Raw genomic sequence first — 72089 nt, 5'->3', positions numbered from 1 at the left:
GGGGTGAGCTTGATTGGTGAGCTGGGACCTCCTCCTGTTCCCATTGCCTGCCTCCTGTTCACTGATAGAATATTTCGAACTCTAAGTCGCAGGTCGTCCCAGCGCTTACGGCAGTCTTTGATTGTGCGTGGGGTGTTCCCAACAGCACTGACCTTCTGAGCAACAAGTGCCCAGATCTCCTTTTTTTCAGTATTGCCTCCCTCTTCATGTTGTTTGAGAACACTATCCCAGCATGCTCCTGCGGTGTGTCAACCAGCATCTGCAGCTCATCCTCATTAAATCTCTCCTTCCGCAGGCGGGCAGCTCCCTTCTTCAGGGCCTTAGGCATAGTGGTGTGATAGTAGGATGTTTTCACGACAACAGCAGAGTCCAACGGGTCCTTTGTGGTGAGGATGGCAATAGATTGTGTTTTTAAAGATGGCAGCCGCGCTCCTTCCCGTTCCTGTGCGACGACGCTAGTTCCGGTTCCGCTTATTAGAGGTGACCGTTATTAACGGTCATCGCTAATAATGGTCACCACTAATGCCGCATCGGACCTTGTCGGTAGTGCTATCTGCGCTATGCTTGATGCCGCTAAAGGCATTTAAGGTGCCTTTAACGGCATGGCGGTAATGACCTTACCGGCATGGCGCAAATCTCGTGCCTGCAAAGTCGTAATAGTCCTCTATTAGCGGACTGATGACTGCCCAGACACGCTATTTACAGCATGCCGGTAAGGACTGTTACTTACCTCCAAACTCGGAATGAGGGCCAATATTCTTGCTTCATATTCTGCCTGTGTGAACTCATATGTTGACTCTTCTCCTACAAACACATTATCTAATCTCTTGTATAGGTTCTGTGGGGCAGAGTAGTGTGAATACCCTCGGTCCTGTGGATACATCATTCTCCACACATCCACTAGTTTCAGTGTGTGTAGAAACACATACAACGCTTTCGCAGCTGGTGTTGGGCACAGAAATATATTGTCTGATCTGTCTTTTGTCGGGTCTAGTGTACAATTGAAATCCCCTCCCCACGGCACTGCACAATCTCTGTGTGGGCTTAACTTAAGGTATAGTGTTTTAAAGAAGGAAGATGTGTTATGGTTCGGGGCATAAGTTTTTACAACACATATTTCTTTATTTTCCACCAGGCCCCTGACAATCGCCATCCTACCATCATTGTCCACTATGGTTTGAAGGACCTTGAATGGGACTTTGGGCGCAATCCAGATCAGGATCCCCCTGGCATACGCCAAGTAGGCTGAACCTCCCACCTGTCCGTTCCACTTGCGTGCAAGCAGCTCTTGCTTATCTCTGGTGAGGTGAGTCTCTTGTAGGAGTGCTATATCTACTTTTTGGTGTCTGAGGTATGTCATAATTCTGTTTATCTTAATATAGATGTTCATTCACCTGACATTCCAGGTCATAACTTTAAGATCACCCATGTTCGTCTATCTAATTACAAACTTGTTTCTCTCTCATATCGCTTCTACGATTTCTGTGTGCTTCAGTGTAGGCCTTATTCCCTTTACTTATCCCAGCTCCCCCCCCTCCCTTTACCCCAACTATCCCCAACTGTTGCCCAGCTCCATCCCTGGATCTCAGGCTACCCCGCATCTCGTCCTATTCCCAGCAGCTGCTGGTACACAGGACGCAGCATGAGGATACCGCACTACCGATATCCTAACTAAACTAACTACCTACTAGGGGTGATAACGTGTTGCTTAGCGCTGCTTGCACTAAAGCAGCATCAGTGTCTCCTGCATCTTGCTAACAGTATATTGCACAGTTAATTAAGTACTTAAATTCCTGCGTGAGCCCGTTATACTGTTATACTGTTTTGGCTTATTCCGGAATGGGTTCCTATCTCAGATCCATTAACCCCTAGCTAAACATTATGTAACAACAACCAATTGTCCACCTATTTTCCATGGTGGAAATACAGGTTCACTTATCCTTCTCGTTCAACATCCAGTCCTCTGCTCCAGCTGGGCGGTTCATCCCGTATCTCCATTTTGTCGCATCCTTTGGTGTTTTGACGCAAAGTGCTTTGTCTTCCTGCGGGGCCTTCTGTTTTTCCAGGTACATTACCACATACCACAAGCCTCACTCACGCTACCTATATCTGCTTGTGCTACTCTTCCAACAACTGTATCCTTAACTTTAACCTTCATCAACAATGTCTGCACTGTTCAGGAGTGTATCCCGGAGGAACTGTAGGTTCACTTATCTTGCCCACTCTCCGTCTGGTCATCTGCTCCAGCTGGGCAGTTCGTCACGTCCATCCATTTCGTCGTATCCTCCAGAGTCTAAAAAAAGAACGCCTTGCCTTTGTGCAGGACTTTCAGTTTCGCAGGGCACAGCAGCATGTATCTCAAGCCCGCCTCGCTCAACCATCTTTTAATCGATACATAGTTCAGCCATTGCCTTTGCACCAAGAAAGTGTAATCTGGGTACGCCTTAATGGTCCCTGACGCTCTGCTTATAGTACCCCCTTTGTGGAAGTGCTCCAGAACCTTCTCTCTGTCTTTGTAATTCTATATTTTGGCTGTGATTGGTCGGGGAGGAGCCCCTGGCGGCGATCTCCTGGTCAGGGCTCTATGGGCTCTTTCTACTGTGAATCCCACCGCCAATTTCTTGTAGTAACATGTTTTCTATATAATCCATCGGGTCTGTACTCTTCTCCTTCCAGGACCCCCACAATGCGTATAGACCTCTTCCTTCCGCTTCTTCTGCTCTGTTCTCTAAGTTGCTCACTTGTTGTTGCAGTGTGAAGACTTCCTTAGCATTAGCTGTGCAGGTGTTAGTGTTGGCTTTAACCTCCTTTTCCAACCCTCCTGTGCGTTCGGCCAATGCTCTGACGTCTTGTCTCAGTAGGTTGACATCAACCCTCACGCCATCAATCTTGAACTATAAGGATGTTTTCAGTTATGCGATGGCATGGCCGATTTTGGACTCCCATGATGACTTCAACCCTGTGATGGACTTCAGGATCTGTTGATCGTCGCGGTTTTGGGCTACTTTTCCGAGCGTGTCCTGGCCCGCAGTTTTTGCGACTTCTCCTGCCTGAGTTGATTTCGCGAAAATGTCCATTGACGCCTGTTTTACCTTGGATTTGGCTGGATTGAATGGCATTCTCGTTCCTCGTGTCCCCAAGCATTGTCGATGAGGGTACCACTGTGGTCAGCTGTATCACCGATTGTACTCCTTCAGGTTTCGCAGTTCACGTTTAACTTCTCCTGGTAACCCCCATATGTGGCTCTTGTACTGAGCTCAGTACGAGGGTGTCACACCTTGAGACAAACCCAGATGTCTCAGATAAACTCCCGGTTTGGGTGTTCCTTCACTCTGTGAGAAACTTGAGCGTGATATGCTTAAGACCCCCCCCCCCAAGGAGCCCAGCCTGCATAAGTCAAACATCCTGTCAGGCCGGGGGCTTGAGTGAAAAGGCAGGAGCGGCGACAACAGAGCTAGAGGAACAAAGAACAATGCAATAGTTCAGAAAATGCAGCCAAAGAAATGCCGGAGTACAGCAAACCACCATCCACGAGTACCCACTCTTACCTGCTCCGTGAAGAAGGACACCAGTAACCTACTTGTAATCGAGGCAAAGGATAACAGGATTGGGTGAAGAACGAAAATCCCAATGTGTAAGAAGCAGTCCAATATGTGGTAGCAGCAGAGCATCCCAAAATATGTGAAAAGCAATCCTATACGTGGTAGCAGCAGAGCGTCCCCAAAAATGTGTGAAAAGCAATCCGATATGTGGTAGCAGCAGAGCGTCCCAAAATATGTAAAAAGCAGTCCAATATGTGGTAGCAGCAGTGTCCCAAAAATGTCTGAAAAGCAATCCAAAATGGGGTAGCAGCAGAGCGTCCCAAAAATGTGTGAAAAACAATTAAATATGTGGTAGCAGCAGAGCGTCTATGACTGGTGGGGAAGGGGTTTCCAATGGGAGTTTTACATAGACAGATAACTGGAACCAAGGAACACTACGTTCACTTCACACGGGTCCTTATAAACAAATGAAGTTCACAAATCCAAAAAGCGTCACAACAGAATGGGTCAGAGAGAAAGAGGAGTCGATACAACGTAGCCAAGTTCGGAGTTCCAAAAGGGATGCAGCAGAGGGAGATGAGCGTCGGGAGAGCAGACAAGGATAAGGCAGAGGCAAGGTCTAAATACGTGATCCGAATCGTAATGAAAATACCTGAATGCTAATGCTTGTTACTATCACAGTTAAGGAGCACCAGATGAATGGAGCAACAGGCATTAAGTACAAGTCACGGAAAGACGTGAAACCGCGTTGCGTGTATGTCACGTGACTACAAAAAGGGTTTGATGGGAGATGTAGTTCTAATGGATTCCATGTGCCCAAAAACGCTGGGACAGCCCCCAGGGTAGCCTCCAGGTGTTATTAGGCATCCCTCGCCGCTGCCAGCCAGGAACTCGGGATATGACAGAGGGGCACTCCGCGGGTTGGCCCGTTTTGTTCGGAGCTCTACTGGGCGACAGCGCACCCCGTCATGCTGTCACAAAGCCCTGGTTCAGTTGTGTTCCAAACGCTGCTGGCGCCACACCTCTCTGTGCTCCTCTTGGCTGGTAGATCCTCCACCCGTCAGTGTGCCGTGGCCATTCGTGTCGCCGTTTACAACTGGCCTTCTATGTCCGACCCCAGCTGTGGGGCATATTCCACTCCTTTGATCATCCGTTCAGTACTCTCTCTTGTTTTGCAGCTACAGACCTACCATTAGGGTGTGCCCACCGAATGGCTGTGGGCCGCTGATCGCCCCCGCTGTACTATGGGGGCGAAATTCCACTATAGTCTTGTGTGCCTTTTGCCTTTGGGGCCCCATCTGCCGTATCCTACTGAGTCCTGCAGCAGCTCATGTAGACCTCAGAGCCATGGATGACTGCACGCCCCTGTTAGTACTTGCATCGCTTGGTAACCAATCCAGTCTGGGCCATGCATGTAGCACGTCTGGCTCTCTCCCCCTTTTTCCTTTACTGTCACCCTGTATATTCCAGAGTGCAGCTGCTTGAAGTCTCTTTCATCCACCTCTATGAACTTGCACGCCGCCCTGCTCAATCTCTTGCTGGGCCGGCTGTCGCTAGTCCTTTGTTAGCATTCCCATTAGGTCTCTGTCACTGATCAGGCTGCTCGCCTTAGTTTTTGTTCATGTCCATATCTAGGTCACCTTGTGTGGCTCACTATGTTCACTGCTACTCCTGTTCCTCTGTGTTAAACATTCACATATCACGCCTGGTTCAGATGGCGTCCACACAACACATTCAGCTGTGATCGCCTCCCGTTTTGTTAATGTTGCACTGCCATCAACTGATAAAGCAACTCGGTTCCCCTGCGGCTGCAAATCGAATAGCCTTTCTTGTGTCTCCCTGTTACGCTCATCTGGTCTCTGCGGAGGCGTTGGGTCATGGTTGCAGCCCTCCCTGAACTTGAATCACCCCCTTCAGGCCTCTCCCTCAGTTCAAAAGCTGTGAGCGGTGGTACATGGTGATACTGCTCCTGCATGGAGGTAAGAGTGTGTGAGTGCGCCAATCTGTGATTGTTGTACCTCTCGAACCCTTCACCCCAAAGTACGGCTTCTGTGAGCATACGCCGGCCCATAAACCTCACCTGTGAATTATGGAAGATAAACTCTCGGTCCTGCTACTTCTGGCAGGGGCGCGTCGAATGGGATCTAGTTCCTTCACTGATCCCTGATAAGGATTAGTCCAGTCCAGCTGCGACTATGCTTCTCCTTATGATTGCTAAGTCTTTCTTGGGTTCTTGTGATGCTGTTCGTTCTTTTTAATGTCTTTGTATGTTGCTCCTATTTATGCCCGCAATAATGTCTCTCTTCTGTTTTCGTCCCTTAGATGGAAATGCAGCCTCAATGCAGCTGTGAGACACGGCGCAATGTTCGACAGCAGGTAAGTGATGGTTTAAGGAAAAGCGTGAAGTATGGCGCAGCGCAAACTTAAACTGACTGTTTTTTTTCGATGTCTAACCTTGTCTTCTGTTTTTCCTTGCAGGCGCTGCTGTTGACGATGGAGTGTGTCATGCTGCGGTGCTAAGATGAAGATTTTGGCGTTCTGCAAAGTGTAAAGATCAATACTTGGTTCGCCGAAGAGATGTACAGGTTAAGAACAGCTTCTCCCAGTTGGTAAGTATGCTGGCAGGAAGCAGGATGTCCAGGAAGCAGAATCTTCAAAGGTAAGTCTGACCTCAGACGACGGTGAGCATTACGCTGCTTGCAAGTGCAGAATAACGCGAAACGTCTGTCTTGAGGATCGGGGCAGCGTATATAGCTGAGATCGTGGGCACGCCCATTAGGGCCGGTTTACCAGCCACACCCTGCCATTCCTAGAGAGTGAGCACGTGTGAAGGCAATCCCTTAGCATCCACACCCAAGAATACACTTGGGGCTGCTTAATGGTTGGAATGTTCAAGGTTAATGCATCCCGGTTAATGGATGGAATGTTCAAGGCTAATGCATCTGAAGTGCTTTTTCCATAATAAAAGCTTTTTGGTGTTAAATGGATGTTCTGGTTTACTTTTGTTAATGAGCCTGGCGCCAAAGGTGCCAGGACAGTGTCCACCCAGGTCTCCTGTGCATGTGACCCCTGCATGCCTGTGCCCCAGACTTCATGACCATGACACTCCCATGCATCCGTTGCTATTTTGTATCTCCTGCTTCTTGGGTATGCCTGATCGCATTTCGTAGTGCCTCCTCCAGCGTCACGGCAATGGGAGCGAGCCACCGGAAAGTCAGCTACACAATCCCAGCGGACCTCCCCATGCTCAGATCCTGCCCTGTATGATCCTCGGCGTGCCCGTCTTGCCCTCCGTTCAATGTGCTCATTTGCCTCACCATGCAGCCAGACTTCTGCTGCAGGTCTCGCTGCATAGCCACAGAGAGTCCCCACTTTCCTTCACTTCTCCTGTCTTCTTCTGATGTTTCCGATCCGCATTCAGCTTGCACTCCTGCAGCAAGCTGTTCTCAGGTTCCTACCTCTGCGTTCCATCCCTTTGTTATTAGCGGACCGCCATATTGGATGTCTCGTGAGCATGCCACAGCAAACTTCCCTGGGCTTGTTCAGTTTGAGTCATGGTGCAAATCAATGCCAAATCACGCTCCAGTTCAGCAGTACATGTTCATGAGCTCGCCCAGTTGATTTTAACTGACATAGATAGTTTAATGTCTCTCTTCTGTCCGGATCATTGCAGGATCAGCAGGAGCCCTCCTGGAACCACGTCCTCCTACATTGCCCTGTTGCCACGCCCCCAATGACAGCTATATTTATGCCTGGAATTCAAACAGTGGCAAATGCCAAATGGTTGCAAATCACCAGATGGGAGCTTCTGCAGACAATCAATGCTACCATAATGGGATTCAACGCCATTAAAGAAGAGCTGAGGGCCATACGATTGATGACCCTCCAGAAAAGGTATGTCCTTGATATGATCACAGCGATAATTGAGGAGTTTGTGCAAAAATTGGGCCATCATGTTACACATTTATACCTTCTCACGATGGCCACAATGAGTGTTAAGAAGCAGGTGCAGGCTCTTTAAGATTTCTTCAGGTAAGTTTATTTCCATGTTCTTAGTTACAAATCCACATGAAGACATAAAGGACATAAGCTGTGACAACACCGGCTCCCATCACCCAGGGCCAGCCAGCTGTAACCGCCTCTACACAGAACACTCACTCAGAATATTCCATCATCAACACATAAACATTCCACATGACATCTCAAGCTACCTCACCTCAGACAGGCACAATACAACACACCTCCCTCCTTTACTAAACCATACATGCACAGAACAAGTCACATACCAGAACAACACAACTATGACCTTCCAAGATATATGCACATGTAACACTCAACTGGCAGGCAGACACTTCCACGGCCAAACCCAACCATCAAAACATCACACCCTGACAAACTACATTCCATGTACCAATAACAAAAATACTGTCATCCATCTGCTTGTTCCTGCCACAAACAAGCAACTGGGCTCTCACCCCAGGACCTGGCCAACCCTGAAACTGGGCTACTTCACCTACATTCCTGAACAACCACAAGACTGCTACACCTCCTACCACCTGCCCCCACCTACAACAACGCTGGTGTCCAGGCTGCCACCCTGGAACCCCAGCAGGCCTCTAGACTGCCACTCTAGAGAACTGAGACCTCAAAGCCTCCAAAAAGACAATCACAACCTCACTCCAACAGGGATTCACAAAGTGGAAACATACAACATAACTGAGAACACAAACACCCATGGACTCAACGCCACACGCATTACACCAGACCAGATTGTGCAAACCTTCCAAACCCATTGGGAGCAGTGGCCACGCACTCCCAATGCCAACATCAATGACTGGTAAAAACTGAAGGATCTTATAGCAAGGAAAACATCCTAACCCAATATAAGCTGTTGAACCCATGGATACAACGAAATCCACAATAAATACCACAAGTAACATAGAAAACAATGTACTCATCATCTCAGGACTTACCACACTCAATACCGACAGGTCATTACCAGGCGTCCCCAGCTACCCCTTTACCATCAACTACCTACTGTCCAATGTGATGAGAAGGATAACAAAAAAAACCTAGAGGAGGCGCTACCTCTCTCACAGAACAACCTCATCGCTGTTCAAACTTTACCGGGATCAGGTAACCCCTATAACCAGACCAATCTCCTCACATGAAATTAGAAAATCCTAACATCCTTAATGAAAGAGTCGAGGCGCTACCTCACTCTAGAACAATCACATGGGTGTTTACCTTTTAACACGACAGGTAACTACCCAAATCAAACCAAAACAATGTAAGGAAAACTATATCCCCCCACTGACATTACCCAAACAATTCAAACCATGCATTTCACACTGCAACACTTCCATGCTGAATGTGAGTTCACCCAATACCCAACACTCACTGACTCTCTCCAACCTATCTGAGTCAGATACATCATAACATGCATTCCAAAATCATAGAATGCTGCAACCATATGCTGTAAACAATACATAAACCGCATTGAAAACATTTCCGTTGTGCACATTTGAATACAAAACCATGTTGCTCATACTAAGTAAAATCCCCAAAACTAACACTTCTATGAACTAAAACGTCCATAGCCATTTGTAGGCTCTTAAGCAAACCTATGAGTCCATAGCCATTTACACAGGCTCTACTGACATGTGCAATACAGCTGAAAATCCTCAAAATATTTAAAGCTATCACACTCATACACATACCACCCATCTTACACCAACAGCACCGATTTATGCACATTAGTGTCCATGTGCCATGGTGCTTGGCACTCGAAACCTGCAATTCCTCAAACGAATTATGCAAAATACCCTTCAATACAACATATTACCACACTTTATTGTCACCGTTTCACTTACCCATTTACATAACAGAACAGCGCCGTTTAAGATGCATGTATATCTTCTATAAACACGAACTCATTTGCATCCTCGCAGTGCCCCCATTCTACAGATTCACATCGCACCAAGGCACTCACCATCCTGCACATGCAAAATGCTCCGTCAGTTTTAAATAGGTATATTAAAGTTCCAAACTACCCAACATTATGGCTTTTACTCTCTGCACAAACCTATACCCCACCATACTGTCATGACCTAAAAATGTCACCTTATTTGTTGGCCGCTACCTGTTGCCTCACTAACTGAGACTGAGCAGCATGCCAGCATCACAATCCGCCGAAAATGTCTCTTTTGCCAAGCAGACACCACAGCATTTGGCACCTAAACAAACCATGTCTCTTGGATCCGATTAGTATCATAGGGTTCCCATGTTCTAAGCATTGTTCATTCCTGCCTTAATATAGCTGCACACATATTTAGCTTCCTTCCTTCTAAGACACATGTCTTGCCAAACGTCAGATTCCTTAAAGTACTTTCCCTTTTGCATCCTCAGGGCAAACAGCACTTATAATACGAAGCTCTAACAATAGCACATTCCAAAGAACATTCTACGCTTCACCATCTCCCCCTGCTGCATGTGTGACATCATCAGTCACTACTGCTCAGCAGGGCTATGCAGAGCTTCATAGGCCAACGGTCGTTCACTTCCCAGAAAACCTCGCCACAAAAGGCTCATAAATCACCAGAGTTTCAGACAGCCAAAAACATGATGTGCACGATAAGCACAGTACGGTGCTGCCAGGCTCCCATAACTTCAAAGCCTGCAATTATCTCGTGAGAAGGACACTGTTTAAAACAACAGCTCCCCATTGCTATGAGTGCATAAGACATGGGAGTGACGTGTAGTCAGGCAAACAGTTCTCCTTGCTCATGTCAAATTCACATCCATTTCCCAAACACAGAGCAGCGTCTCTTTTTTTTCTCTTGCCATTCTAACTTAAAAAACAAAAACGTAGAGTAGCATCACATTCCTCCCAGTGGGCTAGCTCTTCATTACATCTCACGGAGGACCAGGGTACAGCGTTTGCTTTCAACATCAATTTCCCAGTATTGCCAGTATTATCTTTCACCTGCTGCTCCAGCGCCATCTCCAGCCCCCAGGGCAGACCTCTGCCTCCTACTTAGGAGCTGCCCATCCAAAAAGGGGCCTCTTTCTTGGACTTCCCCTGAACCCTGGGACACAGTTCTCCTTCCTGCTCCTGGAGCTGATCCCTCTGCAATGGGGCCCAATTCCTGTTCCTGCCACTGCGCTCTGGGGAGCCATGTCAGGGCTTCTCCCTGAAGACTCCCTGGGGCCCAGCTTGCCCACTACTTATGCGCGCCGGTCCCACCAAAGATGGGGCTTTAATCCTCCGGCTCCCCCTGCACCCTGGGTGATGGGACTTACAGTTTTTGGGGGCGGTGTTGTCCTTCTCCAGAAGCTTGTCCATCCTGCACCCCCCGCAGCAGGGTCCTCAGTCCATCAGCTTGTGGCACATAGGTTACCAAAGACCGACTTGTCGCCATTGTTAAAAAGCAGGTTGCAGGCTCTTTAAGATTTCTTCAGGTAAGTTTATTTCCAAGTTCTTAGTTACAAATCCACATGAAGACATAAAGGACATAAGCTGTGACAACACCGGCTCCCATCACCCAGGGCCAGCCAGCTGTAACCGCCTCTACACAGAACACTCACTCAGAATATTCCATCATCCACACATAAACATTCCACATGACATCTCAAGCTACCTCACCTCAGACAGGCACAATACAACAATGAGAGCTTGGGAGAGGCTATATCGATGGTGACAGACCTGCATGCCAATATGGAAGACGAGACTGATGACATTGAAGATGGCAGTTGGTTTACCTCCTTATTTTCATGGATTCCTCAGTGATTGGTGAATCTATTCAAGGTACTAGTAATTTTTACTAGTGGTGCTAGTAATTTTTGGATTCCGTATAGTCAGGATAGTGATGGCCCAATGCAAGAAAACAGCAAAATGGGTAGTACGAATGAAGAACATGATTGATGCCAAAGATGGACTAAATGCCAAGGAGCTGACTGACGACACTGACTGACGACACTGTCAGAGAATACATAAAGGCTAGCATAGTAGCACCTGAGGGAATGAAGTTTCTGTATCCAAAGAATCATAAGAAGTACGTGGGACAATGGGTCTATTGTACCCCGAATGGACAATGTAACTATATGACCTGTAGTGTAAGTGAACATGTCAAATTAGCAGGCACCCGAGGGGGGTGATGAAGATATAGACACCCAAGAAACCCTTCTTCAAGAGAAAATACCAGGATGTAGAAACACTTGAGCAGGTGATTGAGGACTCGACCAGCAGGGTGAATGGAGAGGAGCAGCTGCATACCACTGCAAGAAACCCTGCCCCCCTTCCTCCCATATGTTGTGCCAATACTGCAGCGTGTGTTTGAAAGAAGACACCTGTTGAGACAACCCTACTGAATGTATCCCTGAAGTGATGACAATCTAAGAGAGGAATTCCCTGAAGCAATATGAGAAGGAGTAAAGAAAAGAAGCGAGTGACGTCGCAAAAGTATGCACAACGGCCCAAGATACTGACTGAAGAGGATCTATAGATCCTAAAGAACTAATGACAAAGTAAAGAATCAAGTAAACTTTTAAATACGAAAAAGAAGATTACATGAGCACAAAGTGCTACAGAAAATCACCCAGTCAATAAATGTATAGATGCTGAAACGCAAGGTAGACCAAGTCATCATAGAATCTGGTTATACGTAGTGAATAGAACGCAGGCGAAGCCACCATTATATAGAAGCTGGACATTGGTATCATGAATTTAGTAAGCCAGGACCCATGAAGTGGGAAGGGAAAACTGTGTCGCAGCAAGCATAAGCAGAACTGTGAAGCTGCAAGACGAGGCTGTCTGGCCTGGATCAAGGCTGAAGCAGCCATGGTCAGTTATCTATTCTGGAAATGAGCGAACTTGTGGAGGATGAATCATCCATTGTTAAGATGCAAAGAAAGAACACCAAGAGTGCCAGGTTTAATTCATTTAAAAGCTGCAAAATTGACCAAATTGTGGTCTCCTGTCATGTGAGCCATGGATGAAAATAGAGTTCGAACTTCGAGTCCCAGGACACGATAGTGAGTGCTCTCACTCCGTGTATTCTAAAGACAAGTATACTTTGCAAGGCCAAGTTCAAAGACAAATCTTCACAGCAAAAGGCATGGGCGATGAGAGATGCTGGGCTAATTGGGTGGTGAGGTAGCATCATGCCCCACCTCCTTGTACCTGGGCCTGAGCTTTCATGTTGCTAAGTGAACCTAATATTCCAGACCTGGCACCAAGTTGCCAGCCAAGTGTATTAGTCCATATAACAAAGGACCTTATAGTTTGAAGACTAATGAGAAACTGTTTATCTAATGTTTCTGAAGATTACATGTTTTAGAGGAAGGCATATGTTGTCCATCTGCTAGTGGACAGCCAATCACAATCCTAGTATCTATAGAAAGTATACTTAGATGTTCCCCTTAGCCAATTACGACCCTTGTTAGGTTTCTCATCATTGGCACATAGTATGACATCACCTCTGATGCATTTTTGATATAAAAGCTATGATTTGTGAAATGATCGCTGAGAGACTGAGCGTATGGCCGTTGATGTTCGTTGTAAACTCCCTGTTTTAGATAATTGTTAATAAAACAGTACTTTGCCATCTTCCTGAGTTGGTTCGGTTATTTGGACTCAGAATTATTCTGTATGATCCCATCCATTAAATATGCACTTTCCTCAAGCGTCCTAAGCTCAGTTGACTTATGTGGCCTACCAGGTAACTGCTGAGACTGCTTCGCCAGAAGAAAATAAAGTGATCTTGTTTTTCCGAGGCCTGAGGTATGACCTCAAAGATGCCCTCTATGTTGTTCCCATACTCCCTGGTTGCTACCCGGGGTTGTTGGCCTTAACATTGCAGGTGGATTCCTCTATGTCGGGAAAGGAAGGCGGAAACCAAATACTTCTCTGTCCGAGCCAGCAACATTGTTAGTGGCGCTAATGATTTTACTGTGCATGACTCATTTTACATGAGACGCCAGAGCCTGTGCAGATAGGAGGGTCCAGGGTGTGTTGTCGCCGGAAGAAAAGTAAAGATGCCCTTGCTTTTTGTACTGTGGCAAGTCTGGGCCTTTCGTATGTGACTGCCCCAGAAAATTGAAAGGCAGTAAATGACAGGGTTTGTCCCTAGAGAGGGCATGTAGGATGAGCTTTGATGATGTATGTGTCCCACCAAACAAGGAATTAACATTCACACATTTCATCCTATTTGTGTTCCTAGAGGGTGAAGGGCAGGAACCCATGACTCAGGTGCTTCTGTGGTTTATATAGACATGGCCTTTGCCCAACGGCATACCATTGAGGTTGTCCTAAAGGAGAGACCAGTGCCTGTCAGGACAGTGATGGATCTGCCTTAATATCTGGACCAATTACGCAAAGGACCAAATGTATCACTTTAATGCGTGTTCCTGATCATACAGAACACATTGCATTTGATATCACTGCGGCTCCTCGTTTCGGAGTCATCTTGTGCTCGCCGTGGTTATCCCTACGAAACCCTGACGGTGATTGAAAGGACAATTGGTGACCTTCAGCTGCTCGTCTGTGAAGAAAACTGTCTGCAAGCAGTAGCACAAGTTAATAAGCCGAGTTGTGCTATGTTCACTTTGGTTCATGATATCAGGGCATTACAAATTGTTCGACCCAATTGTTATCATGATTATCTGGAAGTTTTCAATAAAAGGAAAACTGAACAGCTACCCCCTCACTGGATTATGACTGTCCCATCGATTTAGTTTCTGGGGCTGGCATTCTCAGCGGGCGTGTATACCTTCTCACATGGGCTGAGGACAAACATCTATGAGAATATTGGACAGAGCCCCTTCGTAATAGGTTTATTGGACACTATAAGTCCTCTGCGACGTCTCCTCTCTTTTGCATTCTGAAAAGGGGGGAATTACAGACTTTCATCGACTACAGAGGTGTTACCACTATAACAATAAAGAACAGATATCCATTGCTTCTGCTCTATGTGCTTTTGGATCAGGTACAAGGTGCCGTTGTGTACACACATTGAATCTTCCAGGTGCATATTACCTAATACATGTATGCTCTGGGAATGAGTGGAAGATGCATTTCGGATCCATTACTGAATGTTCAAGTATACGTTCATGCACTATGTGATGTGTAATGCACCCCGTACCGTCCAACATTTTATCAATGATGTATTCAGGGACGTACCCAAAGTCTTTGGGGTCATTTATTTGGACTATATATTTTTTCTCCATCATTGACACACAGATTTGCCATGTTAGGGAAACGTTACGTTGAGTGCAGGGGCTTCAAGGAGAGGAGCCAGAATAAGGCAAGAGACCTGGGCTGATAGGACAGTGGCCACAACCTAATAAGGTAAATACAACTCCCTCACAGTCGGCCACACCACAAATACGTCCGTGCGCTGCAGCTTCAAAGACCTCTCCTCTCTCTTCACAGAACACAATCGGAATAAACCACCCATTAAAGGAATATGAGAGGGGTTCTATCGATTTGACCTAACACTGGCCAGTCATACACCAGAACGCTGAACAGCAGGTATTCAACACACAGCAAATCTGCAATTTCCCATCACATTCAAGGCAGCATACAAACACCAGCACCACCCTAACACCCCACAATACTTCAACAACCCTCAGCACTGGCACACCCCAGCTACAGCAATTGAGGCACTACCACAGAAGGTACTAAAAGGAGGCAAATGTTGGAAAAGTGTCTGGAGCAAAATGTTCGATGTGTTGGTTATTCCTCTGAAATGTATTACTACTGTGTACAGTTCGAAAGTGTTTATTGAAGCATTTTAAAGGGAACAAAAAGAAAAAAGGTTTTTATCACGCCACTCCAAATATGGGAAATGGCAAGGTTACAGTTTACTTAAGTTCATTCACAAGAAGAGAGCACAATCAGTCAATCTTTTTCTAACACTTTCTCAAATGTACTGAAGCCATTGATTGACTGGACAAACACCACTTGGAAAAGCTCCATCTGATGCAAAGCGAAAATCAATGTCAAGAGCTACTGAAACACAACAACAAACAGCAGCAGGACCAGAGGACAAGAGCAACTTTCTCCAGAGCAATTGAGATGCCAGAGCAAACTGAAGCAAGACTTGCTGACATGAGGACAAGTGAACCATCCTCCAGGGCACATGAGACACCACTCAATCAGGACACGGGCAACTCCGGGTACCCCAGCTATATTGTATAAATAGACAGTGGTGTAAACATCATTAACCTGTATTTCCAACCTTGACAAAGCCAATTAATTGCCAGAAAATCGATGCACGTGCACCATAGGTGATTGTTGGCTTTTAAGGATTCAAATCGGGCGTCACACACTGAACCAGAACACTTAGTCTTAGCCTGGTATTGGTGCTCAATAGGAATGCTTTTTCTTTCATTTCAACAAATTCAAATTGAGCCGGTACCTGACCCGTTTCACACCCCCTTTTACAAATACCCCGGGTCACAATGGACCATGAACCAGGTCAGTTGGTGAAAATGCAATATTTATTTATTTTTAAATTCAGATAAAATCACATACATTTTAATATTGGGCAGCAATCACTAATGGGGTAATAAATACAATGAAAACCACTGATATGTACTTGGGTAACCTTCTACAAGAACATATCCCAAACACAAATGAATAGGAGCACTTTTTGAATTAGGAGAGATAGCACCCAAGTTAAGATTTCCCCCTGCAATGTTCCCTCAACCCACAATTAATCAAATTCTGAGTGGATAGAAAGAAGCAGCAGGTAGTCATGAATATTGTGCAGCAAACAGAACCGAAATCCGACCTTCACAAAATAGGAGGAAAAATGCAATGGCATAAAATAACACTCCGAATTTGACAGATAGATATGACGCAAATATGATTTCTCACACTAGCATGAATGTATAAACACTAACAATCACAAGGCAAGTTCTGAACACAAGGCATACAGTTCACAAACAAGTTGAAAGTAGGAACACAGTGCAGCCGAATTGCACGTTGGAAAGTTGCATTTTTTTGTCTCAATTGCAGTTTAAATGTCAGGTGGTTTTTATGAAAAACGGGTGACATATTCTGATTTCGAATGCAGTTTTTGGGCTGGGGACAGATGTATATCACAGGGACAATTTGGAAGTGAAAGAATGTCTCCAGCTACAAAACTGGATGATATTTGCATGATAGAAGAAGGTTCGTTTTAGGTAAAATGAAGCAATGAAAGAGAGAAAATCAGCTGAGAAAAGAACAGGTTTGACTTAAATTAGATTATTACGACTATATTGTTAAAGAGGGACACAGTAAGATCCAAGGTTGATTCGCGGCTTTAACCCTGTCACCCCAGCGTTCAACTTTATGTAGAAATTAGTTTGATTACTCAAAATATGACTAAGGGCTTATGATCTACACAAGACAGAATTCATAAAGAGATGGCGCTAGCACTTAGAAAGTCAAGGACAGGGTGCACAGAGAATTATAACAGTTTTAACAAGTTACCAGGGTATGGATAGGATTTCTTAGAGAGTGGAATAAAGACAAAAGGGTCAAGACGGGGAGACTGTGTTTCTGTGGGATGGGGAAACACTCACAGTTCACGCTTGAGTTTTGGGATTTTGGAACAGTCAGGGTTCTGGTCACAAAATATTCTGGTCACAGGATAGCGGACTCTCCTGGCAAAAGACAGCTGGGCAAAGGTCTGGTCACCGGATAAGTACAGCTGGATGCAGGTAGTGGACAAGCCAGTCTGGTCTCAGGATACTAAAGGTACCACAGCTTTTCCCCTTTTTAATGGGATTTCAGGGGGATTTTCTGAATCTAGGCCTTTGCTGAGATGCTTCAGCTATGCTTTGGCCTAGCTGGAGTTGGGTCAGCTATGCTTTGGCCTTTCAGTGGGATCTGGAATCGTCTATGCTTTGGCTTTGCAGTGGGATATGGAGTCTGGCAGGATGAATGTGGAAGATCAGGAACGCAGGCGCAGGAAATTCAGGAAAGAGTCTGTTTTTTTCGAGTTCTGTCACCCACCCTTTATATAGAGCATGGTAACATCACAGGATTATTGGAGGGCAGATCTAAGCTAGGCCTACCTCCAACACTCAGATAGGTCAGCCGAATTTAATCGCCTCCTTGAGGAGGAGTCTCAGTTTATGAGGTTGCATTTTATGAGGTGAAAAACCTTCCCACAGTACTTTTTGCCAAAAATCCATCATAACATAATTTACACATTTGTACAGTTGTGGCACTTTAACAGATCACAGGGGCAGATTATATATTTTATGCAGAGCATAGCAGTCCAATTCTCACGGTTGTAGGACCTTGTTTCACCCTTCTACCAGTTTTTCCGCACTTTTCAATGAGAATTATATTACTTAGAATTCTATAACTTTACACATGTGTATAGATTATTATTAGGCATATCAGTATTACATTTTACAGTGACATCCTGTACACTTTCCTCAGAATATCCACTTATTTGCCATTTCTGTTCCCAAAATGGCAGTGAAGTCCACAACATCTTAAATTAAAGCCCATATAATCACATTTAAACTTAACTTTTTACATTTTTGTGAAATCCTGTTGCAAAGATAAATGTCTTACAAGTTGTATTAATAACATAGTTTTTGGAAGCAAATGGGCTGGTCTTTGTCCTTCACTGGACCATTTTTTTCTCTTCAGCTACCACCAACTGTCATCTCCCACCAGAGGGAGGATGGGGGTTTCCCAGCTTGATTGAAGGTTTATTGCCCCTTATTCACTTCACACATCTGTGTCCCAGAAATCCTATTGTAAGAGACTGTAGCCTGGACTAAAGTCTGTAAAGGTAGCAATTATCACTTGTGTTCTAGGATCTACAGTGAGGGGCCTTCTGTTGCTAGCATCCTCCAAGCAGAAACCTGTTTTAAGGTGATTTTCCCCCATATAGCCACTGACTTATAATTCCTTATCTTGTTTATTTTTGTCCTGAATCAGAAGAAAGCCTGTTGAATAAAACCTCCAGTATACATATTTCACAGCACACTCCCCTTTTTACATTGCTAGGCGAGGATACGTTTTTATTCAACATTGTACCTTTAAAACAAGTATTTCTTTTCTTTGGTTTGTAAAAACCCATTTTGACACACCATTTTGTCGTGAAAGCTGGCATTTTCCTTTCAAATTCGGTTTTGCTATCTGATTTCTCAATATTTTTTGCAGCCATAGTTAGTTTTTTGTAGGCAGCAATTTGTATGAACACAGACACACTGAAATTGACATAGCCCAGAGAGCTGGAGTTTCTTTGAATTATTGATGTTTGACACTTTGTAACTCAAAAAGTAAAGCATTTCCCGTGCAGCTGAAAATTAAGCTTCTTTCATTTTCCCAGGTTTGGCTTGACAGAGCCTGTCATTCAGGGGTCATGCTTTCTTCTGCTGAAGCACCATTTAAATATGGATGGGCATGGCAAAGCCTTATTAATAACAGTAGTTTGGTGAAAAACAGATGAAAATAGTATCAGAACAGCATCCTTTTCAATTTGAAATATTCCCTTTTTCAATGGGAACTTTTTTTTTTTGCAAGCAGCAGAGCAGCGCTGCTTTGATTCGCTGTGTGCACCCTGTTCCAACCTGCCCATTTTTTGTTTGGTAAGATGGTGCAGCCATCCTTTTGTCACTGCAAGGCACATTTTTGACACAATGTTGCCCTAAGGAGCCAGCGCAGCAATTTTGATGTTGACTGTAGAAGCGCAGCTTGGTTATGGAGAAGAATTCTGTTGAGTGGGTCAATGTAGCCCACATGGCTACGCACACCAAATGCATTTAACCTATATAGAATGTCACAGAAGTCACACAGTTAAATGTTTATTTCCTACGGAAATGATGTAATATTCCAAGCCTAAATACAAAATAAAAACAAGCAAATGGAAATATACAATTCAAGGTATAATTTATTTGTTGAGACATAACAGGAATACAATCGCACTATTGTGGGGAGAAAAACCTGTACCCCTTTATCATTCCGACTGGCAAGGTGTTCCAGTGTTCTCCCCAGCTGTTGCTGACAGTTAGTCCAGATAACAACACACTCAGAAAACTACTACCATAGGGTTGGTGCAATTACACCTGGCAACAGCGACACACACAACCCAGTGGCTACAACCTAGGCTACTATTCTGAAAACTGTGGCTTACCAGATGTTTTTGTCTACAACTCCTATGATCCCTTACCATGACTATGCTGGTTAGAGCTGATGGGAGCTTTAGTCTAAAACATCTGGTGAGCCATGGGTTGCAGAAATCTGACCTAGGCAATCAGGCACCATTCAAGGGAACTCTCTCCTGGCCCTGGTACCTAGGAGATCCTGCTTTTACCGGGACTCAAGTCTTCCCTATGAAAATGTTGTCCACCAACTATGCTGAAGTCTTTCTCCCATGCACCTTCTGTGAGAGACACCAATTACATATAACCCATATGTAGTTTTAGTAATAGATGCTGTCTATATCAGCAGAAAGATCGAGGGTCCCCCTCCTTTGTGCATGACGGTTAGCATGGCTGTTAGGAGGCAGGCACATAGACCATGAATTGAGATCCTGACAACACTAACAGTCTTCAAGTCAGAGCATCGAAAGCGCTGCACTACCAATTGTGGTTGCTTGATGTCAGTGTGTGTAACACAGTCCATATTGTTGCACTGCAGCACATCTTTAGAAACGAGGAAGTAAAAGTGGCAGAGTATAGACCTCTGTGATTCTCAACTGAACTCAGTTCCAGAGAGTACTGTTTTCATGATTATTCCTCACACAGTATTCCTGGTATTTAACCCCAGTTTCTTGAAGCTTTTGGATCCCCTTAACTGTGGTGTTTCAACTAGGACTGTTACTCTGGTATGAATGTGGCACTGAAGAAAAGAATTCACCGGATTCCCCACTCAATTTACTGACTTAAATCCGATCTTCTGGCATGATCTTGGCATTTATGACAAGACTCCTTTGGATTTCCCAGTTCACTCTATACTTGAATTTGAGTAGACTTTGTTTGGATCTGTCTTTGAACTGTTTTCTGAGTCCCTTAATGTTGCACCCTTGTGCTGCCCACTTTAAATCCATGCAGATTATTTTGGGATTGTTCATCTCTGAACTGTCTGCAAGAGTTGAGGCTGTATTTCCTGGCCTATGGACTCCGGGATTAGTCAGACAGGCAATGTGAGTAATACAAAGTGGACACCTTAAGGGAAGGTTATACACTCCTTTATTGATAAGACATTGCAGTGCAGTGCATGGGTACACAGGGCCTCCAGCCTCCTTCACCTCTGTCCTTTCTCCTTTAACTGACCCACATTGTAGAGCTCCTACAGTTCTTAACAATAAACAGGCATGCCAGAATTCCCAGATGGAATCTCTCCCCCATGATGTCATGCACATTGAACAGAACAAGATATAATATACAATATAACAGTGAGTCAGTCAGTGGTAGCAGACAGAGAGAAGTAGAGCAGGCAGGACAGGACAGTGGAAACAGAGAAAGTGCTCAAGCAGAACAGACATGAGAGATAAGCAGAGGTAGAAATTAGAAAAGAAGCAGAGCAGGCAGGAGATGACGGGTAGTTCACAGATTAAGTGGCACAAGCCGGAGCAAAAGGTGGAAGAGGGGAGAGTAAGTGTGTGGAGCAGGATAGAGAGGATGATGGAAGTGGGTAAATGGAGACAGTGGCAAGAAGCAGTGAATGAGAAAAGAGCAAGAATGCTAAAGTATTTAGGAGAAGGAAAAAAAGATAGATATCCCTGTAAGGTGCCCTAGAGAGGAAGCAGCCACAGAAACTCTATAGAGTGGAGAGGAATATATAGACAAACCCAGCACACATAGCAATGGAGTGTGAGGGAGGTAGCGATAAATCTAGGACAAGTTCCATACGCTGCAGGACATCATCCCAAAAGCTAGTAATTTTCAGACAGGACCAGAACATATGCAAACCGGTACCAACATCTGATTTACAATTCCAGCATACATCATCTTGCACAAGCTTACAACGTTTCATTTTTGAAGGCGTCCAATAAATTCAATGCACAACCCGTTGTTGAGTTGACCTCAGATCCAAGTCAACTTTGTATCTGTAAGGTCCTGAACAAATACAATTCCAATCTCCCTCTGATAAGTCTAAACCCAATTCCAAGGTCCAGTTAGCCCTACCCTGCTCGGAAGGAACATTAGTGTCCACCTGCGCAAGAGGTTTAAACAGAGCAGAAGCCAAAAGAGGCATTCTTTTGGATAAGTGCAGTATAGGAGTGACATTATGCAATGAGGCATTTAACGGCCCAAATAAATTCTCAAAAACTTCGCAGAGGACACGATATGGACAATCTTCCGACATACGCAACTTACATTTAAACCTAAGGACTTCAGACATGAGCATTGAAACTCCATTGTGAATCTGCCCCAATCTCCTGATGCCTGCAGACTGCCAAGAGGGCCAGGAGAGGGTATGATTATTAAATCAGAATGCTGAGTTCCTCCAGATGGAAGATTCTGAACTCAGTAGATATTTAACCCCTGAGCTTTCACAACATGTCTTCCAGTCTTTTAGGATATGTCTAACAAACGGCATGGATTTGTCAGCTGCTATCTTTTTTCCATACTAAGAAAACAGTCCACAGGGACTAGATCAACAGTGGTCTTCTCTATATTAACCCAGTTCGGGCATTTAGCTGCATATTCTCTTAACCAAAAATGTAGGGGGTGCAAGGTGTAGGCTCTATGATATGAGGCTATGTTAGGGAAACCAAAGCCACCCAAGCATACTGTTTTCATAAGTACATTGGGATCTTGGATCTACCCCCCTATCCCCGTAGAATGTTTAGTAAAACTCTATTAATATCACAAAGTAAATCTCGCGTCGGAGGAAGAGGAAGCATGCTAAAGATGTAAAGCAGTTTTCAAAGTAGAGTCATCTTTATTACATTAATCTTTCCCTACAACGTTAGGTTCAATCTTTTCCTCTTCAAACATAGCACCGCTATCTCTAAGAGTTTGACACGAATATTAGAAGCTAATCAACAATTAACTTGCCTAGACATTTGTATTCCCAGATATTTGAATCCATTCTCAGCCCAACCATTACACTCAACTCCAAATAGTGCTGAAATTGGGAAGATCAATGTTTTAGATACATTGATTTTATAATCCAACACTTGACTAAATCTAGTCAAAGCCAACATTAATTCCTTAACCGAAGCCTCAGGGTCAGAAAGTAAAGCTAGAAGGTTGTCCACGTAAAGAAGGACTTTAGAGGTGCAGTTACCTATCAAGATACATTTTATGCCAACGTTTTCCCTGATGGTTATAGCCAGAGGCTCTATAAATAGAAAAAAATAATAGAGGGGATAAGGGACAACCTTGCCTTGTACCCAGATGGATTGAAAACAATCCGATAAACAACCATTTACCAATACTATGCATCATTATAGAGGGCATTAAAGAGCTTCAAGAAACGAGGACCACAATTCACTCTTGTTAATACTTGACGAAGGAATACCCAGCTAACTCTGTCGAACGCCTTTTCTGCATCAATGGTAATCGCAGTATAGAGGTCCATTGAGTTGCCCTTTAAATGTATAACATCCAGTAGTTTCCCTAAAATTATCGTAACTTCCTACCAATGATGAAACCCATCTGATTTCGGTTGGTCAGTTCTGAAAGCAAAGCGTTCATTCTTACCGCATACATTTTGGCTAAGAGTTGCGTTCAATAAAGATATGGGTCTATAATTACCACAAATTGAGTGGTTCTTACCAGGCTTAGGGATCACTGATATTACCACAGTCTTTATGGAATCAGCCACTCGCTCAGATTCAATGATCTCTTTAAAAAGTCCAACTAGGAAGGGTGCCAGCAAGGAGCTAAATGCTGCATAAAACTCAATTGGAAACCCATCTGGTCCCGGACATTTACCAGTTGTTAATAACCCCATGGCGTTTAGTTTTTCATGCGCCGTAATCTAGCTTTCCAGCAAAGTATAGCTCCATCATTTAACTTAGGGATAGGAATTCGGTCAAGGTATTCCAACACCATCACTTATATACCCATCTTCACAATATAATGATGCATTAAACTTCTGGAATCCACCACAAATATCCTTGTTTTTTCTGAAAATGAGCCCATTACCTTCCGATATGGACAGTACCTGCCTTCCTGCCTCTCTTCCCCTCAGTCTGTTAGCCAGCAAAGCTCCAGATTTATCCCTGTGTTGCCAGAACGCCTATCTGGTGTAAAAAAAGTGTCTGTGCTTTCGCGTGAACTACGCTATCCAATGAGCATTTAGCACTTAGCATAGTAGACACGGTAACAGCAGAAGGGGAAGTTGTATGGTCATGGAAAGCGTATAATTAGACTCTAGACGCACATAGTCTGCCTCAGCTATCTTTTTTTTTTATAAGAGGCATAACTAATTATCTTAGCACACAAGTAAGCTTTCAATGCATCCCAGACAATAGACAATCTATTAACCGAGTCAGTGTTATCTCTGAGAAAAAGCAAGATCTATGTGCCGATTTGTTTAACAAAATCCCCATCAAATAATAAGTGAGTATTGAATCTCCATTGCCTATTGCCTCTTTCACCTCCCAAAGACTGATCTAACTCCAGATACACACATGTTCGGAGATCACAATATCACCCATATCTGACACATTTACGGCACCATAGAGGTCCTTGCTAACTAAAAAGTAATCAATCCGAGATGAGGTACCAAGCGGTATCGAGCAAGTGCCATGACTGCATAAGTTGCATGAGACCCTTTCTGGCCCTCTCCTCTGCATAAGAGTGTAAGAGTTCTGATGTATCCAATACTTTATCCAGGATGGTGTTGAAGTCCCTACCTATTAATATTGCTTCGTCTCCCATGTTCATTAAGATGTTTTCCAATTTGCTGAAGAAATCAGATTGTGCAATATTAGGTGCATACATGTTTAGAATTATTAAACGTCTTTTCTCCATTAGCAGTTTAACAGCCACAAATCTAGCCTCAGAATCAATGTCTACTCTTTCTACAGAGAATCACAGGCTTTTCCTAAACAAAATAGCCACCCCTCTCGAGTTACTGGCAAATGCACTGGAATATTCTTTCACAAATACATTATTCAGGATATACTCTATTATATCCTGCTGTAGATGGGTTTCCTGGAGTAGGACAATATCAGGTTTCTTTCTGTTTAGGAAATTAAGCACCTTCTTCCTCTTTATTGGGTTATTCACCCCCTTCACATTCCAACTTACAATATGTAAACTGTTAGACGTATGGACCAAAAACAAGTCCCGTTTTGAAATCAATCGGACATCAGGAGACCGGGGCCCCACCTCCAACGAAACATTGGCCCCTAATATAGGACGGCACTGTTTAAAATGCATATTCATAATATATCTGTTAATAACATGAAGGTCAAATTCCCTACAAAATAAAAAGAAGCAAGAAATGTTACATTAAAAGAAACATGCAAAAATAAAAGTAAGATAACAAGTAATCTAAAACAATTCGAGGCCACAACATGGCTAAAGAGTAGCAGATAGAGATCCCTAAGCCGCCCAACCCTATATTTAAACATACTAAGAAGAAGATGCAGATGGCTCAAGTTGATTATACATTTTAGCATATAACTTGAAAAGTATAAAGGAACTAGGTCTAAAAAAATATGAAAATATATAGTATTCAACAATTGATAAAAGAACGGAAACAAATGAAAGACCCCAAAAAAATTAACAAAAGCAACTCCGCACAAATATTTGTACAAACTAATAAAGCATCATCCCTCCCTCCCAGCGAGAAAGTTCCTTCATTAAAGAATAAAATAAACATTACTTCTGATTTATTAAATATTAACAGAAAAATAGGTACAATAACATTATCTAAATATGACCTACTCTAAAGCCAGTTAAAAGAAAACAAAACAAAAATTATACCATATGCTCAATCCACACTTCCCTGTGCTAAGGTGTAGATTAAGTGATACAGTAAACTGAGAAACTGAAAGCCACCCAGTTCACCAGAATATATGGACCTGCGCAATTATCTATGAAACTTCTTTCAAATTAAGGATTGTGTAAAGAAGAACGAAATTGCAACCACCAAGGATAGGCAGGAGCACGCCATCACTCACAGTCAGAAAGTATTAACCTGGACCGTTCATATGAATGCAGAGGATAATCAGTTCATAGTGGGTAGGCCAGTTGAACATGTAAAAGACAGCAACCAACTCACAAAAACGTGCACCTTAGTACAATATCTGTCAAATTGTTAACAGGCTGGAGCACGCATTGCATACAATATGATGAAACTCATCATGCATTGAAACTTCCTTCTATTCCTATTCTTTTTCTTTCTTCCCCTTCCCCCTTATCCCTTCCTTCTTCTTGTCTCCCCTTATTCTACCCTTTCTCCCTCAAAATTCTCAATGGGTTGCATCTGTAAACTATGCATCACACACAAGACAGATCTAGGCAAGCGGACCATACTGGAGCAGAAAATGAGAAGAACACAACAGGAAGGGGTTCTGAATTGAGAGCAGGGAGTGTCAGATGTCTGCTTCATTTGAGCACACCAATTTACCAGTCGCATATAATATCACAGTCTGATTACCAATGTGCGACCCCTCTCCCCTCGCCCCCCCCCCCCCCCCGGCCCCAACAAAACAACACAAACCCTTCTCCTTGGCAAAGATCACACAACTAAATTATAACATTATCGAGTGTTTATGAGGCTGGCTGTTCATAGAAATCATTTCCCCGGCCATCAGGCTGCACCATCTCTCAAGGTTGTATCACTCAGCTGTAAAAAGCACTGCACATGAGAAACAATACATCGGCCAATCCTTAAATGCAGCAGGTGCGTTTTGCAAGCCATCTGAAGTAAAATTATAGAGCGTGAGTTTTGTTTTTGTTTGCAGAATCCTGTGAGCTGCACTAGCACATCTGAAAGCAAGCTCTAGGATAACCTCGTTTTCCCTCTCCATGTCTGCGTTTTTCGTGCAGCACCTCAGCCAGCTTTCAGTCCACGTTTCTGCACAGTCAATTGAAGTGCAGTGTAGGGAGGAGGTTAACATAAAAGTTGTGCAGCTCCCCCATTGCGTGTAGCCAGAAACCAAGTTCAGCGCCTCATGAAGTCTTAAGTACCCGCATAAAGGACGTCTATACACAGCAAAAAAGGTACAAACCTGACAACAGCGACAGCATCGATAAAGACCCAAATAAAACCTGAAAGCAGTGTGGAGGGCACTTACACCCCCATTGAATGTGAGTGACTTTTATTTGACCACCATGCAATTGATACCTTGGGAGGTGAGGGACAGACTCATGCGCTGTCGTCCTCAAGCAAGCTGGAATTGCTCCCTTTTGGTTTCACTTTTGAAGAGCCCATATGCCTTTATGCTGTCCAACCTACCTGAGATATTTGTGATGTGGAATAAAACTGGTTGAACCATATATCAGTCGTTTGTTAATCCATCAGCAGTGACAACACGCAGATGCACCACACACAGTGGGCACCCGGCTTTTTAAATAATGTACCCCTATATGTCTGATAATGTAAGTACACGTAACTAGTATAGCAGGGGATGGATCTAACGCACTTGTTGGGGGACAGTTGTAGGTGGGCACGGAAATATATTTTTTCTTACTCATAGGTACTTAACTGCCTCTTGCCTTTCTCCACCATCCCCCTGCCACCTAACAGTCCAAGCTAAAAATGGGTTTGCCACCACAATTACATATTGCCCTAATACATACCCCACTTGCAATTTTAGCATTGTACTTTCTCTGTAATTGCTAGTCATGGGGAGTACATCAAAACCTCTGTCTGTTTACAAAAGGTTTGGGTGTAAATGTTATTGTTTTATAGATTTATCAATCAAAAATCTCATTAGATTCCAAGTTGGATATACTTGTAAGTTCTATTTCAAATGTGTGTTCATACGTCTGTAAAACTGCTGGAGCCCTCCAGCCGACCAGTCAAATAGCCACTGTGTTATTTATATAGCAATACAATCACATCAGTACATAATGCTCTAGCTTGTCATTTGTGGGTGATAAGGCATGAATTGTTTTGTACCATCCAATAAAAAGGTTAGCTAGCGAAAGGGCCATATCGAGCACTTCTAGCAACCAATTGTGTCTGTTCGTAGCATTAACCTTTGAAAACTAAGACATTATTTCTGGGACCAAATTGTTAAATATCAGCAAGCATTGCTAAACGTGTTTGCTAAAAGGCAAATTGCTTATGGAAGTAGTAGTCCAGTGTTACCATGCGTAGAACATGCTCAACTGAAGTCTTTAAGCCACTGCCATCATGTATGAGCAAAGAAACGTATTTTTCTGCTTTATGTCAGGGACGTCATTTCACCAAAATGCCAGGGGTAGCGGAAGTGACATCACAATTCCACGCCCCCAAAAGTGACATCACAGCAGGTGATGTCATTTGACCACGCCCCATTTGACATCACAGGAAGTGGCATCATAAAGCATTATCCATCAGTACACTAAGAAAAATAAGGTTATGATATCACTGTATTGTGACATTTCATATAAGAATCATCATATGTAGCAGTGTGTCAAGGCCCATGTTGCCGTGGGAATTGTATCTTTCAAGCATAGGTTGCACGAACTTCTAAACAGGGACTTGTCTCATGCTGTAAGTGAATGTCCACTAGCCAGTGGAGACCTTCATAACATCATATATAATAGAACAAGAACACAGTTGGAATTGGACTATCGATGTGTACGAAGGCCTATGCCAGCATCCTTTCACAATAAAGTGATATATGTAAAATAAGGTGAACAGGTGATGAAAATACCATGCAGAATATGAAACCCAAACCAACGATATTGTGATGTGGTATATTTGCTGAGTTTTCAAAGGTCACCCATGGTCAAATCATGCATGACCAATGCTCTTGATCCCACACACTTTCTGAGCCTCAGTTCGTAATAATATACAAATTAAAATCTCGAGTTGATGGTACTACTGACATTGTACTTTTGTTGGTATAAGGTGCAGATAGTGTTTCAAAAAAACACAATAGAGAAATATTCAACACTTGTGCGTGGGAGTGAATGAAGAATATATATTTATTTCAAAGCCATATTCGCGGAGTTGGGAGCATGACATAAACCACCACTTCTCAGTAATCTAAACTATTGCCATTAGAAAAAATACACTATGATTTAGGTATATTTAACAAGTATACAACAAGCGTGATCCTGAATCCTTTCTCGTTTAACAGTCTTCTACAGATGGATGCATGCAATAAAAGGAGACAGTTTGGTCATGTGACCCCTTCAAATCAAGGTCACATCTCATAAGTCCCAGCCATTATGTACACTGATAATGATTGACGATATTGGACAGGAGTGTCGATTGTACACACACGCAATTCAACACCTGTTGTACACGTTCATATTAGGGTGGTGTTACATTTTTATATGTCATGTACCAAGCTGTGCAGCACTTTATAAACGATATGTTAAAGTAAAGGGTGTGAGGGCCTGCGTTTATGCTTTAAGTACTCATCCAGGTCAGAGGGGGACGATCTAGTGACTGTGTGCTTTTGGGAAGATCAGTCTGGGTCTGTAGAGATTCTACATGGTTGGCATGCCAGCCTCGGAGGATTGGGAGTTGCCTGGACTGAGAAGTGTGATAGGTCTATGGATGCATGGCCTGTTCCGAAAAGGAGCGGGGTTGTGTGTCTAAGAGAGCTTCATCCTTCATGGTGAAATGCTCTAGGTGTAGGGAGGCTAATCATCAAAAGTGACTCTGCGCTCGGACGCGGGGGAGGGGTAAAAGTATGCATTCCTTCTGTGGGTGGCATGTCGATCTATGACTGGGATGTCAGGAACAAACGAGAGTTTTCTCTTCTTCAAGTTGGCCTGCTTGAGTTGTGACATGGTTAATACTGCAGCGAAATAGCAATACATCATGCTTTCAGGAATGTAGCTCGGTATAGGAAACTTTGGAGTAGGTTCTGTTGGTAGATGAGTGTCATCCTCTGGAGTATTGTTTTGGGACCCCTGCTGAAAGAAGCTGTTCGTACACAGACTGTTGCACCACAAGCACTTTGACAGCGCAGTACCCGCCGCAGATGTTTAGAGCGAGCTGTCTGCTGGGGTGGTATACTACCTGAAAGAAGAGGTGTGCGCAATTTTAAGAGCGGCTGGCAGCACGGCCTGCTCTGGTTAACTGATCTAGGAAAGCCTCTGCTCTGAGGGGCATTCTCTGCAAGTACCGGCCCGCGAACAAGGGTGAGGACTTACATTTTGACAGCATGGTATCTTCAGCCGGTGCTCAGGACTGGGGGTGCTTTTTCATGTCCTGGGTGTCCAAGCTTTCCCGTCTTCTGTCTCCTCACTGCAGAAACGATATCTAAGCACATACAAAGTAGCAGACCCTCCCTTGCCAGGACTCCAATGTAGTGCCTTGCCTATGTGTGACGGAACTTGCGCTCCCCAAGCACCATCCAACAGGCTGGTGATGACATGGCCTCCTTTCTAGGGGGGGCGAGAGGATGGTTCTGGGGGACTGGCTCCCTCAGCCCCCCTGCTGGAGCTGGGCCTGCATGCACCCGGGCTGATGCAGCTGGCCTGCTGCTGCTCTCAGAGCTCTGCCCCTCAGCCCCGCCCGATCTCCTGAGAAGGATACATTCCTCACAGGCAGTCAGACACTGTGACGCCGCGCCCGCGGCGCTGCCCAGGCATGCTGCAGGCAATCAGGAGCTTGCTCGCTCGCTACTATTTTTAAAAGCACAACCTGGAACTCTGTCTCTCAGCCTCAGCCCCGCCCGATCTCCGGAGAAGGATACATTCATCACAGACAGTCAGAAACTGTGACTCAGCGCCCGCAGCGCTGCCCAGGCATGCTGCAGGCAATCAAGAGCTTGCTCGCTCGCTTTTTAAAATAGTTTGTTTAAACAAACTATTTTTAAAAGCGCAACCTGGAACAACAGAGGTCGCAAATATATTCCAGAGGTCGCTGGGGAGACAACAGAGGTCGCACTTGCGACCTCTGGCGACCTCCAAATGACGTCCCTGCTTTATGTACGTATCCATGGATTATTGCCTTTAGAGCAGCGTGTACGAATTTGGAAGTAAATCTGCTCAACCTGAAATCCTCCTTTAATTGAGAAGCCAGGAACTGGACCTTGCATCCGATCCCCCACTGACCGATTAAGTGTTTATAACTGAACTTGACGAGCGGGGGAGGGGAGGTTTGGGGGGGGGCGGTAGACATAGAGCAGGGAGTGACTGTTCAAAGTGATAACTGCTGGACCCATATGCAGGCAACTTACATTTGTTATGTTGGGATGTGTGTGTCATGTCTCACTGCCCTTTGCCTTCCCCCATGAATAGTTACACCACAACATTTGGTCAAGTGTTGGCAATAAAAAGGCTGTAGGTTTTTTATTGTTACAGATATGGTTATGGGAACATAACAATAATCGCATATCGTAATAATATAGTAGTTTTGGGCACCGGGCCCTTAGGTTACCCCCTCTGGCCCGTGCCGCCTTCTTTGTCCCACGACTTGTTGTGGCCACCGTACAGTCTCATGTTTCCTCTTCCGTTGTTCTTCTTCTCCCTTTTCTTTTTCTAGGGTGGGAGGGATTGGGGAAAAGAAAAGGCAGAGAATACTGAGTGCACAGCGAACCTCCTGGCTGTTTGGGTCCCGGTTCAGGGTCCACAAACAGTTTGTATCTTATGAGCTGACAGCAGCTCCTTATATAGGACCTAGGGGTAGCCCCTCGGTCTTTGTTGTGTTTCTGTGGGGGCTGTGGGACAGTCGCCAGGCCGGCATGCAGCCAACTGTCTGAGCCCCTGAGGGGGGGGCTTTCTTTGTAGTTTTCCCTGCCTGGCTACCTTGGTTCTCTTGAGTGCTTAGCACCCCTTTGTCATTGTGGAAGGGAGAGGTGTTCGTTCACACCTAACCCTACTCTTACGTCCCGTCCCCTTTCCTCCATACTGTATAGGGGCGTCCCTTCCAAGGGGCGGGAGACGGAACCTTTTTCACCAGAAAAAAACCTTTTCCCCTTTAAATTTAGAGGCGCGCGGCCCAGGGAGCATGCTCTGCCCTGACTCTGCCCTCCGGCGCCACACCCTGTTAGGGAGAATTCTCATTTATGGCTAATTTCCCTTACCTAGTGAGTCCCTCAACAGCTTTGCTGGATTTCTGGGGTTTATTTTCTTCCACCTGGTAAGAGTGTGAGCCTTTTTCCCACTCTTAGAGTGTATTTTTTGTGTGTGTTGTACTTTTTGTGCTCATGGGCTATGGAGTGTCACCAACTCCCTAGGCATCATCGTTTTATTTGTGTGTCACACAGCACCTTTAGTGCAGTGACACAGGGATGTCTTTTAGACTTCTCTTGTGAACTCCATTTCTGGGGATGACTTCTGCCCCCCGAAAAATGTAAAGTAACCATTGGCTTTACTAGTCTTTTACCATACAGATATCTTTCCGCTGTCCTTCTGTAACTCAAAGGGCACTTTGTGTAACCCTTCCCGACTCGACATGGCTGGTGGCAGTGGTAACTATAATTTTTACACAGATTCCCGTGTTAATGTTCTCGCTGTGGTGACCGACTCGAACATAAAACCTGCTATCCCATATTGTTTTTATCTTGGGTCCTAGTGTGGTTTTTCACCATTTTGTGTTGGAAAAGTCCTTCTTGTTGTTTGCTTTACGCACCAAACCAGGTTTGCTTTCTTTGTTCGGGCTTCTGCACAGAAGCCCTCCTTTGGCGTCTGGGTGTTTAGGTGCGCTGAATGTGAGGGAGGGGTTTACTAACCCCCTGCACAGGGTCTCCTTGGAGACCCAAGTCGCACTCTGTGTCGATTGGCTGAGGTTGTTGTCCAGGCCAGACAAACCCCCTGCTGTGTGATTGACAGCCAGGATGTGTGAATGGGTGATTTTGGCATAAGAGGCAGGACTCTTGGGCTGGAAGTCAATGTCGCCACTCGAACTACAAGAACCGAAGAGAAGTGGAGAAGAAGACGACTGCTGACCGGAGTCTTCTTCCCTTGAGCCTGGTGAGATCAACCAGCTCACCTTCAGCAACCAGAGAATCCTCTTCTGGGTCGAAATCGCTGCACAGAGTTGTAGTGGTCCGGATAGCCATCAGAAGAGCCCTCTACTGTTTTTAAGGAGCGCACCTTTTATTCATCATTGCTTTGCTGCTGCTGGCTTCATCCCTGGGTAGTGCAGATTGCTCCAGACATCCTCCTTCTTGTCCCCACGACTGAAGCTTCAGGAACCGTGACTCTGCAGGAACTACCAGGAACCCTTTTCCTTTCCGAAGGCTTGTCCTTTCTTCCTTCCGTCTTATAACTTTTGCTTCCCTTTGACAATATCCAGTACTCCTGGCAAACTTTAATCGTGAACTGTTCTAACCGTGTGATCCTTGACAACAGAGCCCCTGCTCCATTTCACACTGGTGCAGGCCTATTGAATTTTATCTGCCTCTTAGAAAACGTCCTCTGATTCTATTGCCATGACAACAGTATTGCCTATGATTTTTATACACTATTCCCTTGTTTTAATTCTATGTGCTAAGTGTGTTTGACTTCCGGTGTATTTCTTCTCGCGGGTACGCTTTATTCTCGTAAGACCGAACTGTCATTAATGTCAAAAAGTGATTGCATATTAACCCACGGTAACGTCTTTGTTTCGAAGCACCGGTCTGTCAAATTCTAATGTACGTACCTTGAATTGACCTGAACAAGAGGAATTTATTGTGTGTAGCATATTTAGAGTGTGGTTTTATTTAATAGAAGTGAAGTGTTTTGTGAACAGATGGTTTAAAAATAAATGTACTTATATGTTTTAACCAGAAACCTTGAGTCAGTGTTTGTTTGAGTCACATTAATTTTAGTCCTTTGTGTAATCTCTATTACTGCTCATTTGCTCTTGAGATAAGGCTGGCTGCTAAGCCATCACTACCACTTAACTATGTAGTACAGGCTTGTACCAAAGGTGAAATTGTACTATCACTTGTAGTCTTAATTGTATGTAGTGTTCCCTAAGGGTACTGCATATGACTCTGCCTAACACTGGTGTACAGCGATGGGATTTTCAAGTATAGTGATTACACTTGGAGTGATGCTATTACCTTGGGTCAACTAACCACAAGGCTAAACACCACTAAAGTCTATTAATTTAAAAATCATGTCAAATATTGAAAACTACAGTGAGGAGAGACTCCTAAACTACACTGCCATGGTTTTAAGAAGCATGTGTAGGGAACAGAACTTCTCTGGTAAAGGAAAACAATCTGAATTGGTTGCTAAGTTATTGGGAAAACAAAGTCTGGAGAGTGGGTCAGAAGGGGCTACCACTCCAGCAAATGTGGATAATGATGTTTCTGATTCTGAGAGTGTTGGATTAGAAGAATTAGATGAGTCTACGCCAGTAGGCCCTACAACACCTCTCCCTGCCCAGAAACCACAACCTCTGTCCACAAGGTCCCCATCAGGTCCTACACTCACTCCTGAATTTATTGCACTTGAGAAAATGAGACTTGAGTTGGAAGTGAAACATATTGAGGCGCAAACTGCCATGAAACATCAACGGTTAAGGCTCAGGGAAATGGAGATGGCTCATGCTTTAGAGATGAAGACATTGTCTGTAGAAAATACTTCTCTCCTAGGATCTTCTTGGTCTTCCAGCCTTAAGAGACCCTGTATGCCAAAGGAAATGATTGGTATGTATGAGAGTAAACTTGATGTTTTAGATTGGTTATGAGTATAATCATGGGATTCAGGGTATCTCAGGGAATCAGTTGATTCCTTGGCTTTTCTCTAGGCTTCCCCCTGTTGCAAGTGATGCTGTAATGGAGTTGGGGGAGGAGGGTAAGTAGGATTATGAGTGTGTGAAGCTAGCTTTGATAGCTAGATTTGGGAAGACCCCTTCCCAGTACCTTAAGAGGTTTAAGACCCTCAAAAAGCATGATGGTACCCCTTGGGCTACCTGGGTGTGTGAATGTTTGAAAAACTTATTAGATAGTTGGGTTAAAGGTTACAAAGTAAACACTTATGAATGTTTGAGGAATCTTGTAATGTTGGAGTCAATTTATGATGCATGCTCTCCTGAGCTTAGACAGCACTTGGCTGATTCAAAGGAGATAGATTCTAAGAAGTTAGCTAAGGCTGCTGGCTTGTGGGTTGCCAATAGGGCTACTCACAAGGATTCTGGGGCAACTCAGAAGAAGGATGAGGGAAAGCAGCCAAAGAAAGATAAAAAGGAGAATTATAATACCTCCCATCCAAAAGAGGGCCCCAAACGTAACCAGGGTAAGCCACAAGGGAAACCGAATCAGGCTAGTTTACCATCTGGTGCTAAACCAGGTGGAGGTCAGAGCAAGCCTCAATTCAATAGAACATTTGGTAAATGTTTTGTTTGTGAAGCTACTGACCATGTGAAAGGGGATCCCAGATGTAAGGGTAAACCTTCAGGGGTCCACACTGTCTCCTTAGTCTTCTCCCAGGTGGAAGAAGTACCTATGGCAAGTGGAAACTTTCAGTTACTGGCTGATGAACCCATGAGAGTCTCAGCTAGTATTTCATTAGTGTCCTTGGGTCTTTGGGAACAACAGAATTTAGATGTCTACACTCAATCCCAGATAATACTAAAGAGTATTATAAAGATAGTGTTCTTGTGACTGGTCAGGAGTCCCCTACCATCAGAGACACTGGATCCAGCATAACTGTGGTTGATGAATGTTTTCTCAAGGTAGAGGATGTTGCCAAGGCACCCAAATACCTAACCAAGTTAGCTGGAGGCCCTGTGCAAATGGTTCCCCAGTTACCAGCTCTCATCCAGTGCAATGACATGACTGCCAGAATACCTGTTAGTGTACAGAGTGATGTACCTGGGAGAGTTCTGTTGGGTAATGACCTGAAAACTCTTGGAGTTGTGTCTAGTACCCCCAGACCTCCCAGTAAAAGCAAGCAGGAGCTCACAAGGCCTGCAAGGAAGAGAACTTTGAGAGGCTCTCCTGGGGACTTGATAGAAGAAACTATCACCCTAAGTCCACAGGACTTACTGCTATTGCAAGACAAAAAGAGACACAGGGGAATCCCAAGTCTACCAGCAAGAAAATAGCAAGCACCCCTGTGCCCACAAGGACATCACAGAGACTGTCCAAAGTCACACCTGGGACTCCTCCACCAGCTGAGGCTGAGTGTGAGGTCCAACCCTGTGTGGTTCAACCAGATACTGAGGAGTCAGATCTAGAAGAAGATCTTACTCTGGTTGGAGATCTTGACCCTGTTGAACATCCTGAGCTGCAGTCTTTAGTGGCAGAAGGTGATATGATTATTTATATAGCGCCTATACACAAAGTGTTTCAAAGCGCTTCAAGGCAAGGGAGGGAACAAGGGAAAATACAGTGACATTCTTACAGGCCTTGAACAGTAAGGATGTGAAATTAACTATCGTACTCGGCCTGACGACATTTCAGATAGTGCAAAAGCTAAGGCATAGATAAGGAAGGGAGGGAGAGACTGGGAAGGAAATGGAAACAGACAGGCGACTACCCTACTAGGCCTGACTAAATTTCTGGTAGAGCCGGAGAAAAACAAAAGGTGAGGGAGAGGGGTACAGAAAGGGAGGGGAGGAACAAAACAAGCGACTATCATACTAGGCCTGACAACGAATCATATAGTGCTGGAGGGAGGAGGGGGGAAAAGCAAAGGGATGGGGGAGCGACAGACGAGGTTGCTATCATACTAGGTCCAGGGACAATTCTGATACAGTAAGTGCAGAGAAGAAAGTAAGGGGAGGAGGGGAGGAAATAGGAAAAGGGAGAAAGGAAGAGGAGGAGAGAACAGAGAGTAAGCAGTTAAAAAGAGTGGAGAAGCAAGAGGGGAGACCGAATACAATTGCAGAAGTCAGTAGTAACACATAATGTTGCAAGCCTGGATACAAGATGAAGATGGGAACAGCATGATTAAGGGTCACTATGAGTACAAGATTCAAAGGAAGTCCAGCATGAGAGTTGAGAAAGGGTGACACACCATAAAAGTAAACTCCACCATTGGCCACAAGATGGTGATGGTGAAACCAGAATGTAGCAGGACAGACTCCTGTGTGTGGGAAGTGGGGGGGCACAAGGGAACAACACAGGGGGACCAAATAGGGTGGGGATGACCTGTGGGGACAGAGGGTGTAAACACATGTTGGTGTATGCTTACCTGCTGATTTAGCAGGGGTTCGGGCCCCGGATCCTCCTGGTCCGAACAGGTCCAAACAGTAATTGCCCTTCCCTTTAGACGCCTGGGCGAGAGACGCCCTTGATCTAAGTGTTAAGAGCAGGAAGGAAGAGGCAGGGCTAGAAGGTGGGTGGTTCTTAGGCCAGGTGACCTAGATCCACTTACACCTCCTTCCCAGCTGCAAAGGAAAAGAGGCTGGAGGGCTCCTTAAGTAGGGAAAAGAGCGGCAAGCAGGAAGGCACCAGGTGGGAGGGGCTTGCTAAGTGGTGAAAAGGGCGGCAAGCAGGAAGGCACCAGGTGGGCGGGGCTTGCTAAGTGGTGAAAAAGGGCAGCAAGCAGGAAGGCACCAGGTGGGCGGGGCTTGCTAAGTGGTGAAAAAGGGTGGCAAGCAGGAAGGCACCAGGTGAGAGGGGCTTGCTAAGTGTTGAAAAAGGGCAGCAAGGAGGAAGGCACCAGGTGGGCTGGGCTTGCTAAGTGGTGCAATAGGGCGGCAAGCAGGGCGGCACCAGGTGGGTGGGGCTTTCTAAGTGGTGAAAAAGGGCGGCAAACAGGAAGGTACGAGGTAGGCGGGGCTTGCTAAGTGGTGAAAAAGGGCGGCAAGCAGGAAGGCGCCAGGTGGACAGGGCTTGCTAAGTGGTGACAAAGGGCAGCAAGCAGGAAGGCACCAGGTGGGCGGGGCTTGTTAAGTGGTGAAAAAGGGCAGCAACCAGGAAGGCACCAGGTGGGTGGGGCTTAGGCCAGGTGACCTAGATCCACTTACACCTGCTCCCCAGCTACAAAGGAAAAGAGGCTGGAGGGCTCCTTAAGTAGGGAAAAGAGCGGCAAGCAGGAAGGCACCAGGTGGGCGGGGCTTGGTAAGTGGTGAAAAAGGGCGGCAAGCAGGAAGGCACCAGGTGGGTGGGGCTTGCTAAGTGGTGAAAAAGGGCAGCAACCAGGAAGGTACGAGGTGGGTGGGGCTTAGACCAGGTGACGTAGATCCACTTACACCTGCTCCCCAGGTTCAGAGGAAAAGAGGCTGGAGGGCTCCTTAAGTAGGGAAAAGAGCGGCAACCAGGATGGCACCAGCCGGTCGGGACTTGCTAAGTGGTGAAAAAGGGTGGCAACCAGGAAGGCACCAGGTGGGTGGAGCTTGCTAAGTGGTGAAAAAGGGCGGCAAGCAGGAAGGCACCAGGTGGGCGGGGCTTGCTAAGTGGTGAAAAAGGGCAGCAAGCAGGAAGGCACCAGGTGGGCGGGGCTTGCTAAGTGGTGAAAAAGGGTGGCAAGCAGGAAGGCACCAGGTGAGAGGGGCTTGCTAAGTGCTGAAAAAGGGCAGCAAGGAGGAAGGCACCAGGTGGGCTGGGCTTGCTAAGTGGTGGAATAGGGCGGCAAGCAGGGCGGCACCAGGTGGGTGGGGCTTGCTAAGTGGTGAAAAAGGGCGGCAAGCAGGAAGGCACCAGGTGGGCCGGGCTTGCTAAGTGGTGAAAAATGGCAGCAAGCAGGAAGGTACCAGGTAGGCGGGGCTTGCTAAGTGGTGAAAAAGGGCGGCAAGCAGGAAGGCGCCAGGTGGACAGGGCTTGCTAAGTGGTGACAAAGGGCAGCAAGCAGGAAGGCACCAGGTGGGTGGGGCTTAGGCCAGGTGACCTAGATCCACCTACACCATCTCCCGAGCTGCAAAGGGAAAGAGGCTGGATGGCTCCTTAAGTAGGGAAAAGAGGGGCAAGCAGGAAGGCACCAAGTGGGCGGGGCTTGCTAAGTGGTGAAAAAGGGCAGCAACCAGGAAGGCACGATGTGGGCGGGGCTTGCTAAGTGGTAAAAAAGGACAGCAACCAGGAAGGCATCAGGTGGGCGGGGCTTAGGCCAGGTGACCTAGATCCACTTACACCTGCTCCCCAGCTACAAAGGAAAAGAAGCTGGAGGGTTCCTTAAGTAGGGAAAAGAGCGGCAAGCAGGAAGGCACCAGGTGGGCGGGGCTTGGTAAGTGGTGAAAAAGGGCGGCAAGCAGGAAGGCACCAGGTGGGCAGGGCTTGTTAAGTGGTGAAAAAGGGCAGCAAGCAGGAAGGCACCAGGTGGGTGGGGCTTGCTAAGTGGTGAAAAAGGGCAGCAACCAGGAAGGTACGAGGTGGGTGGGGCTTAGACCAGGTGACCTAGATCCACTTACACATGCTCCCAAGATGCAAGGGAAAAGAGGCTGGAGGGCTCCTTAAGTAGGGAAAAGAGCGGCAACCAGGATGGCACCAGGCGGGCGGGGCATAGGCCAGGGGACCTAGATCCACATACGCCTGCTCCCCAGCTGCAAAGGAAAAGAGGCTGGAGGTCTCCTTAAGTAGGGAAAAGAGCAGCAAGCAGGAAGGCACCAGGTGGGTGGGGCTTAGACCAGGTGACCTAGATCCACTGACAACTGCTCCCCAGCTGCAAAGGAAAATAGGCTGAATGGCTCCTTAAGTAGGGAAAAGAGCAGCAAGCAGGAAGGCACCAGATGGGCGGGGCTTGCTAAGTGGTGAAAAAGGACGGCAAGCAGGAAGGCACCAGGTGGGCGGGGCTTGCTAAGTGGTGAAAAAGGGCGGCAAGCAGGAAGGCACCAGGTGGGCAGGGTTTAGGCCCGGTGACCTAGATCCACTTACACCTGCTCCCCAGCTGCAAAGGAAAAGAGGCTGGAAGGCTCCTTAATTAGGGAAAAAAGCGGCAACCAGGAAGGCACCAGGTGGGCGGGGCTTAGGCCAGATGACCTAGATCCACTTACAGCTGCTCCCCAGCTGCAAAGGAAAAGAGGCTGGAGGGCTCCTTAAGTAGAGAACAGAGCGGCAAGCAGGAAGGCACCAGGTGGGCGGGGTTTAGGCCCGGTGACCTAGACCCACTTACACCTGCTCCCCAGCTGCAAAGGAAAAGAGGCTGGAAGGCTCCTTAAGTAGGGAAAAAAGCGGCAACCAGGAAGGCACTAGGTGGGTGGGGCTTAGGCCAGATGACCTAGATCCACTTACACCTGCTCCCCAGCTGCAAAGGAAAAGAGGCTGGAGGGCTCCTTAAGTAGGGAACAGAGCGGCAAGCAGGAAGGCACCAGGTGAGCGGGGCTTGTTAAGTGGTGAAAAAGAGTGGCAAGCAGAAAGGTACCAAGTGGACGGGGCTTGCTAAGTGGTGAAAAAGGGCAGCAAGCAGGAAGGCATCAGGTCGGAGGGGCTTGCTAAGTGGTGAAAAAGTGTGGCAAGCAGGAAGGCACCAGGTGGGCGGGGCTTAGGCCAGATGACCTAGATCCACTTACACTTGCTCCCCAGCTGCAAAGGAAAAGAGGCTGGAGGGCTCCTTAGGTAGGGAAAAGAGCGGCAAGCAGGAAGGCACCAGGTGGGTGGGGCTTGCTAAGTGGTGAAAAAGAGTGGCAACCAGGAAGGCACCAGGTGGGTGGAGCTTGTTAAGTGGTGAAAAAGGGCGGCAAGCAGGAAGGCACCAGGTGGGCGGGGCTTGCTAAGTGGTGAAAAAGGGTGGCAACCAGGAAGGCACCAGGTGGGTGGAGCTTGCTAAGTGGTGAAAAAGGGCGGCAAGCAGGAAGGCACCATGGTGGGCGGGGCTTGCTAAGTGGTGAAAAAGGGCAGCAACCAGGAAGGCACGAGGTGGGCGGGGCTTAGGCCAGGTGACCTAGATCCACTTACACCTGCAAGGTGGACCCAACAGGGCAGACTTCAGCAGAGGACAAAGAGAATGTCCTACTCTTGAAGGTCTTCGCCTACAGGCAGCTTCTCAGCTCGATGGGAAAGAGCCTGGGAAGTATAGGTTGCACTGGGAAGATGGCCTCTTCTACAGTGAACCAACTGAGTCAACCCCTGGAGACTGCAAAATACTTGTAGTACCTCTAGTGAACCGACTCCAGTTCCTACAGTTAGGCCATGAGATACCTTTGGCTGGTAACTTAAGTTTTAAGAAGACCAAGGAAAGGCTCTCACTTTACTTCTACTGTCCTAAGATGGGTTCAGAAGTAGACACATTCTGTAGGAGCTTTCACACTTGCCAAACCTCTGGCAAGAGTGGAGCCAAGAATGTGGCAACCTTGGTGCCACTCCCAGTGGTGGGAGTTCCTTTTAAGAGGGTAGGGATTGACATTGTTGGTCCTCTTGATCCTCCCACATCTTCAGGTAACAGGTTTATCCTGGTTGTAGTAGATCATGCTACTAGGTATCCTGAAGCAATACCTATGAGAACTGGTACGGCTCAGGCTGTGGCTAAGGCCCTACTTGGTATTTTTACCAGAGTAGGTTTTCCCAAGGAAGTGATATCTGACAGGGGATCACATTTTATGTCCCATTACATGCTAGCCATGTGGAAAAACTGTGGAGTCACTTACAAGTTCTCTACTGCCTACCATCCACAGACAAATGGATTGTTGGAGAGTTTTAATAGAACTATGAAGAGCATGATAGGTGCTTTAGAAGAACCCCTTAAAAGAAAGTGGGACATTCTACTGCCATTCCTTCTCTTTGCATATAGGGAAGTCCCTCAGGAGGGAGCAGGTTACAGTCCCTTTGAACTTTTCTATGGCCATCCAGTCAGAGGTCCATTGGCCCTGATTAAGGAGGGGTTGGAGAGTGCTCCTTCCCCCAAGCCAGTCAGAGTGACTGACTATGTGATAGGTCTCCGGAGGAGAATGTCACACATGATGGCAGAGGCAATTGATAACGTGAAGGCTGGTCAAGCTCTGGTCAAACATTGGCATGACCATAAGGCTAACATGGTTGAGTTTACTCAAGACCAGCTTGTTCTTGTTATGGTGCCCACAAGGCAGAGGGCCTTGCATGACAAGTGGATAGGACCCTTCAAGGTTGTGGGTAAACTTGGAGAGGTGAACTATCTGGTGGACTTAGGAAATCCTAAGGAGGCTCCCAGAGTCTTTCACACCAACCGTTTAAAGGCTTATGTCTCTAGAGCTGAAATAGGAGCTTTGCTTCAGCTCAGGAGGAGGGGCGAGATTGAACCTCTGCCTGACCTCCTCAGAGGCTTACCTTTAGATGAGAAAGTGGAAGGAGTTAATCTCTTTTCCAGTCTAACATCTGACCAGCAGGATGAGTGCAAGTTACTGTTGAATCAGTTTGCCTCCCTGTTCTCCCTTTCACCAGGCTTGACCCCTTGGGGCCAGCATGAGATCCTCACTGGTAACTGTTTGCCTGTGAAAAGCAGGGGGTACAGAATGTCAGACAATATAAGAACCAATATAAGGAATGAGGTCAACCAGATGCTTGATCTCGGGGTTATAGAGCCCTCTACTAGTCCACGGTCTAGCCCAGTTGTGCTTGTGCCAAAGGCAGGATCCAAACAGTTGAGATTTTGTGTGGACTATAGAGCTCTAAATGCAGTCACAAAGACTGATGCCCATCCTTTACCTAGGACAGATGAGCTGGTGGATAAACTTGGTGCAACCAAGTACCTCTGCACCTTTGACCTAACCTCAGGCTATTAGCAAATAGCTCTGACAGAACATGCCAAGGAGAAAACTGCATTCTCCACCCCAGCAGGCATCTACCAGTTTAAGGTAATGCCTTTTGGACTAAAGAATGCACCTGCTACATTTCAAAGGATGGTCAATCAAGTTCTGAATGGGATGGAGGACGTCTGCATGGCATACTTGGATGACATTGCAGTGTTCAGCCCTACATGGAAAGAACATATTGATCACCTAGGGTATGTTTTGCAGGCTCTTGAGCAGGCCCATCTGACCATAAAGGCAAGTAAATGTCAAATTGGTCAGAGGCAAGTGGTCTACCTTGGACATGAGGTAGGAGGAGGTGAAATAAATCCATTGCCTATCAAAGTACAGGCTGTACAAAACGGGGCCATCTCTACTACTCAAACCCAAGTGAGAGCCTTCCTAGGTCTCACTGGGTACTACATGAACTTCAAAGAGAACTATGGAACCATAGCTTCTCCACTGAATGTTATCTTCTCTCCCAAATTTCCTAAAAAGGTCAGATGGAATGAGGAGTGCACTCAAGCCTTTGAAGGCCTGAAGAAAGCCCTTTGTCAAGCTCATTCCTAAGAGCTCCTGACTACCACCAACCCTTCATTGTGCAATCTGATGCTTCAAATACAGGTATAGGTGCAGTCCTTAGTCAACTGGATGAGAAAGGTAGGGAACATCCCATTTGTTTCATCAGCACGATGTTAAAGGATCCTGAAACAAGGTGGGCAACAATAGAACGTGAATGTTTTGCTATTGTGTGGTCACTGAAGAAGTTTAGACCATACTTGTATGAATATACTTTCATTATTCAGACTGACCACCAACCCTTGAGATGACTGATGCAAATGAAAGGGGAAAACCCTAAACTACTAAGATGGTCAATCTGCCTTCAAGGGTTTGATTTTACCATTGAGCACAGAGCAGGAAGTCACCACCAAAATGGTGATGGTCTCTCTTGGATGTTTATAACCGACTAGAGGTAAGAGATCCATCCAGGAGTGGATTAAATCCTCCTGTCCCTTAGTCTGGGGGGCGAGTGTTAGGGAGAATTCTCATTTATGGCTAATTTTCCTCACCCAGTTAGTCCCTCAACAGCTTTGCTGGATTTCTGGGGTTTATTTTTTTCCACCTGGTAAGAGTGTGAGCCTTTTTCCCATTCTTATAGTGTATTTTTTGTTTGTGTTGTACTTTTTGTGCTCATGGGCTATGGAGTGTCACCAACTCCCTAGGCATCATATTTTTACTTGTGTGTCACACAACACCTTTAGTGCAGTGACACAGGGATGTCTTTTAGACTTCCCTTGTGAACTCCATTTCTGGGGATGACTACTGTCCCCCAGAAACATATAAAGTCACCATTTGCTTTACTAGTCTTTTACTATACAGATCCAGTACAACCCATCTTACAATGGAGTACTGAAGGGGAATATCTTTCCCCTGTCCTTCTGTAACTCAAGGGGCACTTTGTGTCCCCCTTCCCGACTCGACATGGCTGGTGGCAGTGGTAACTATAATTTTTACACAGATTCCAGTGTTAATGTTCTGGCTGTGGTGACAGACTCGAACATAAAACCTGCTACCCCCTATCGTTTTTATCTTGGGTCCTAGCGTGGTTTTTTGCCATTTCATGTTGGAAAGGTCCTTCTTGTTGTTTGCTTTTTGCGCCGAACCAGGTTTGCTTTCTTTGTTCGCCGTCCTTTGGCCGGCTTCTACACAGAAGACCTCCTTTGGCTTCTGGGTGTCTAGGTGGGCTGAATGTGAGGGAGGGGTTTAGTAACCCCCTGCACAGGGTCTCCTTGGAGACCCAAGTCGCACTCTGTGTCAGTGTCCGGGCCGGACAACCCCCCTGCTGTGTGATTGACAGCCAGGCTGTGTGAATGGGGGATTTTGGTATAAAAGGCAGGACTCTTGGGCTGGAAGTCAGAGTCGCCACTGGAATTACAAGAACCAAAGAGAAATGGAGAAGAAGACGACTGCTGCAGTCCTGAGCCATCTACCCTTCAACGACAGAGAAGATCCAGACCAGAGTCTTCTTCCCTTGAGCCTGGTGGGATCAACAAGCTCACCTTCAACAGCCAGAGGGCCTCATCACGAATTTGGCGGTAACCCTTAAATGTGGCGGTAGCGCTATTACCACCGCATTTAAGGGTCTGCCAGATCATGGCCTTGGCAGATTTTCCCCAGCTCTGAGCTGGGGGGAAATCTGCGAAAATTTGCCGATTTCTGGCACTATTACCGCTGGCGGGAAATCCGCTGGTGGTAATAGTACACATTTTCCCCATTGGGCCCAATGGGGAATGAGGAATTCCCGAATCGGCCCAATGGGAATGGGCACTAACTGTTCCGCCAAACCCGTGATCCGGCGCTAATAGCGCCGGCGTTACCGCCCAACTCGTGATGAGGCCCAGAGAATTCTCTTCTGGGTCGAAATCGCTGCACAGAGTTGTAGTGGTCCAGATAGCCATCAGAAGAGCCCTCTCCTGTTTTTAAGGAGTGCACCTTTTATTCATTGTTGCTTTGCTGCTGCTGGCTTCATCCCTGGGTAGTGCAGATCGCTCCAGACATCCTCCTTCTTGTCCCCACGACTGAAGCTTCAGGAACCGTGAGTCTGCAGGAACTACCATGAACAACTGCCGTAGCACCAGCTTTCTTCATCCGAATAAGGTACTTTGTCCATTTGGTCGTTCTCTCCGTCCGACCTTGAGGAATCGCAGTGAACCCTTTTCCTTTCCGAAGGCTTGTCCTTTCTTCATTCCGTATTATAACCTTTGCTTCCCTTTGACAATATGCAGTACTCCTAGCAAACTTTAATCATGAACTGTTCTAACCGTGTGATCCTCGACAACAGAGCCCCTGCTCCATTTGACACTGGCGCAGGCCTATTGACTTTTATCTGCCTCTTAGAAAGCATCCTCTGATTCTATTGCCTTTGCCAAAAGTATTGCCTATGATTTTTATCCACTATTCCCTTGTGCTAAGTGTGTTTGACTTCGGGTGTATTTCTTCTTGTGGGTACGCTTTATTTTCATAAGACCGAATGGTCATTAATGTCAAAAAGTGATTGCGTATTAACCCACGGTAACGTCTTTGTTTCGAAACGCCGGTCTGTTAAATTCTAATGTACTTACCTTGAATTGACCTGCACAAGAGGAATTTATTGTGTGTAGTATATTTAGAGTGTGGTTTTATTTAATAGAAGTGAAGTGTTTTGTGAACAGATGGTTTAAAAATAAATGTACTTATATATGTATGTTTTTTTTTTTTTTAGAATTTTATTTTTGTTGGCGGAGGCATGTGGCAAGCACAAACATCAGGGCAGACATATACATTCGGAATGCACATAAAATAGCAGCATGACTTCAGAAGCATCATAAAACAGATAAGGGACCCTTAGGAAGAGAAAGGAAAAGAAAAGCATAATGTGCCATTTCACATGAACATTACTTTACAGCACCACAGATGAGCCACTCTCCGACATGTCCTCCACCCGGGTGTTGAGGTAACTGTTAAATGCAGTTGAAATGTTCTCTGGGCATGAGTGAGTAGGAAGCATACCGAGATACTCCTCCTCACAATTCCGGGACCAGGGAAGTAGGTTCACCCAATTCTGGAATATGGGGGGGAGAGGAGTTCTTCCAATTTTGGAGTATGCACTTCCTAGCCACAATACAGCTTACATTTAGAAATTTGACCATGCATCCAGTATACTTGACTTTCCACACCCCAAATAGCACATCCAGGGGGTCAGGGTCAACAACACTTTCAGTGATCTCCGACAATGTCGCTAGTATTCTCTCCCAGAATTCCCCCAGCTTATGGCATGTCCAAAACATATGTAGGTGACCCGCTTTCTCCATATTGCAACAAGGACAGGAATGTGAGCCAGTATCAGTGAACTTGGAAATCCTGAGGGGGGTGTCATACAGTCTATTCAATAGTTTAAACTGCATAGCGCGATACCAGAAATTGAGAGAGACTCTGTTGGTATGTGAGCACATTTTCGCCCATAAGTGGTCAGGGATCTCTAAACCCAATTCCCCCTACCATTCATCCCGGACCCTGGAGGACTGAGCTGGGGTGCTTGCTAGTAGTACCTTGTATAATGAGGAGACGACACCGCGGGTACCTCCTGAATTAGCAATGTATGAAACCCCTGGTGAATCGGGGGGCTCATCCGGGAAGTCGGGCCATGCAGCACGGAAGGTCGCGCCGAGCCTGTAGTATTGCAGCAACTCCAGTGCCGACCCGGAGTGGCCCGGCCTCCATGTCTGTGGTGTGATAAACTGCCCGCCGGGATAAAAGGCCGTTAGTGCCCGGTATCCTAGAGCACTCCAGTGTTGCGAAAGGGCAGCATCATGTCTAGGCTCCAGCCCAGGAAATCCCCATAGGGGGAGCCACTTGTAATAGGGGGAACGGATCTGCTGTCAACTCAAACAGGCGGCCCCATGCCTGCACCGTAGTGCCGACTGGGTCTATGGGGGAATCTGGTGTATACTGCCAGTGCAATATAAGTGACATTACATTAACCCCACCTGCTGCAAGAGTTTCCAGCTTGACATGTGGGCGGGAGGGGGTGCCAGGATACCAATGGGAGGGCAGGCGAAGCCGCATCGAGGCGAAGGCCAGAGGACAAGGCCAACGCCTCTCTCTGCAGCTCTGCTGCGAGAGCCAACCCCAGGATCCCACAGGCCCCACTTCTCTACTATGGAGCTCGCCCCCCCTGGTGCCGCCATTAAGGCACATGCGGCCCCGACGTCCACACTCAGCTGCACGCCGAAGGAGCAGCGCCCCGCCCACTCACAGCGCCGCCGAATTCAAGCTGAAACTGAATCAGCTGTTCAGCCTGCCAGCCCCTCCTCTCCCGCTTTAAAGGAAGAGGAGGCAGACCGGCAGGCGAAGCCGCATCGAGGCGAAAGCCAGAGGACAAGGCCAACGCCGCTCTATGCAGCTCTCCGCTGCTCGAGGGCGCAGATGGCGCACCAAAACTCTGCCAAACTAGGTCAAGGTAAGGCCAACATCTTCTATGCCCCCTTGATTCACGCCTCATCTGCACGCCCTCCGCTGTACAACAGCAGGAATGCGCGCCTACGGTCCTGCACCCTGCCTACTAACCACATCAGCTATACCCCTACCGTGGGTTACCGCATCGCCAGGTTGGCCACAAGAAGCCAGCTGCCAGCACTCTGGTGCGCTCCCACAAAATGCGCCTTGGGCCCCAGGGTTGCCACGACATGACAGGTCTTCAGGGGTTGTACTTACAAACACTACCACTCCAATAACATTAACTCTCTATCTCTACTTCCGCCCCTCTGCCCCACTGTCCCACCGCTATCGCCCACACTGCCAATCTGGATTGTGTGCAGCCCAATGATGTTCATATGTTTACTGGTCCTATTGCTGGCGCCCCCATTGATTGTGTGCAGCCCAATGACGTTCACATGTTTACTGGTCCTATTGCTGGCGCCCCCATTGATTGTGTGCAGCCCAATGATGTTCATATGTTTACTGGTCCTATTGCTGGCGCCCCCATTGATTGTGGCCAGCCCAATGATGTTCATATGTTTACTGGTCCTATTGCTGGCGCCCCCATTGATTGTGGCCAGCCCAATGATGTTCATATGTTTACTGGTCCTATTGCTGGCGCCCCCATTGATTGTGGGCAGCCCAATGATGTTCATATGTTTACTGGTCCTATTGCTGGTGCCCCCATTGATTGTGGGCAGCCCAATGATGTTCATATGTTTACTGGTCCTATTGCTGGCGCCCCCATTGATTGTGTGCAGCTCAATGATACCTCTGTGCCCTCAGATTTTATCGTTGACACCCCCTTGACCACCCCACCTAGTTCCTCTGATCCTCCATCAGCTACCAGCCCACCCCTCCCCCAGCCTCCCTCCAACCGCACACTCATGTGCGCCCTGCTCAATGCCGTTCTGTACCAGCCCACGCCCTCCACATCAACGACCTGCTCATAAAAGACGAGCTAGACCTCCTCATCCTTACTGAGACATGGCTGAATGAAAGTTCAGGCCCAGCCCTATCACTGGCCATCCCCCCTGGTTACTCCATCTTCAGGAAAGACCGCACCTCTCAGAGAGGTGGAGGCGTCGCCCTCATCGCCAAAGACACCCTGTCCATCAGCGAAGTTGAAGGCATCCTTGACAGCAACAGTGACTACCTCCCTTTAAAATTAACGTCTCAGCCAACTGCACTATATCCATGCACATTGTCTACAGACCTCCAGGACCGTGCACCGACTTCCAGAACACCCGTATCACTGCACTGTCGCACAACATCAAAAAGACCTCACAGGTTCTACTCCTCGGTGACCTCAACTTAGGGCTGAACGACCCCAAAGACTCCCCTGCGAAACACCTCAAGAAGGCACTCTCCAACCTAGGCTTCACGCACTCCATCTCCCAGCCCACACACATCAAAGGATGCACCCTTGACTGGGTCAGCCATCACAATTGCATCCTTCTCATCAAGGACAACAACCCTATTCCTTGGTCCGACCACCACTAAATCCAATTCAACCTCGGAACTAACAAAGTGGCTCTTTCTCCGCCACCACCATGCCCTGCCACGTACGCCAGAAGCTCACGCCTTCTCACAGCTGAGAACCTGGCACCCCACCTCCTTAACCCAGCCCTTCAAACCCCCTCTTCGAACAACCCCGATACCTTAGCTAACACCTTTAAGGATGTCATCACGTCAGCTGTGGATGCTATTGCCCCCCTGACTCTCAAAAAAGCTAAAAAAGCCAAACATGCCAACTCTTGGTTCTCCAAAGAACTCCTTGACCAACGTGCGCAGAAGAGGATTGCACTATCCACATGGAAAGCAAACCCGTCTGAAGCCACTAAACAGAAGTTCAAAGCCATCTCCAAATCATACAAGACCAACATCACTCTGGCAAAAGCTGCTTCCTTTAACACCCGGATCGCTGACGCTAAATCAGGAACTAAGGAACTCTTCACCATTTTCAGGGAACTCGAAAAACCATCTGCCCCTCCCCCCCCCTCTATCATCAAAGATGACAAATGGTGTAATAGCATTCAATCTGCCATGCTAGAGAAGCTCAACACCCTCCAAAGTAAAATTTGTGGCCTCCAAAAAGCCCTCTCCGACATTTTAGCGAACATGCACGCTAAGCCACCCACCAAGACCACGCCCCCCCCGCTGTTCGAAATTCAAAAACATTACCGAGCAAGAGGTCATCACCCTGCTCAATTCCATTAAACCCTCCAATTGCAAAGGTGATGCCTGCCCCGCCAGCCTAGCCCCCTTCCTCACAACCTTTATCAACACATCCTTCCAATCAGGCCATGTCCCATCAGGACTTAAGGAAGCTTGGGTACGCCAACTTCTCAAGAAACCTTCACTCGACCCAACCGTTCCGGGGAACTACAGGCCCATCACGACTGTACTGTTCCTGCTCAAAATCTTGGACAAAGCAGTTTACCTGCAAGTCCAGAAGTTCTTAGAGGACAACCGTCTCCTCGGCCTATGGCAATCTGGGTTCCGCCCCCGCCATGGCACTGAAACGGCCCTCCTAGACCTTAAAAACCAAATGGACAATTTCAGAGATGCAGGCAAACCTGCCCTACTACTGCTCCTTGACCTTTCTGCAGCGTTCGATTTGGTTGACCACAATACTCTGTGTCACCACCTAGCCACCCAAGCCAATTTCTCCCCTAAAGCCTGCCAATGGATCACCTCCTTTCTCCAAGAAAGGGCCATGAAAGTCTTTTCTGAAGTTGCCGCCGCAACCCCCAGCCTCCTCACCTGTGGTGTCCCCCAGGGATACTGTATCGCACCCACTCTCTACAACCTCTTCACGAGGCCCCTGTTCAGCATCCTGGACTCCCTTGGTATCTCATATACCAACTATGCGGATGATACGCAGGTACTCATCCCACTCACGGGCGACTACCTATCAGACTCCAACACCCTCTCCTCTATCTACTCTACCATCCAATCTTGGATGGCGGAGAATTGGCTTTGCCTCAATGGTGAAAAAACCAAACTCCTCCTTATTGGCTCACCTTTCACTCTCGGCAATCTTGGAGAACAGTACGCCTCCTTCACCATTGATAATATTCCAATTAAGGTCTCAAACCATGTTAAGACACTCGGAGTCTACCTTGACTCCGACCTGTCGATGGACAGACAGGTCAATGCCATCACCACCTCCTCAGCCTACTACACCAAAGTCCTCAACGCAGCCAGGCCCTTCTTGGCCCGTCAAAGCTGCCTCACGATTGCCAGGGCTATCATCGGGTCAAGACTTGACTACTGTAACGCCCTTCTCATCGGGACTTCCAACAAAAACCTCGCCAAACTTCAGCTAGCCCAGAACAATGCTCTAAGGGCAGCCACCGGCACCGCAAGGAGAAACACATCTCCGAAATCAGAAGGCAAGTACACTGGCTCCCTGTTAAAGAAAGAATTGTCTTTAAAACTCTTGCCCTCACCCACAAATGCATTCACGAACTTGCCCCCCCACCTGACTAACAGAATTACCAGGCACTCTGCCACAAGACCGCTCAGATCCATCTACGCCAACACCATTGTTAGGCCTACCTCTCGGAAAGTGCGCGCTGGTGGCTCCAGTTTCCCCACCCTAGCAGCCACGCATTGGAACGCCCTGCCTCCTCACCTAAGACTCATTGAGTCCCACCTAGCCTTTCGTAAGGCTATCAAAACCAGACTCTTTGTGTGACTTAAATCTGTATCCTCCACTGCCTATATGCCTGCCAATTTGTAACTAAGAGCCTCTGGCACCCGCTTGTAATCTTAAATATGTGCATCCTCTGTAACTAAGAGCCTCTGGCACCCGTATGTAATCTTAAATCTGTGTATCCTCTGTAACAGCGCCTCCGTGCCTCTTGGGCTGCAAGTGCGCTTAACAAATGCAAATAAATAAATTAAATAAATAATACTGGGTCTGCGCTGCCAACCAATATAGTGTCAAGTCGGGGGCGGCAAATCCGCCTCTCTCATAGGGGAGGGCCATAGCCATCCATTTCTTGCGTACTGCGCCAGAATGCCACAAGAACTGCGCACACATTGTATGTATGACCCCCCAGGCCAGATGGGTATGTTACAGAACGTGTACAAAAACTTGGGGAGAAGTACCATCTTGATGAGAGAAAGCTTACACGCAAGTGACAATGGGAGAGAGCGCCAGCGTGCCAATTTGGTCTCAGCAAATTGTCGGCCAGGAGAGCTTCTTTAGTAAGAGATACGTGTACCCCCAGGTATCTGATCCCAGCGGGCGACCAATGGAGTGGATATTCAGTGGTTGGTTGTTGGGTAGTGCTAGTGAGTGGAAAGATCTCAGATTTGGTATAATTAATTGTAAATCCCGAGTAGGTGTCGATGCGAGTGATATCACGCAGTATTGGGTCCAGGTGGACAGAGGGATCCCTGACATATAATAATACATCGTCTACATAGTGGGATATAATCTCCGGAGCTTCTTTTAGTCGAATCCCCCTGTGCGAGTGACGCATTCTGATGTAGTCTGCCATGGGTTCAATTACTACGGCGAAAAGGATAGGGGAGAATGGGCAGCCCTGACGGGTTCCCCAGGAGAGCGGGATCAGAGCAGACGTCATGGAATTGACTCGTACCCTGGCCGTCTGGGAGGTGTACAACAATTTAATGTATTTAATCATATTAGTATACATATGAAAAATAATCAGGATGGAAGATCCTACAAGCGGTTGTGAGGTTCTGAATGTTTTTATATTTATTTCGAAACAACACAGAACATTTTTGGTGACTAAATAGTTACTTTACAGTACTTTCGATAAGCATGAAAGTTTGAGACAAAAAGGACCAGAGTGATTGTAAACAGTGGTAACACAGGGAAGTGTCAACCTCAGAGATATTGAGGTCAAAACTCCCCATGGAGGCACATTCACAAAATGAGGTAGGAATAACCTACAGTTGAAAGCGGTTGCGCCCAGGACTGAGAATGGTCCTAGGTGTGGTTCACACAAGGTGTACACAACAGTTTTTACAAAACATACACGAGAGGGGATGGTACAGTTGTGTCATAGGGGATCAACACAGTGTGTTTCGGCCATGCTGGCCTTCATCAGGAGGGACACCAGTTGCGGTGTAGTCCGTAGAATCTGCTGCTGCGATAGCAGTGAGATGCTGTGGACAATCCTCAAATGGTTGCTGGATTGCGGGTGCGAAATGCACTTAAAGAAAGCCGTAGGTTACTGATGGCCGGCGTCTCTCAGGGTCCCACAAGCTGGAAAGGGCCAGAGTGGGTCAACCGCGTCCTCCATGCGCCCCTTAAGAGCGTTCTCCAGAACCCCAATAATGCGCAGGTTATTCCTACGGGAGCGGGACTCAAAGTCATCAAATTTCGCCTTGACGCTCCTCATATCCCGTGACAGGGCAGCAATCACATCCTGAAGTGTGTGTATCTCATCTTCATTTGCGCCGATTCTATTTTCTGCCTCAGTAATTCTAGTGCCAGCTTGGTCAACTCGGGATTTAAGTGAGGTGACATTGGCGTTGATATCGTCCAATTTCTCATGGAAAGAGGCGAAATGTTTGGCCATACATTCAATTATCACAGTAAGGTTTGGGGCAATTGTGCCAGAGCGGGGTACTGCTTCAGGTTCTTCCTGGCTGGATGGAGAGCCTCCCGGCCCAGTCCTTGGCACAGCCCTGGCAAGCTTATCCATCGTACCCCCCTTATCAGAGCCTCGACAATGGCTAGGCATGTCTGGCGCAACCCCGGGCGCCGTGATGGCCCCACAGCACGGCGCCCGTGACGATATAGATGGTACAGGTGCAGTTCAGAATGGTAGTGTCAGTTTATACAAGCAGCTGCCGCAGGAGGGAGAACAGGGGTACCAGGAGGCACCAACAAAGTCCACAAGGGCCAGGAGGGCGAAGGCAGCAGCCAGCAATACCCAGAGTGAACTGAAGGGGAGTGTAATGCAATGGCCCACCCCAGCCCCGGACAGAAAGCACCATGTGAACTGATGTAGAAGAACTGAAGGCCAGAAGAAGAGGAGGGCAGGGGTAACCAGTACTGAGAACACTAAAATCACAGGGTCCACAGCACAGCCCCAGGGCAGAAAGACCACCATCTCCGTATGGGCGAGGGGGAACATCCAATCACAGATTTACTTAGATGGGCGGGGGCTGAAACACCAGGTGGGCAGGAGGGGGCACATGCAGCTCAGTTGTGACACAGCTCCATGTCTGGGCACCTTTTAAAAGGATCTTGGGCCACACGGCGTGGATCACTTTAGAAGCAAATATGAGGCCATCAGGGGGTTGGATATGTGAACCAGTGGTGTTAAAGCCAGCCCCCCCCACTCCTCACCTGGCCCACGAGCACTCCAACACGGTCCCGCGATGTGCAGCTCCAGAGACATCCGCCGTGCTTCTGCTTCATGGCCCAAGCATAATCCTGGGCCAGACCAGCCCTGCAGCGCCCGGTTGAGGCAGCGGCGATCTCCACCCGGGAAGCTTCCCCAGGTGCAGCCCCCCCTCCGAGCAGGGACAGGCGCACCACCCGGAGCAGCAGAGGGAGAGTGCCCCTGTAACGCTTACCTGATATCCACGGGGACGCCACTCAGCCGGTCCGGACTTCCGACCACTTCGAACCCTTCCCTGGACTTGCTCAACCAAGCACTGGGCCTGAAACACAGTATTACCAGGGTCAATTCCCTATTGGTCTTGCTTGTCTGGCCCCCCTTTTCTTCCCTGGGACCCAACCTTCCACTGGACCTCTCCTCACTTTCTTTTTTTGATGTGGGGCGCTCTCCGTCCTACCTTCGATGCAGGGGTGCGTTGGGTGATGCGGGCTGGAGGGTGCCTAGTTGCTTCACTGGCACGGGCCCGGCGGACGGGGCTTGCTGCGGCTTCAGCCCGACCGATAATTGGAATGAGTCTTACAAAAGTTCTGATGGCTCTAGTCCCTTTATTACTGTGTCTTTCTTTCCTTAGGTGATGAAGGTCTTCAGGATGGTGATGCGCTGCTGAAGTAAGTAGGAATGTGGAGCATGATGCTTATTGGCTTCCTTAGCACTAACCAATGTTCGTCTTTTCCGTGTCCTTTTAGGTGCCGCAGTAACCCAGCATGGAAGCGAGCTGAGGAGATGAGCTGCGGTGAGAAAGCGCGATGTGCGGCGCCTCTTAAATGTTTGCGCTAACCAGATGTGTCTTTTCCCCTTTTTCAGATTGGCGGGATGCTCTGGAGCAGAAGTTGTCTGATCGACGGGAGTTCAGGTAAGGATTAAACTCTATTTGCAAATTCGAGAGAGCTAAGTATTGCAGAATGCTTACTAACGTCTTTTCTTCTATTCTTCTCCCCTTTGGTAGGGTGCGGCGTGCCGAGATGGAGATGACTCTGCCGTAGGAATCCGCAAGACTGGGAAGAGCTGGACAGAAGTTGGATGCTCTTCGAGGTGAGTATTGGCAATGAAGTTCTAATTCAAGCAGGTGCGCTGGCGCTGAAGAAAGAAGTGGGCCTCTTCAGGAGATCCGAGCACGGTGAGTGTCACACTGCAGATGCAAAGAAACGCAAAGCATGTTTCTCAGGCCGGGTGTGGTTTAAATAGTCTGTAGGTATCCCAGGTATCCCTGGGCTGAGCCACACCCGAAAGACTAGACCGCTCATCCAGTTCAAGGAACTGAATTACATGGGGGCATCCATTGCCCCATAATACATTGCAAGTCCAATACTAAGTGGATCTCAGGACTGTTTGTGAGCTTGGTGCCAAAGGCGCCAAGTCTGAGTCCAAGTAGGTGTCTGGGGAGATGGAGAGGCCCTTAGGTGGCTGTGACCTGGCTCCAGCCTGATATGCCGGGGGGCTGGGGGCAGGAATCGTGACAGCACTCCCCCCCAAGGCCCCTCTCAAGGTGGCTTTCCCCTAAGGTCCCGGCTTGTTTGGGTGGTTTTGGTGGAACCTCCTAAGCAGACGAGGTGCGTGGATGTTATTCACAGGGTTGCCATGTTCTGTCCTGGGGACCGTACCCTTTCCAGTCCACTAGATAGTATAGATTGGATCTGACATACTTGGATGTCCTTGACCTCGGATTCTGGCTCTCCTGCGATCTCTGTTGGCTTCAGTGCTGGTGTCACACAGGTCCCAGTTTGAACAAGCTTTAAGAGAGACACGTGGAACACAGGATGAATTAGCATATTCATATTAGCTGGTAAGGCTAGTTTGACAGCTACTGGATTTATCACGGAGGTGATAGTGTATGGGCCTAGGTATCTTGGACGGAAGGTTCGGGTCCCTTTAATGGGTACATGCTTGGATGCCAGCCAGACTTTGCCTCCCACTTGGTAGTTAGGGGCTTTGATTCGGTGTTGGTCTGCAAATTTCTTCTGATGATCCTTAGCTCGGAGTAGGTGTTCTGCTGCCCTTTTGAAGGTTTGTGAAATGGTTGTATGTAAGATTTTAATTGCTGGCATTTCTAAGGTCGTAGGGGTGTCCAACTCGGAAGTGTGTGGGTGTCGACCATATATGGTATAGAAGGGTGTTTGCCCAGTACTGGTGTGTAGGGAGTTGTTATAGGCATATTCAGCAATCCATAATATATCTGACCAGCTCTCCTCAGCTTGATGGAGCATACAGCGTAGATACTGTTTGAGCGTCTGATTCGTTCGCTCAGTTTGACCATCCGTTTGGGGATGGTGACTGGTGGATAGTCGGATGTCAATGTGAGCCAAAGAGCAGCACTTCCTCCAGAAATTGGACACGTACTGAGTACCACGATCCAAAACCAGTACCGAGGGGAAACCATGGAGCGTACAATGCATGCCAGAAATACTTTTGCTAGAGTGGAAGCGTTTGGGAGCCCCTTTAGAGGGATGAAGTGTGCCATTTTTTAAAACAGGTCCACAACTACTAGAATGGTGTTGAATCCCTGACTGGATGGTAGGTCAGTAATAAAGTCGAGGGATAACGTGTGCCAGGGTGCTGGTGGTGTATCCAACGGTTGCAAGCGTCCTGCCAGTTTCTGTTGGATGATTTGTTTTGAGCGCATACTCCACAAGAACGGATAAATTGAACAATGTCTTTACGCCATGTGGGCCACCAATAATTCCGTTTTACTTTGGCTAAAGTTTTAGCGATCCCGGGGTGGCCTACGATTAAGGAATCATGATAGCTGGATATGACTTGTTCTTGTAGTTCCTGATTTGGTAAGAACAAGCGGTTTCTGAAGTAGGGCAACTGGTCCCTTATCGTGTAATGTTCCCCTTGTGTGCACCACTCTTGTGATTGCTTAGGACCCATCAAGTTTGGGATTTTTTCATGCAGTTCTTTCTGAGTGATGGTTGCGGTAATTCCCAGGAGTTTATCACATGGGATAATAGGTATCGGGTCCGGTGGTTTGTAGTCCTGCTCTTCAATACCCATACGGGAAAGGGCATCGGCCTTCCCGTTTTTGACTCCAGGTCAAAATGTAATCACGTAGTCATATTCAGCGAAGAATAGGGCCCAACGTAACTGTTGTGAAGATTGCGCTTATGCAGTTTTTTAGATACTGGAGATTTTGGTGATCTATTATGACAGTGATGGTGTGTCTTGCACCCAGAAGGTAATGGCGCCAGACCTTAAAGGCAGACTTGATGGCTAAGAGCGCTTTATCTGTGATGGTGTAATTGAGCTCGGGGGGTGTAAATTTACGTGACCAGAAGGCAACGAGGTGTAACTGACCCGTTTCAGGATCCTTTTGCGAGAGGACGGCTCCCATGGCCATGTTTGATGCGTCCGTTTCCACCACGTAAGGGAGTTCTGGGCGAGGATGGCATAGAATTGGGGCCGAAGTGAATCAAGCCGTAAGTTCCTGGAAAGCTCTTTCTGCTTCCTCTGTCCATTGAAATGTTTTATTGCTCTTTTTTAGTAACAATGTGATGGGATGTACTATCTGTGAGAATTCCGGTATGAACCGGCGGTAGAAGTTTGCGAAACCTAACATGCTCTGTACTCCCTTGAACGAGTTTGGTGATGGCCAGTTTAGAATCGCATCTACCTTGTGTACATCCATACGGATACCCTTCGGACTAAGAATGAAACCAAGGAAATCCACCTCGAAAACATGGAATGAACACTTTTCAAGCTTGGCATAAAGCTGATGCTAGCAGAGTTTTACCAGTATGGATCGAACGTGTTTGACGTGGTCTTGTTTTGATGCGAAGTACACTAGGATGTCGTCAATGTATACTAAAGCACAGACATCAATTAATTCCCTTAAAACATCGTTCATGAAATATTGAAATGCAGCTGGCGCATTGCAAAGGACAAAGGGCATTACTTGATATTCATACAGGCCATACTTGGTACGAAAGGCAGTTTTCCATTTGTCGCCCTTTTTAACTCGGACAAGGTGATATGCTCCTCTTAGATCTGGTTTTGTGTAGATTTGGGCGTCTTTGACTTGGTCAAGCAGTTCAGGAATCAATGGCAGGGGGTAGCGGTTTTTGACAGTAATCTGGTTCAATGCGCGATAGTCGATGCACGTTCTTAGGTCCCCTTCCTTTTTCGGTATGAAGACCAGAGGACTGGCTGCCGGTGACTTCGAGGGACGGATGAACCCGTTTGCCAGGTATTGGTTGAGATAGGACTTCAGGTGCTGGTTTTCTGGTTCTGTGAGTGCGTAGATTCATCCACAAGGGATCTGGGTGCCGGGTATCAGGTCAATCTGGCAATCGTATGGTCTGTGTGGAGGTAGGGTATTAGCTTGTTCCTTCTGAAACACGTCTTGAAAACCCTGGTACTCTCTTGGTAGGGTCCAGGCCGCCACTGTTCCCAGCGTAGAGGTTCTGGCATCGATTGATTGTTTCTCTTAATGATAACACATTTGAGCACAGGTCTCGGAGAAGGCCAGCTCCTTTGCTCGCCAATCTATTCCAGGATTATGAGCTACCAACCAGGGCATCCCTAAGATCAGTCGAAACTGAGGTGCCTTGATGAGGTCAAAAGCGATAGATTCTTGATGCCCATCCTGGCACAGAAGAGTTAATGTTGCAGTGCATTGGGATACTGGACCAGAGGCTATTTCCGTGCCAACGACTGTGGTTACAGTGTCTGTGGTTAACTTTGGACGTAAAGGAAGTCCCATCTTTGCAGCGAGATCTTGGTCTATGTAATTCCCAACAGCTCCACTGTCTATGTACACTCTTGCTGCGTGCATCTGCGATGGTTGTTGGTGATCGATCAGGATCAGAGGTAGTGCAAAATGGGAGGTCTGTAGTTCACTTTCATCTCTCGACAAGTGGACCCCTACACTTGCCTGGCTGGGCAGTTTTCCGACTCTTTGGTGGGGTCTTCCTTGTCCGTAGCTCCTACTATCCTTCTCGGTGGCTTCACTGGGCACTCCTTTAGAAAGTGACCCGATTTTTCACAGTACAAACATAATTGCTGTTGCCTCCTCCTATCTCTTTCCGCCTTAGTCAAGGGTGACCTGACACCTCCAATCTGCATTGGTTCCCCTGAGCCTTCTGTTGATCGAGAAACATTGTCCCTTGAACGCACATAAATAGGGCGAGAGTCGGGTCTGATCCGATCTGCTCTTCGGTCTTGCAATCTTTGATCTAGCTGAACCTCCAGGTTAATACATTCTGCACAGTCTTGAGGGGGGTCCACTACTTGTGCGAGGACATCCTTTAGCTCTCCCCGCAGACCCCTATGAAATAACGTGGTTCTCTTCTCTGCAGGCCATTCAGCTTCAACCACAAGTCTATTGAACGTGGCGATGTATGTCAATAGGTCTTGGTTCCCTTGACGAAGGGATAGAAGTTCGTTGTCTAGAGCCTGTCCATGAGTACGATGGGCAAAACGTTTTTCCATTTCCTATGGAAAACCCCTGAAATCACGTAACAAGGATCGTCTTGAGTCACAAATGGTACTGACCAGTCAGCAGCACTTCCGCTCAAATAAGACAGCACAAATGCGACCCGTGATTGGTCATTTGGAAAGGCCCCGGGACTGCAAAGGAAGTGCAGACGGCACTGGTTCATAAAAGTGGCATGTTTCTTACGATCCCCAGTGAATCGCTCTGGTGGCGCCAAGGGAACTGCCCCAGGAAGGGTTATCTGAACAGGGCTGGCTGATGGTACTGGCATTGTAGGCACGTTTCCCGGCAATGGTGCATGTCCCGCTTGCGACTGGAGAAGTTGTCTGCTTAGGTCATCTGTTCGTTCCTTAGCAACTATCAACTCCCACCTCAGGATGTTGGTCTCCTGGCGGGCTGCGTGTACTTCGGAGCGTAACTGTCCCAACATTTGGGCTAACTTGTCGGTTTCTGATGTTTCCATGACGCCCAGGTGGATTTTTGGTGTGAGGCTTTGCGTTCTGTAAAGCTCACCAGATATCCACGGGGACGCCATTCAGCCGGTCTGGACTTCCGACCACTTCGAACCCTTCCCTGGACTTGCTCAACCAAGCACTGGGCCTCAAACACAGTATTATCAGGGTCAATTCCCTATTGGTCTTGCTTGTCTGGCCCCCCTTTTCTTCCCTGGGTCCCAACCTTCCCCCGGACCTCTCCTCACCTTGTTTTTTTGATGTGGGGCGCTCTCCGTCCTGCCTTCGATGCAGGGGTGCGTTGGGTGATGCGGGCTGGACGTGCCTAGTTGCTTCAATGGCACAGGCCCGGCAGACGGGGCTTGCTGCGGCTTCAGCTCGACCGGTAATTGGAATGAGTCTTACAAAAGTTCTTATGGCTCTAATCCCTTTAATACTGTGTCTTTCTTTCCTTAGGTGATGAAGGTCTTGAGGATGGTGATGCGCTGCTGAAGTAAGTAGGAATGCGGAGCGTGATGCTTATTGGCTTCCTTAGCACTAACCAATGTCCGTCTTTTCCGTGTCCTTTTAGGTGCCGCAGTAACCCAGCATGGAAGCGAGCTCAGGAGATGAGCTGCGGTGAGAAAGCGCGATGTGCGGCGCCTCTTAAATGTTTTGCGCTAACCTGATGTGTCTTTTCCCCTTTTTCAGATTGGCGGGATGCTCCGGAGCAGAAGTTGTCCGATCGACGGGAGTTCAGGTAAGGATTAAACTCTATTTGCAAATTCGAGAGAGCTAAGTATTGCAGAATGGTTACTAACATCTTTTCTTCTATTCTTCTCCCCTTTGGTAGGGTGCGGCGTGCCGAGATGGAGATGACTCTGCCGTAGGAATCCACAAGACTGGGAAGAGCTGGACAGAAGTTGGATGCTCTTCAAGGTGAGTATTGGCAACAAATTCTTATTCTTGCAGGTGCGCTGGTGCTGAAGAAATAAGTGGGCCTCTTCAGGAGATCCGAGCACGGTGAGTGTCGTGCTGCAGATGCAGAGAAACGCAAAGCATGTTTCTCAGGCCGGGTGTGGTTTAAATAGTCTGTAGGTATCCCAGGTATCCCTGGGCTGAGTCATACCCGAAAGACTAGACCGCTCATCCAGTTCAAGGAACTGAATTACATGGGGGCATCCATTGCCTCATAATACATTGCAAGTCCAATACTAAGTGGATCTCAGGACTGTGTGTGAGCTTGGTGTCAAAGACGCCAAGTCTGAGGCCAAGTAGGTGTCTGGGGAGATGGAGAGGCCCTTAGGGGCCGACTGGGTGGCCGTGACCTGGCTCCAGCCTGATATGCTGGGGGCTGGGGGCAGGAATCGTGACAGCCCCCCACGCCCAGACTCTGCAGCGAGGCTACCAGCACTGGCCTGGGGCCAAAGCGCAGCACAACGGGCGGCTGCCGCCCCCACCAAAATGGGCGCAGCCACTCCAGAAGGCCACAAACAGGGGGCTCAGGGGTCCCAAACCTCAGATGCTCCACCGGCGGCAATAGCAGCCCCCACGGCCGCAGGAGGACAGCGCAGGAGGCATGGGGCAGGCCAGAGCAGGGCGCCACAAGCACCACCAGGCCGCAGCTTCAGTCAAGGTAAAGTGGTCTCCAGGGCTCAAGTTTGTGAAAAAAACCCACCAGTATGTGTGCAGGAAGGCACCAGCTGTAAGCCCATGCAGCTTCAAGCGATGGCAGCGCTATATACCGCAGATGGTAACGGATTTTAGTCAGGACCACACGGAGCTCAGGAACTAAGCAGCCATCTTAGGACTGCCCAACAGCGCCCCCCTAATGTACTTATATTTTTTAACCAGAAACCTTGAGTCAGTGTTTGTTTGAGTCACAGTAATTGTAGTCCTTTGTGTAATCTCTATTACTGCTCATTTGCTCTTGAGATAAGTCTGGCTGCTCAGCCATCACTACCACTTTACTGTGTAGTACAGGCTTGTACCAAAGGTGAAATTGTACTATCACTTGTAGTCTTAATTGTATGTAGTGTTCCCTAAGGTTACTGCATATGATTCTGCCTAACACACCCCAGTCCCCTTTTCCGCGCCGACGGGAACGGGCCAAATTCACCAGCGCTCCTGGGTTTGGCTTCGGCCATGTAATTCCACGCGCGGATACTTCTTCTCTTTGTCTTTTTTGTCTTTTCTATCATTTAGGTACTCTGTCCTCAGGCGTCACGCCCCTCCCCGGTGCCTGTCGACTTCTATAGGATTCAGCAGGTGTCCATCCTGCAACGGGCCCTTCCCAACTTAAGTCCCCACGCCCTTGGCCGAGACCACAGTTGGCAATCATGTTCGGCATGTGACTCGCTGTCCTTGAAGGCACTGAACAACAGGCTAGCCACGTGGAGGGAGCTCTTCCAGAAGTCACCTCCAGAGGATCTCAAGAACTTTGTGAAGCATCGCCCCAGGTCCAAGGTTCGGCCTATATTTTCCAGCGCACCCCGCAAGGGAAACTCCTTCCCAGGGACACTCCAGCGCGGGAGGGTCCGGCCATGTCCTTCCACCGGCACATGCACTGAGGCTGCTACAGCTACCGGCCCTTGGGCCGAGGGGTCCTCAGATCCTCCCGGACACAGTGTCGAGGGACTGGAAGGTTCTTGTACCGTGCTTAGACCCGAGTTGCTCTGCTCTTTTACTGGCACAATGGCTGAGGGGCTATGCCCTCGCACCGGCAATAAGTCTGAGGGGACACCTAAACCTAGCTCTACCGTCCTCCGGGTCGAGGTTGTCACACCTACCGGGCCGAGACCTGAGGAGCAGGGTAGGCCCGGTGATCCACATGCCGGACCCAGCGGGTCGGACATCACATCGCAGGCACGTGGCAGACAGCCCGACAAAATTTCTTGGAGGCCTATGGCAAGAAGATCTACTCCAACGCCTCCTTGCACCTGCGTCAGGCTAACGCAGATGCCATGCTGGCTGCCGCCAACCAACGGTTATGGTGGGAAATCGTGAACTTCCTACCGGAACTCCCCTCCCAATGCCAATCACACTTCAAGGCGGGGCTAGCGGAGGCCAAGCTTGTGGCGCATGACCTCATGTAATCCACAGTAGCGCATATCGATACCTCAGGCCATGCCATCTGTATTGGGACGGACATGAGGCGCACAGCTTGGTTTCGGGCGACGAAATTCAACCTGGACGTCCAGGAGCGCATCCTAAATCTACCGTTCGAGGGGGGGGACCTCTTCCACTCCTCTACAGATTAAGAGCTGGACAAAAAGAAGAACAGCTCACAAACGGCAAAATCCTTGTCCATTCTTACAAAGACCATGCCCAAATCTTACACCCAATCTCAGCAGCGCTCAGAGAAGGGCCGTACATATGGAGGGTTCCTCGGCTTCCAGGGACGCAGATCCAGGCAGCCGGACCGCTCACCGTCTCAGAGCTGGCGAAAACAACAAAAAGGGAGTGGGGGTAAAGGCTTTTTCCAGTTCCCCTCCTCAGCCTCATCCTCCGAGGGAAAGAAGGCATGACACGCCCTTTCGGATCCACGTGTCTCTGGTGGGGGGCAGGCTTGCTCTCCATGCACATTTCTGGCGCCAGAATTTCGCTGACCCCTGGATTCTCTCCGTAGGATCCACGGGGTACCGCCTACCCATCCCAGCCTATCCACATTCCTCCCCTCCACTCCCACAGGTTGGGACAGCAACTCTTTTGTCGGAGATCCGGTCGCTCGTAGAGAGCCAGGCAGTGGAGGAGGTTCCAGCCTCCCAGCAAGGCTTTGGCTATTTTCACCATTCAGAAGAAGAACCAGGCAGGCCTGAGAATTGTGCTGGACCTTTCCGTCCTCAACCTCTCCTTACCCCTGCAAAAATTCAAGATGGTTACACCATCTTTTATAGCAGAGACATTTGGACAAGGGAGACTGGATATGCTCCCTAGACCTGAAGGACGCGTACTTACACGTCCCAAATTGGCAGCCCCATCGTTCTTTCCTACGGTTCAGAATCATGAGCTACCACTTCCAATACAAGGTCCTTCCGTTTGGCCTCAACTCGGCCCCCAGGGTCTTTACCAGGCTCATGAACACTGTAGTGGCCCTCCTCAGAGCGCAGGGCCTCCACATCTACCCATACCTCGACGACTGGCTTTTCGGGGCTACATCGCCAGAGGCGATTCACCACTCGTCCCATGCCCTTATGAACGCACTGCACAACCTGGGCTTCTCGCTCAACCTCAAGCAGTCACAGCTGCTCCCTACGGAGACTCTGACATTCCTGGGACTCATTTGGGACACATGCTCCAAGAGGGTTTTCCCGTCGGAAGACAAGATCTCGGCCATCAAGAGGGCCACCACCCACTTCCTCAGCAGAGAAGTGACCTCGGCATGGTGGTACCAACATCTCCTGGGTCTACTAGCGGCAGTTCTGTTAGCCGTCCCGCATACAAGACTAAGGATGAGAATGATTCAGCTGCACCTCGCGGCCTCATGGAATCAGGAGCAGGGCTCGCAATCCGAGATGATCAACGTTCCTCCATTTCTCCACCCGGACCTAACTTGGTGGTCTATGGACTGCAACCTACGGACGGGCAAGCCCTTTCGACCACCCGCTCCGCAGGCCACCGTCACCACAGAGCTCCTCATTCTCTCGGAGGTGCCACCTATACACCTTCCAATGGGACCAGCACATCTTCTGGCACAGCAGGGGGGCAGAATCGTCCACCCCGCACCATGGAAACAAGCCCTCACAGCGTGGTACCTGAGCGGGTAACGCTTTGGCACCTTACCCTCTCACAGGCCAAACTGGAGATCCTACAGGGCGCCAGGAGCAAAGCCACCAGTGCCCAGTACAAAAGCAAATGGACCAGGTTCTGCCACTGGGCAGACTCCAAGGGAATTGACCCCTTGGCTTGCAATTTGGACGACGTGCTCTCCTTTTCAGCGCACCTCGCTCATTCGGGAGTACAGGTCGACACCTGTCGTACATACCTTGCAGCCATTGGGACTTACAGGAACTCGTAGGAGGGCATTTTTTCCTCCTCCAACCCTATCATCAAGAAACATCTGACGGGTATCGCTAGGCTCTACCCGCCCGTCAAGAGACCCTATCCTGTGTGGGACCTTAATATAGTCTTGGGCGCCCCGGCACACAAACCATTCAAGCCAATGGTGTCCATGGACATTAGGCTGGTCACCATCAAGACGGTCTTACTAGTCGGTCTTACCTCGGCTCACAGAGTCCGCGAGATTCAGGCACTGGTCGCCTCTGAACCTTATACCATTTTTCACAAGGACAAGGTAGTCATGCGGACGCACCCGGCATTTCTGCCCAAGGTTCCATCAGCATTTCACTTGAACGAGGAAATAGTCCTTCCTACGTTCTTTCCCAATCCCAAGGATGAAGCACAGAGAGTGCTGCACTGCCTGAATGTCAGGCGTGCCCTAAAATTTCTACTTGGACAGGACCAAGGGCTTCCGCAAGTCAGACGCCCTGTTCATCACGTTTGATGGCTCGAGGCCAGGCTATCAGGCCTCGAAGGCTTCCATGTCCCACTGGATGATCTCTGCCATCAAAGAAGCGTATGAGGGTCAGCACAAGCCACTTCCGGCCAACATGCATGCCCACAAAGTCAGGGCCAAGGCAACGGCCATTGCATTCCAACGCCACGTCCCATGGCAAGTCATAAGCAGGGCGGCCACTTGGGCCTCTACCTCGGCTTTCTGCAAGCACTACTGTTTGGATACTGGCTGTAGATCTGATGCTGCTTTCGGACAGGTGGTTCTCAGGAACCTATTTGCTTAAGGAGGGTCTCCTCTCCACCCTGGGCTACAACCACTTGTAATCGCCCATACAGTATGGAGGAAAGGGGACGGGACGTAAGAGTAATTATATGTTACTCACTGTAGTGACTAACGTACTCTTAGTCCATAGTCCCCTTTCCTCCATACGTCCCACCAACCTCCCCCCTAATAATACTGGTGTCATTAGGCAATGTTAAATCTATTGTCAACGTGTCAATGGGGACTGAGGTGTGGCGCCAGAGGGCGGAGTCAGGGCAGTGCATGCTCCCTGGGCCGCGCCCCAGCGCACCACTAAATTTAAAGGGGAAGAAGGTTTTTTTCTAGTGAAAAAGGTTCTGTCTCCCGCCCTTTGGAATGCACACCGCTATACAATATGGAGGAAAGAGGACTATGGACTAAGAGTATGTTAGTCACTACGGTGAGTAACTTATAATTTTCTGCACTTTGTAGCGCCGAGACTGTGTGTCTCTCTGTGGTGCGGGGGAGAGGGGAGCTGAACCTAGGGGGTGGGCTGCTGCCCCTCTCCTGTGGACTGCTGCCATGGGGCAGCAGTTACCTGGCCTCGCCTGGGGCTGCCCGGCAGCATTGTCCATAACTGCTGGACCAATATGCAGGCAACTTACATTTGTTGTGTTGGGATGTGTGTGTGATGTCTCACTGACCCTTGCCTTCCCCATGAATTATTACACCACAACATTTGGTCAAGTGTTGGCAATAGAAAGGCTGTAGGTTTTTTATTGTTACAGATATGGTAATGGGAACATAACAATAATCACATATTGTAATAATATACTACTTTTGGGCACTTGGTCCTGAGGTTACCCCCTCTGGCCCGTGCCGCCACACAGAGGCAGGTTTTCGGCTGGCTGTGTTCCCCCAAAAGTTAGGTTATTTGCAGCCTCGGGTAGCTAAAGTAGTGGAGATTTCTCTGTAAAATTGTTCCATGCCGTGCCCTGATAGGGGGGTGCCATCTTTGTGAAACAGATCGGGGTCGCCTAGTTTATGGACGGGTGTTTTATGAAACCCAGGCCCCTGGCTATTACAAAAGTTTTCCAGACCTCTGTTCAGTTTTCTCCTGGAGTTGTCTACAGATTTGTAATAGGTGGCCCCCTGCCATATTTTTCTAGGCAGTATTGCTGAAAAATAAATTTCGCTGTCCCTCCAGTTGTGTTGAAATGCCTGATAGTGAGGCGCATATTTCTTCATATACATTTTTTCTCCCCATGCTTACCAAATCATTGCCCCCCAAACGGATTATCAGAAATTCCGGCGGGTCTCTGTATGCGACTAGGTCGGCTAGTTTGTCATGAATGTCTGTCCAGTGGAGGCCTCTGTAGCCCCAACAGGATGGAATAGTATTCCTAAAAGCTGGGTCTTCTTTGGTTTCTTCGGCCCACCGCCCTGTCCTGAATACGAACTAGTGCCCGACTATCCAGGCTGATCTTAAGGGTGCGTCCCGCTCAGAAGTTATTTTATACTGAGCTATAGTGCTGCTCACCAGTGTTTTCGCTTCCATCTCTGCTAGGATCCTCGCGGCAGGGTTCATGTTTTCTGTGGGCAGCATTCTGTTAGCACCCGTTCTTGAGGTGCCTGGTTGCTGATGTGCATCCCGGCCTTGGCCCTCGGGCGTTGATGCAATTTTTTCTAGCTTCCCATTATTGCCCAGCAGTCCGCTGGGATTGGTGTCATCTTTTCACGGGCATGTGGAGCTAGCTCCCAGAATCTTGTCCACTGAAAGCTAGATAAAGCGTCTGCAATGTTATTATCTGCTCCAGCATTGTGTTTTGCTTTGACAACAATGTTTTCGTGGAGTGTGACTGTTGTGATAGCTTGTAGTACTCTGTGCACCAGATGACATTTGGTAGTTCTTTTGTTTATAATCCCTACCACCGCCATGTTGTCACACCATACCATGAGTTCCATGTTGGCCAGCTGCCTGCCCCATATGGTATGGTTAGCCAGATGGGAAATATTTCTAATAGAGTGATGTTTTTTGTCCATCCTGCTGTGTGCCATGGCTCAGGCCAATGTCCGGCCACCCATTCTGTGTCTAGCATGGCCCCAAACCCCTTGCTCCCTGCTGCATCTGTGAAGAGGACCCTTTTAGACCCTGTGTTCAATGGCGTGTGCCAAATTGTGGTCCCGTTGAAGTTTTTGAGGAAATTACCCCATACTTTCAAGTCTTCTTTCACTTCTTTGCCTAGCCGGATGTGCAGGTGTGGTTTGGTGCATGCTTTGGTCCTAAACTCTAGGCTCCTAGAAAATACTTTCCCTTGTGGAATGATCCTTGCTGCGAAATTGAAACTGCCTGCATGCCAGTGATTGTAATTCCCTTACTGTGCCCTTGTTTCGTGTGCTTAGCTCCTGTATTTTCACTAAAAGTTCTGCTACTTTTGTTTTTGGGATTCTGCATACGCCGGCTGTTGAATCTATCTCGATTCCTAAAAAGATAATGTTTGTGGATGGCTTGGTCATCTTCTCTGCTGCCAGGGGGATGCCCAATCTTGCAGACATCCCTTTTAACTCTGTCAGAGCCCTATACATTCATCGAACTCTGTTGTCCCATCACCATAAAATCGTCCAGGTAATGTACTACTCTGATCCCTGGGACTTGGTTCTGAAATGACCACTGGAAAAAAAGAGCTGAATTGCTCAAATAGGGCCAGCCTACAGAGGGTACAGGTTGGAATGTGGGACTCTTGTGAGTAGGAAATTGTTGCTGTCCAGGTGGGAGATGACCAATGCTTGAACAAATGTTTTGAAACTCGGGCAGGAATGGAGGTCTTGACTATGAGGAGAAGAATGAGAAGATACCAGACTGTTTGGGTCTTCATGTTGATGTGTGTTTTGAATGAAAAGTTACAGTCAATGGTATTGTAGAGAGGTTTTCCACTGAGTGAGAGTTGAGGAGTAAATCTGTCAAACGTAATTTCTGTCAACTAATTCTGGACTTGGGAATTCTTGATACGTTAAGATAATTAATATGGTCTTAGTTGGTTTGAGCTTCAGATATGCATGTGATGTCCAGGCTTGAAAGAGTGACTGGCAGTGCTTGAGTTGATGGATTTTGTTGATGAAAAATATGTTTAGATAAAGCTGTGTGTCATCTGCGTATTGGTATATCTTGACGTTAGTGTTGGCAAGGAAGTTCCATGTAAAGAATAAAGATGACCAGGGACAGATGGAGCCTTGCAGGGCTCTGCAGGTTACTCGGCGGATCTGTGGTCTGTTGGGTCACATCCAGATGGATAGAGTGAAGAGGAGGAACAAACATAATCCACCAAGCCAAGACAAAGCCAGTTGAACATGGGCGGGGTCAAGAGTAAGTCTAAATATCTTAGTGTTGTGAAATGTCAAAAGCACATATTCTACAAATGCTTGAAAGTGTATATCTACACATACAAACAACTGAGAAGTAAGAGTACAGTCCAATGTAACACTGTTATTTCCTGCAGCAAATGATAGACAAAGAGGAGTAGGGGAAACAGAAGCAGAAACATGACAGCTATAAGGAACCTGAGGAAAATAGCATTTCATTTTTAAAGAAATTCAAACATAAGGGAATTGTTTGACCTTTAAAGCTGAGTGGATCATGTCAATATAGCATATTATAAAACGCAGATAAGTAAATAATAGGCAGTCAAAGTAATTTGAGGGCAGTTGGCCAGTGAAGGTTGAAAAAGAGGAAATCGATTCTGAATCATATGTGTAAAAAAGAGAGGAGACAGCGAAGAAAGAAGCAATGGAAGAAAGAAGAGCAGTATGGCTCCATAACTACCAGGGACCAACAACAAGACCCAGAGGACACAAAGAGAAGATGAAGCATTACTTGCTCAAGAGGCCAAACAAGGACATTTGGAAAGGTATTAAGTGAGCTAAGGATGAGCAGCACCGATTGACCAAGAGGTAACAAAGAAGAACAGAATATATACATGTTGGTCAACTTTACCAAAAGCAGAAGACAGACATAGAAGAATGAGCAGAGCACAGCTTAGAATGATGCACAGAAGTGAGAGAATGTGTGATGCAAAGAAGAAAGATTTCTAACAGTGCAACACTAATGACAGATTTAAGAGGGAATTCAATTCAAATACTGGGAAAGCCGATAATGTAACATCAGATCAAGAAACCTACATAGAAAAGGGTGAGGGGGCGTGGCCAGCACGCATGCCGTAAAGACAGACCTCCACGAAGCTCCGTCCGCGATCCTGAGACTAATGCTTAACTTTCGCTGATTCCAGGTTCTCAACACGAGTTGAGGCCAGAATATTGTGGGGGAACCGATTGCCAGCACTCGGCAACAATACTGGGCGGAATCGGAGTGCGGACGACGGAAAACGGGAAGCCCGAAGCCGAGCCCCCTGGGACTCCAAGATGGCGGCGCCCGCCGCGGAGTAAGATCGAGCCGGCCTCGGCCCCCCGGGTCATCCTACGGACCGCTGCAGCTGGGGTGGCCGCTGTGGAGGAGCCTGTCGCCTGCTCCGCCGACGGACACTCGAGAGCGGGAGGCCGACGTTGGTTGCTGCCGCAGCCGCGGAGGTCGGAGGAACCGTGGCGTGGGCGCGGCCAGGAGGAGGTTGTGTCCGCCGCGGACGCTGGAGCCTGGAACACAGAACAGCTCCAGCGGCATGAAGGTGAGCGTGACCACGATCACAGCTCACAGCTGAGCGGAGATACGGGGAACGGTACAGAAGGCGGCGGGACACTGAAAGCGGGACTGGGTTCCCTTCACGACACTTCCTAACGGGATCACATGAAATTGCCCCATACGGCCTCCCAGCAGCCTGAAGGAGCGAAGGCCTAACGCTGACTCTCACGAGGAGGACTGGCCTAGACCTGTGGGACCCCGTTCGCCCTAGAGGCTGCCTGATACGCAGGAAGTTCCATGTAAGGTAGACCCCAGCAGAAAGATCCCACTCACTAAGGCCTGAGGAAGAGAAGGGCGAATAATATACTGGGAGCCCCAGGGAGCCTGACCCACAGGCGGCGGGACGACACCTGCCTGCCAGTAACCCATTGGAGACGCAGGCAGGAACCAGAACTAAACTGATCGCTACCTGCACCCCGGGACTTATTTGCACCACTACGACTCCCAGAACTAGGCCCTCCATACAACCTGTGCCCACAGCCACTGGTCAAGATCTTGAAACCTAATTGTGGAAACACCAGCGACCAGAAACATCCGAAAAGCTGGGGTTGGATCCCTGGGTCCAAAGTTCCCTTGAAGCCCACACGTAAACTCTGATACAGGGGTCGTCGACAGATCTGCACTCTGCAGGGGGTAGCACTTGTAGTCCTCAAACCAGGAGATGTCTCCCCCCAGGACCAAGCCGAAACTAGTCACGATGGACTCATTCACGACGGTCAGACCCCAACGGCAGTCATCTCAACAAGACCGAGAATTCCCTGAAGACTCGCCTCAACAAGAGGAAGACCTTAAACACACGCAAGTCCTCCAAGCAATAGCCGCCCTCCGCACATCACTCGAGGGACGGCTTGAAGAGGTGAAGTCAGACATGCAACTCATGCGACAGGACGCCCGTAACCTAACGGAAAGAGTTACGGTGACAGAGACCGCTCTACAGGAAAATGTTGAGAGCACCCGAGACCTAAAGATGACGGTCAGAGATCTAGAACAAAAGGTGGCAAGGCTAGAGGCCCGCTCTGAGGATGCAGAAGGTCGGGCGCGCCGTAATAACATTCGTATACTGGGGGTCCCGGAAGACCTAGAAGGTCCAGACCCGACGACCTTCATTGAAACGCTCCTACAGCAAGAAATAGGGGCGGCAAACCTCTCCCAGGGGTTCTCTGTCGAAAGGGCCCACAGGTCTCTCCAGAAACGTCCCCCACCTGGATCTCATCCACGCCCAATCATAGCAAAGATTTTAAATTTCAGAGACCGCGAAACCATACTGCGGTTCTCTAGAGAAGGCGGGGAGATAAAAAGAAACGACTCAACAATAGTTATATACCCGGACTACACCCCTGCAGTACAACGAGCCAGAAACTCTTACATTCCAATAAAAGCCCGGCTGAGAAAGCTCAACTTGAAATACATGCTCTTATACCCGTCACGTCTCAAAATTCTATATAAAGGGAAAGCAACGTTCCTAGAGACCCCAGCCGCAGCAAACATGTGGCTTGAGCACAACAACCTGGCGGACGACAAGGAAGAACCACTGAACTCAGATCGAGGATGACCACCCACCCCCCGACGAACACAAGCAGAAGGCAGCCCCTGCAGATAACAAAAGGAAACCAACACGAACCGTAGTCGGACGAACCACTATGAAAGTCCTACTACAAATCTCGCAACATCGGACGCGAGATCGGAGGAACACGCAAGCGGCGGACAAACAACCCACCCCACCAGAAAAGGTGTAAGCAGTTTGCTCACACACAATCCTGATCCGGAAGGCCAGGAGTGGCCTGGAAGGCTCAGGAGCCCCTGAGCGCTGTAAGTTAAAAGCAGCTGCTAGGGTCTGTTTGGAAAGTTTTGTTTAGTTTTTTCCCCCATTCAACACAATGGGATTTACACAAGTTCAAAAATCTCCAACCAGCGAAAGACTTGGGGCCGGAACGAGGGGACAGGTGGGGAGAAGATCAGGACAGGATGGAAGGACCAACGAGGTCAACAGGAGACGGACAACTGTGAGTGTTACTCAACTACCCCGCAATGGCGGCTAAAACAAATATAAAAATATTGACCTGGAATGTGAGGGGCCTGGGTTCATACCCACGCCGGAACAGAATCAAGTCCTATTTAAACAGAAAGAGGGTGCAGATAGCGCTACTGCAAGAGACGCACTGCACGGCTGAATCCCTAGCGAGGCTAAGTGAACATTGGGGAGGCCAGGGGG

The sequence above is a fragment of the Ambystoma mexicanum genome, chromosome 10 (genome assembly GCF_040938575.1).
Source record: "Ambystoma mexicanum isolate Mex_15411 chromosome 10, UKY_AmexF1_1, whole genome shotgun sequence".
Taxonomy (NCBI): Eukaryota; Metazoa; Chordata; class Amphibia; order Caudata; family Ambystomatidae; genus Ambystoma; species Ambystoma mexicanum.
The sequence above is the reverse complement of the archived record's forward strand: the minus strand, read 5'-3'. Positions refer to the sequence as shown.